General features: G+C 45.5%; 3 protein-coding genes across 4 annotated transcripts in view; 2 read left to right on the top strand and 1 right to left on the bottom strand.

Moving 5' to 3' along the window:
• The window catches only part of LOC119365788 (sugar transport protein MST1-like), a 3333-nt gene extending 2194 nt beyond the window's left edge, over window positions 1-1139 (bottom strand). The window contains exons 1-2 of one of the 2 annotated variants that reach the window (XM_037631431.1): window positions 901-1139; window positions 576-768 (exon numbers count right to left, since the gene is read on the bottom strand). The gene's annotated coding sequence lies outside the window, so the exon portion shown is untranslated. The remainder of the gene's footprint in view (window positions 1-575; window positions 769-900) is intronic. The other variant, XM_037631430.1, reaches the window with a different exon arrangement.
• Window positions 1140-51438: 50299 nt separating this feature from the next.
• LOC119361231 (glutathione S-transferase T3-like) lies at window positions 51439-61673 on the top strand. Its single transcript, XM_037626542.1, has 3 exons — window positions 51439-51550; window positions 60650-60942; window positions 61029-61673. Exons 1-3 carry the CDS (start codon window positions 51439-51441, stop codon window positions 61605-61607), a joined length of 984 nt encoding a protein of 327 aa, XP_037482439.1. The 3' UTR covers window positions 61608-61673.
• Window positions 61674-65129: 3456 nt separating this feature from the next.
• Window positions 65130-70959, top strand: LOC119368443 (beta-glucosidase BoGH3B-like). The gene is made up of 8 exons (XM_037633705.1): window positions 65130-65498; window positions 67388-67994; window positions 68079-68227; window positions 68995-69238; window positions 69336-69440; window positions 69518-69694; window positions 69857-70058; window positions 70397-70959. Exons 1-8 carry the CDS (start codon window positions 65320-65322, stop codon window positions 70879-70881), a joined length of 2148 nt encoding a protein of 715 aa, XP_037489602.1. The 5' UTR covers window positions 65130-65319; the 3' UTR covers window positions 70882-70959.
• The last annotated feature ends 1130 nt before the right edge of the window (window positions 70960-72089 follow it).

Raw genomic sequence — 72089 nt, 5'->3', positions numbered from 1 at the left:
GCACAGAGCTTCTCTCCTAGACACCGATGCGGAGTGATAAGAACCACAAGCACAAGCACATGGCCCCAGCAGTCCAGACTCCAAACAACTCTTTCTTCTAGTTGTACGACCACCCCAGCGATCTGGAGACGAGCTTGCGTTCGCGAAAGCGATGTAACCATGTCCATGTGCGTATCTCTCCGTTCAACAATTGGCGTGCGAGGCGAAAACGACGTGTGGGAAAAATGTGTATTGACCGTCTATCCTACCCCCACAGCTCGACATGAGTCAGAGACTAGTTTTCAGAAACTGAAAAACGTGTATACGATCACGATATATTATCAAGTACAGTGCGCAGTAATAATATTAAGTATTCCGGCTCATATTTCAGGATTTAATTTTCTCTTAATACTACGAGTTTCTGTGGAGAAGAAATAATTTGTGACACGAACCCCTTCTAGATTGTTATAAAGACCGCCAGGATATGGAACCGCAAAAAGACTAGTACTACGCGCTTGCATTCAAGATCATGACATCACGGACCAAGCCAGGAAAAAGATAAAGGAGAGCAGAGAAAAAATAAATATTCTTCTCACCTGTTGCAGCGGGAGTGTTCCAGAGGCTACCGCCACCTACAAGCAACAGCGGCGAAGCAGCCAGCCCACTTGTGTCACTGTCTCCACCCCAACCAACGGACGGACGCGGAAGACGGCCCCTCACGCCGGCGGCGAGCTTCTCGCCCGATCTGCTCGCAAATGGACGAGCTCCGCAGCAAGAACCTCCCGCGAGCTGAACGCCCGCGACCGGCAAAAGCGAAGCAGAGGATAGCTATCAGCAGGAGCGGAGCAGGCACACATATGTATAGGAGCCGCGGCCGCGTCGCTTTAGGTAGTGCAGAACAAGGAGGAAAGAAATAATCACCTGCGCGGCGCGTCCCTCTCGCCGGACCTCGGGGCCGGAGGCGATCACGAGAACAAGGGGAATGGGCGGAGGAGGGGAGGGGGTCGGAGGTGGACAGCGAGAGAGACCGGGGAGCCGCGCGTAGTTATCTCGCTCGCACCAAATGGCTCTGCTGGTCACTGGAGTTGGAGTGCGTTGTTTTTCCTCCCTAGTGGGGGCATCGGGTACTCTGCTGACTGCTGGCGTGATGTGGGCCGGGGGCGGACGGGCAGATCTCGATGGGGGCGCTTCCCAGAAAGCTAGCGTGCGTGCTGGAAGCCACGGCGCCTGTGAAACGGACTTCTGTTGGCAGCGGGGGTACGTGTGGGTTTGCATGGGTGCGTGTGGCAGCGGTGGGAGGAGGAGTCAGTGAAGGCCTGCGGGTGCGGGAGAGATACGTCCAGGCAATGGCGACCGTCCGTCCGGGCGGGGCTTTGGGACTTGGGCACTTGGCATGCGCGATGGGCGTGAGGCGTGCCAGAGCCGTGGAGGGGTCAATCATGGCTGTGGACTGGATTCTATGGATATTGTATTTCGTGGTCGTTGATTATACTTTTATTGTACAAATGCAAACTATTCCTAGTACAACCAATGATTATTTGCCATTTAAATACGAAAATGCCTTTTGGAGCTCGGCCTTCATGGAGGCCAGTTTTTTTAAAAAACACAAAATTCATGAAAATTCATATTTTTTAAAATTCAAAAAAATCTGAAAATAAATACAGATATACATGGAGGCATAACACACATGTGTGTAAATTTTTAGGACAAAATACGTCGAAATGAAGGCTGTGCAAAAAAGACAAATCTGAGGTTTTTTAACACATGATACTATTCATCCTCAAAGTCCAGAAATTTGTCTTCTTTGTATAGGTCGCATTTCAAAGTATTTCATCTTGAATTTTTACACGCACATACATTTCATCCTTGTATAGTTGCATATTCTTTTTCAGAAATTTTTGAAGTCGAAAAATATGAATTTTGAATTTTTCAAAAATAAAGGGCTCTATGGAGCTCGGTCACCAAAACGCCCGACTCATCTAAATAGGAGTATTAGATATGTGTATCTATATGCAAGCTAAAGCCACCCATTTGGTTACTTTTTTCATGTATACACAAAAAGCGTGTCTTTTCATTACTGATAGAAGAAAAAAGGAGTACGAAGGATACAACGCTTGACACGAACACGAATGCAAAAGGACATGATGCCCGAAGCAAAGAGAAAAGGGATGTTTCGCCCAAACAAATGATACAACAAAGCTAAACCATCTAAGCCCCCAAACAAGAGGGGCAACCTAAACCAACAACACGCTCAACATCACCAGGGTCATCCACGGGAACGACGCGAGCGAGCAAGATGACGCCTCATGTAGGAGAATGATGATGTGACATTGTCGTCATCTGATCCGAAGAACCGGGCCTAGGGTTTCTCCTAAGTTTAAAGAGGGGCCAAAATAAAGACCATGACAGCGCCATCAAAAAGGGAAATGACACCCGCGAGAGTCGCCGCTACAAGCATCGGCAAATCCAAGCAGCGATTTTCCGGTGGCCTAAGTATGAGTAATCCGATAGTCGCCGAAACGCGACCGACGAAGAGGAAGTAATATTGTTGGTCAGAACCGCCACCGCAGGAGAGGGTGGGACTACATCTGCTGCTGGAAGGTGGTACCGGGCGCCGCCATACACACGAGCATTGGATCTGGCGCAAGGCAAGGCATGTAGGAGGACATGTCGGGGAGGAGGCAAGTCATAGAGTTTCTCGCAAAAAAAAGTCATAAAGAGCCGGCGCAGGGGAAGCGTCGGCGACCGGTGATACCGACGACCAAGGATCTAGAGAGGACACAACTCCGAGCCGTCGAGGCTAGAGCGGCCAGGATGCTGGCGAGGCGATGAAGCTAGAAAGGATGTAGCTACGAATCGTTGGGACTGGAGCTGCGCAGGTAGAGACGTCGGCAAACCATGGACGTTGGAGGATGCACCGATGGAGGTCCAAGGTCGCTGGGCTGGACCGGCGCCGACGAAGGGCTCGCCGTGAGGCCACACCCTGTTGGGTTCTACGGTAGGGTGCGTCGACTGCAAATTAAAATGTTCCTATGCGCAGAACAACCAGGAACATGCTACGGGAATGGATCACAAATCGTTACCACTAGACACGCAGTGTCGTGCAGCAGAAGAAGAGTTGGGGCAGCGCGTCCGTGTGGATCGTCTCCTCCTCATTCGATCTCCCTCGAACAAGTTCGCTGAAGCAGCGCAAGTGCACCGCCTCTAACGGTATCCGCGCATGCAGGAGGAACACCGTGCGGCGGACTACTAGGTCCGATCACACAGTCGGCGGCGAGTGGAGGTGTCTATTCGCAACACATGAAAACCCTAGCGACAGCGCCGAAGCGATCAACCAAATGAGTGTGCCGCACCTCCACTTTATATAGGTGTCCGTCACGGGCTCAACACTTGGGCCTCGCACGGACCCTAAAGCCCACAAGTCTACTCGGCCACAATCCGAATACAGCTCAGATCACATCCGACTAGTGTCCTCGGATCCGACCTCGTAGGTTCCTTCCCTTAAGCGCGCGACCCCTTAGGTTCAAGCCAGCTTGGTCGCAATTCGGATCACCTCCGAACTGCACGGTTGGTAGCGGCCTCTAGCAAGGCATGCCGAACACCAAACAAACTATGAAGCTGGTTAGGCAAACCTATACATCATACTTCTGTTTCCTTTGCCACACGATATATGTTGTCGGGCTCAAGGCGAGTCTGTCATCCATGTGGTAGCCCGACCTCTTTCTCGTTCCAGTGATGCCGACCACTATCCGGATTATCTCATAATCCTTGTTACATGGCCATGCTTCTCTTGGTTGGATCACACGAGTGGCCCAGAGTATATCTCTCCTGATCGGAGGGGCAAATCCCATCTTGCTCGACCATGTCTCGCAGCATGGGTCTAGACAATCTTGAAACCTACCTTTGTAACTACCCAATTACGGAGTAGCGTTTGGTCGGCCCAAAGCAGGTCTGTCACTATCCCGAGTACATGAGCCAGCTCAGTTCTTAGGACATAGAACGTATGTTGTATTAGAAACTCACAGATGACATTTCGTTGCGTCTCATAGTTGGGTCTGTCCGACTCGAACCTTTTCTCGACTCGGATCCTACTGCGTCGAATCCGACCAGATCCTTCCGAGCCCATATTATCCGGTTAGCATCCAATGCTTCATGGCTAGTGAGACCAAGCCATCGACCCTGTCATATGCTAGTCTAGTCGGCTGCGTTTCCACACAGCCCTTTCGACTAGGGACCTTTTAGGACAGTCATCATACAATGCATAGTCCCACAAACAAGTCACGTACTTGCTGATACACATCATTGATAATGTCCAAGGACTATCTTTATTCGTAAACACATAGGAAATATCATTATACATGATTGCCTCTAGGGCATATCTCCAACACACACACCCACCACACCACCAGGCCAGCACACACAAATCACCCCAAGAATTTAATCCCCAAAAGATATGCAAAACAGACTTTTTGGAGATTAATTCTTTTAATCAACCCTCACCCCTTAAGTTTTATCCCCCAAATTTTCTATTTGTGATTCATCAAAACATTTACGCACACAACTCACACAAATGTAACATTTTTTAAAACAAACATAAATAATTGAAATGATGTGGCACCCCGGCTCAGAAAGACCAGAACACCCCGTATTCCAGCCTAGAGATCAAGTCTTCTGGAATACGGCATTGCTTGACATAGAGCAAATCAGCTCTTTATTACAAATACTCGGGGATACAAGGGTTCCGATATAACAGTGAATTACATCGGCACGGCAACACTACACATGCTCAGGTAGTACTATGCTAGCAACAGAAGAACTTGTAGCGGCGGATTAACTTCTAGTAGCGGAACAACGACGGTGATGAACTCCACTCCGCAGGGACTCTGGTGTCACGCCCAATATGCGATACTATGCTAAAGAGACTCGAAGGTCCCACCAAGGATTGAACCACATATTGAGATGCTTTTACAAGGTGGATATCATTACATCAACATTACATAATGGATGGGGATACATACAAGGCATACAAATGCCGCAAGAATACATCAATACAACATCCATAAGATCAACATCCGACTACGGATGAAACACAAACAGAAGCTCAAACGACATCCACCCTGCTAGCCCAGGTTGCCGACCCGGAACCTATCCCCTGATCGAAGAAGCCGAAGAAGAACTCCAAAACAAACAAACATCGCTCTCGCGTCATGATCATCGCATAACCTGTACCTGCAACTGTTGTTGTAGTAATCTGTGAGCCACAAGGACTCAGCAATCCCATTACCATGGGTATCAAGACTAGCAAAGCTTAATGGGTATGGAAAGGGTAAGTGGTGAGGTTGCAGCAGCGACTAAGCATATATGGTGGCTAACATACGCAAATAAGAGCGAGAAGAGAAGCAACGGAACGGTCGTGAAGCTAGCAATGATCAAGAAGTGATCCTGAAACTACTTACGTTCATACATAACCCAAAACCGTGTTCACTTCCCGGACTTCGCCGGAAAGAGACCATCACGGCTACACACGCGGTTGATGCATTTTAATTCGAATCTGGTGTCAAGTTCTCTACAACCGGATATTAACAAATTCCCATCTGCCACATAACCGCGGGCATGACTTTCGAAAGATAATACCCTGCAGGGGTGTCCCAACTTAGCCCATCACAAGCTCTCACGGTTAACGAAGGATATTCCTTCTCCCAGGAAGACCCGATCAGTCTCGAAATCCTGGTTTACAAGACATTTCGACAATGGTAAAACAAGACCAGCAAAGCCACCCGATGTGCCGACAATCCCGATAGGAGCTGCACATACCTCGTTCTCAGGGCAACACCGGATGAGACTAGCTACGAGTAAAACCAGCCCTCAAGTTTCCCCGAGGTGGCCCCGCAGGCAGCTCGGTTCGGACCAGCACTTAGAGAAGCACTGGCCCGGGGGGCTAAAATAAAGATGACCTTCGGGCTCCGGAAACCCAAGGGAAAAAGGCTAGGTGAGGCAAATGGTAAAACCAAGGTTGGGCTTTGCTGGAGGAGTTTTATTCAAAGCGAACTGTCAAGGGGGTCCCATAAATCACCCAATCGCATAAGGAACGCAAAATCAAGGAACATAACACCAGTATGACGGAAACTAGGGCGGCAAGAGTGGAACAGAACACCAGGCATAAGGCCGAGCCTTCCACCCTTTACCAAGTATATAGATGCATTAATTAAATAAGAGATATTGTGATATCCCAACATAATCCTGTCCATCATGGAGCAATCTTCAACTTCACCTGCAACTAACAACGCTATAAGAGGGGCTGAGCAAAGCGGTAACATAGACAAGCAACGGTTTTCTAGGAAGGGGGAAAAGGTTAGAGGCTGACATGGCAATTTTGGGAGGCTTGAGGAGCAAATGATAGGTAGCGCAGCATAGCGATAGAGCGAACCAACTAGCATAGCAATGATAGTAATGAGATCCAAGGTGACGGTCATCTTGCAATAAAGGGGGAATTTGAAAGAAGGCAGAAGTGAAATGGTTTGCACTTTGTAAGGGCATATTTATCCCCATGTGGTTTTGGTGATTGATGACAATGCTGTTGCGGACTAATCATGTGCGTTAAGTTCTTTCAGAGATTCATCCATTGGCACGAGACGATTTATTCCCCTCGGTGTTTTATTCAAGATGGTGTAGCTCCTTCATTTCATTGTTGGTGGACTAGTTTCGTAGGAGTCACCGTACTATCAAGAGGGGATCCGCTTTGGTAAGGCTTGGGTGGTATCACACGTACACATCCTTATCTCACCCGTCGTCTTTCCTTCCGCATCTCTGGAGCTGTCGTTTTCCCCTTACTATGCTTTGCTCTGCTCTAGCGGTAGTACCGCGACCACAGCGGTAGTACCGCCGACGCTCTCCAGCGGTAGTACCGCTCTCAGAGCGGTAGTATCGCTCCAAGCGGTAGTACCGCTTGGGAGCTTCGGCCGTAGTACCGCTGTGCGTCTGGGCTACTTCCGCCTCGATTCTCGAACGAAGTTTTTCGTGTCGGGTTTTGAGGCACTAAGAGAGGTAGTAGGAGCGGTAGTACCGCCCATAGCGGTAGTACAGCTCTTCCCTAGCGGTAGTACCGCCCATAGCGGTAGTACCGCTCTTCCCTAGCGGTAGTACCGCCCTAGGGTAAGGGTCCCGGGCAGCGCGACAGTACTGCTGGGTCGAGCGGTAGTACCGCCCGGAGCGGTAGTACCGCCCTTCCCAGCGTACCGCTCTGTGCGGGGCTGGTGAGTGGATAACGGTTGGCTTGCTCCTCCCACTATAAAAGGGGGTCTTCTTCCTCCTAGTTGACCTACCTCTTTCCCCCAAAGCTCCATTGTTGCTCAAAGCTCCATTTTCGCCCGATCTCTCTCCCTAGCCAATCAAACTTGTTGATTTGCTCGGGATTGGTTGAGAAGGCCCAGATCTACACTTCCACCAAGAGAAATTTGATTTCCCCCACTTATCCCTTGCGGATCTTGTTACTCTTGGGTGTTGAGCACCCTAGAAGGTTGAGGTCACCTCGAAGCCATACTCCATTGTGGTGAAGCTTCGTGGTGTTGTTGTTGTTGTTGGGAGCCTCCGATTGTTGTGGAGATTGCCCCAACCTTGCTTGTAAAGGTTCGGTCGCCGCCTTCAAGGGCACCAATAGTGGAATCACGGCATCTCGCATCGTGTGAGGGTGTGAGGAGAATACGGTGGCCCTAGTGGCTTCTTGGGGAGCATTGTGCCTCCACACCGCTCTAACGGAGACGTACTTCCCCTTAAAAGGAAGGAACTCCGGTAACACATCCTCGTCTCCATCGGCTCCACTCTTGGTTATTTCGTGCCTTTACTTTTGCAAGCCTACTTGTTTTACATCATTTGCTTGCTTGTGTGCTAGTTGTCATTGCATCATATAGGTTGCTCACTTAGTTGCACATCTAGACAACCTATTTTGTTGCAAAGTTTAATTTGGCAAAGAAAAGCTTAAAAATTGTTAGTTGCCTATTCACCCCCCCTCTAGTCAACCATATCGATCCTTTCAATTAGTATTAGAGCCTCGTCTCTTTATTAAGGACTTTGCCGTCCGAAGAGTATGGTTGACACCAACGATGGTGCGGAGGAACACTCCAGTGTGAATCCCATCTCGTCTTCGGCCGAAGGGGGAACCTCGGTCTCATGTGAGGAATTCAATGTGGCTTTAGACACATTAAAACCTCCATGACTGCCGAGGTTAAAAACATGTTTACTAAATTTCTAGAGGGACTTAAACTATCTACCTCGCCAATGAAAGTGGGTGATCCCACTAACAAGGTGACGGATGCTAACTCCGATAAGGGGGAAGCTAACAATGAAAAGAGTCCTTCTACTAGTGGTAGAAATGGCACCGGCATCTTTGCCCATGTGGAACCTCCTATCTATAGAGGACCGATTCCCTCCACTCATTTAAATCATGCCGGTCCTCCTCCTAAATATGTGAAAAATGAAGATTTTGATTCTTGGGTTTATCGCTTCAAGCGACATTTAAAACATGTGAACACTAACCTTTGGAGAATCATTGAAGAAGGTTTCTATCCTCATGACCCAAGCAACTTCACCCCTCGAGAAGAAGTGGACAATCAATTCAATGAGAGTGCTCTCTTCATCATCCAAGATGCTATCCTTCCCGAAGATCTTCCTCATCTTCGACCTCATGTCATGGCTAAAGAAGCATGGAAATGTGTCGAGCGTCTCTATCGAGGAAGTGCTAGCATTCAACGCTCCAACTATGAAGTGGTGCAAGATGAGTCTGATGAGTTTGCAATGAAAGAAGATGAAGAACCTCATGAGCTTTTTCGAAGAGTGACCAAACTCACGGTCGCACTCTGAGATCATGTAAGCAAGGACACGGATGACAATTGGATCAAGCGAAAGTTCCTCAAGGCCATGATGCCCTACAACAAGGCCATGTCCTCCGTCATTCGTCAAAGACCGGACTTCCACTCCATGACCTCAAGTGAAGTGTTGGATGAGTTCGTTGCAATGAGCATTTTGGACAAGACCGCTGACATTGCGGTGCTCCGTTCTCATAGGGCAAAGAAGCCCAACCTTGCTTTGAAGGCCAAGGTTATTGTGGAAGAAGAGGAAGAAGTGGAAGATGAGGAAAGCAACCCCGAAGACACCAAATTTGATTATCATGAGCACATGGCCCTTGCTTCAAGACAATTTTGGAACAAGAAGAGTTCAAGACCCAACTTCAACAAGAACAACTCCAGTGGCGTCAAGGGCAAGCAACGAGTTAGAACTTGCTTCAACTGTGGCAATGTGAGCCATTTCGTTGCGGACTGTCCTTACGAGAAGCGAGAAGACAATGGTGGCAAGTTCATCCGAAAAGACAAAGCCAAGTCCTTCCCCAACAAGAACAACTTCGCCAAAAAGACTCCCACTCGTGGGTTGGTGGTTCAAGAAGAATACCAAGAGGATGACGATGATGATGAAAATGAAGAAGCAATGGCCATGGCATCCGCTGCCATTGCCACTACTCCCCGGGTGTCTCTCTTTGATTCACCCAACAAAAACATCACCGCCAAATGCCTCATGGCTAAAGCTTCAAACAAGGTAACCCCCAACATTAAAACCACCATCATTCCTAATCCCTCCGTGGAGGATTGCATTGATGAACATGGTGGGTCTAATGAAGAAGTGAATGAGTTTGAGTCTTTTATGAGTAAGCTCAAGGGCAAGTCCAAGAAGCATTTTGTTGCTCTCTTGGAACAACTTGGTGAGGCCAATGACATGATCGAGGCTCACGAAGAAACCATCTCTAAGATGGAAGGTCATAGTCGTGACTATGCCGATGAGATATCAGATCTCTCTAATGCTCTTGAGGAAGAGCGTGTGCATCGTTTGACTTTTGAGGAGTCACACAACGATGACCATGCTAAGTTAAAGAAAGATCTTGATCATGCTCTTGTCATGTCTCGTGTGCTAACCTCCGAGAAGGCTAAACTTGGGGTTGATCATGCTAGACTCAAAAAGGAGTTTGAGTTACTTGACAAGGCCCACAAGGTCTTGAAGGGTACTCACGCTAATCTCAAAGAGTCTCATGCTCAACTCCAAGTTAAGCTAATCAAGGAAAAGGCCACCTTTCCTCATATGGTATTAATTGATAATGCATGTGCTACTAACCCGTGTTGTGAGCATGTGCATCTTGTGGAGAAGAATGCCAAGTTGAAGGATCAACTTGAGAAAGGCCTTGTGACTTGCATTCAAGGTGAGAAGAACCTCAACGACCTTTTGAGCAATCAAAAGGAAGTTGTAGCCAAGAAAGGAATTGGGTTCGCACCCAAGTCCAAGAGCAAGAAGAAGAAGGACAACAAGACCAAACGTCCTCTTCCTCTCAAACAAACGTTTGTGAAAGAAGGAGAGGGTGCTCCTAAGGAGAAGAAGGAAAAAGTGAAGGGAGTTGATGTCCAAGAGGGCAAACGCATGTCCTCAAACAAAGCCGACGACTTTAACCCGTCATATGTGTTGTGCCGTGCTAGTGATGGACATGTCTTTGCTAAATTTGTTGGTTCTCCTTATGAGTACATTGAATGGTCTATTTGGGTTCCCAAGACCCTTGTTACTAACATCAAAGGACCCATTACTAAATGGGTACCTAAAACCAAGCATTGATCTCCTGTAGGTGTTTGCTTCCGGTGGGGGATCATGGTTGCTCGATAGTGGAGCAACAAATCATATGACCGGGAGCAAGGACTTGGTGGTGGACGTGCAAGAGATTCCATCTATGCCCACCAATGTCGAGTGGGGTGATGCATCACATTCTAAGTATTGGGTCTCGGCAAGGTTGTCATTTCTCATGATCTAACGATCGAGAAAGTCATGCTTGTTGAGTCCCTTGCATACAATTTGCTTTCCGTTCGTCAACTTGCACTCATGGGTTTTGCTACATTCTTTGACATTGATACTGTGGCCCTCTTGTGGAGCAAGACTCTTAAAGTAGCCTTTGTTGGGCATGTCGAGAACGGTCTTTATGTGATTAACTTTTCGGAGCGACCCGCTAAGACCGCGACATGCCTAATGGCTAAAGTTGACATGGGATGGCTTTGGCATCGCCGTTTAGCCCACGTCAATATGAGATCTTTGCAAAGTCTTCTCAAGGGGGACCATGTCCGTGGACTAACAAATGTTAGCTTTGCCAAAGATCGTGCTTGCAGTGCTTGTATCGAAGGAAAGCTTCATGAAAAGGCTCACCCTCCATCAACCATCATCTACTCGAAGAGACCCTTGGAGCTCCTTCACATGGATCTCTTTGGGCCTCCATCTTTTGATAGTCTTGGAGGAAGAAAGTATTGCTTGGTGATTGTAGATGACTATTCAAGATACACTTGGGTATACTTCTTCAAGACGAAGAGTGAGACTCAACAAACCGTCATCAACTTTGCAAATGAAGCTCAACGTCAACATGATGTAAAGATCTTGACAATAAGAAGTGACAACGGCACCGAGTTCAAGAACTACACCTTGGATGAGTTTCTCAGTGATGAGGGGATCAAGCATCAATATGCTGCACCTTATACCCCTCAACAAAATGGTGTAGCGGAGAGGAAGAACCGGACGTTGATGGATGCGGCAAGGACCATGATGGCGGAGTTCAAGTCTCCATACAACTTTTGGGCCGAAGCCATCAACACCACATGTCATGCATCCAATCGGCTCTATCTCTGCAAAGGCTTGAACAAGACTCCTTATGAGATGCTCACCGGCAACAAGCCCAACCTCAAGTACTTCCGGGTGTTCGGTTGTAAGTGTTTCATTCTCAAGAAAGGTGTTCGTTTGTCTAAATTTGAGGCTAGAGCTCATGAGGGCATATTTGTGTTGGGGAACGTTGCAGAAAATTAAAATTTTTCCTACGGTTTCACCAAGATCCATCTATGAGTTCATCTAAGCAACGAGTCCAGGGAGAGAGTTTGCATCTACATACCACTTGTAGATCGTGTGCGGAAGCTTGCAAGGTGATGATGTAGTCGTACTCGACGTGATCCAAATCACCGATGACTAGCGCCAAACGGACGGCACCTCCGCGTTCAACACACGTACGGAACAGCCACGTCTCCTCCTTCTTGATCCAGCAAGGAAGGGAGGAGAGGTTGAGGGAGATGGCACCAGCAGCAGCACGACGGCGTGGTGTTGATGGAGCTGCAGTACTCCGGCAGAGCTTCGCTAAGCACTATGGAGGTGGAGGAGGTGTTGGGGAGGGAGAAGGAGGCAACCAAAGGCCAGGGCGTTCAGGTATGAAGTCCCTCCTCTCCCCCACTATATATAGGGGTGCCAAGGGGGGGTGGCCGGCCCTAGGAGATCCAATCTCCTAGGGGGTGCGGCGGCCAAGGGGGGTTTTCCCTCCCCCCAAGGCACCTAGGAGGTGCCTTGCCCTCCTAGGACTCTTGCCCCCTTGAACCCTAGGCGCATGGGCCTATGTGGGGCTGGTGCCCTTGGCCCATTAGGCCAAGGCGCACCCCCCTACAGCCCATGTGGCCCCCCGGGACAGGTGGACCCACCCGGTGGACCCCCGGGACCCTTCCGGTGGTCCCGGTACAATACCGATAACCCCGAAACTTGTCCCGATGTCCGAAACAGGACTTCCCATATATAAATCTTTACCTCCGGACCATTCCGGAACTCCTCGTGACGTCCGGGATCTCATCCGGGACTCCGAACAACATTTGGGTTACTGCATATACATATCCCTATAACCCTAGCGTAACTGAACCTTAAGTGTGTAGACCCTACGGGTTCGGGAGACATGCAGACATGACCGAGACTCTCTCAGTCAATAACCATCAGCGGGATCTGGATACCCATGATGGCTCCCACATGCTCCTCGATGTTGTCATCGGATGAACCACTATGTCGAGGATTCGATCAAACCCTGTATGCAATCCCCTTTGTCAATCGGTACGTTACTTGCCCGAGACTCGATCGTCGGTATCCCAATACCTTGTTCAGTCTCGTTTCCGGCAAGTCACTTTACTCGTACCGTAATGCATGATCCCGTGTCCAACACCTTGGTCACATTGAGCTCAATATGATGATGCATTACCGAGTGGGCCCAGAGATACCTCTCCGTCATACGGAGTGACAAATCCCAGTCTCGATCCGTGTCAACCCAACAGCTACTTTCGGAGATACCTGTAATGCACCTTTATAGTCACCCAGTTACGTTGTGACGTTTGATACACCCAAGGCACTCTTACGGTATCCGGGAGTTACACGATCTCATGGTCGAAGGAAGAGATACTTGACACTTGCAAAGCTCTAGCAAAACGAACTACACGATCTTTTATGCTATGCTTAGGATTGGGTCTTGTCCATCACATCATTCTCCTAATGATGTGATCCCGTTATCAACGACATCCAATGTCCATAGTCAGGAAACCATGACTATCTGCTGATCACAGCGAGCTGGTCAACTAGAGGCTTACCAGGGACATTGTGTGGTCTAAGTATTCACACGTGTATTACGATTTCCGGATAATACAGTTATAGCATGAATAAAAGACAATTATCATGAACAATGAAATATAATAATACTTTTATTATTGCCTCTAGGGCATATTTCCAACAGTCTCCCACTTGCACTAGAGTCACTAATCTAGTTACATTGTGATGAATCGAACACCCATAGAGTTCTGGTGTTGATCATGTTTTGCACGCGAGAGAGGTTTAGTCAGCGGATCTGCGACATTCAGATCCGTGTGCACTTTGCAAATCTCTATGTCTCCATCTTGAACATTTTCTCGGATGGAGTTGAAACGACGCTTGATGTGCCTGGTCTTCTTGTGAAACCTGGGCTCCTTTGCGAGGGCAATAGCTCCAGTGTTGTCACAGAAGAGTTTGATCGGCCCCGACGCATTGGGTATGACTCCTAGGTCGGTGATGAACTCCTTCACCCAAATCGCTTCATGTGCTGCCTCCGAGGCTGCCATGTACTCCGCTTCACACGTAGATCCCGCCACGACGCTCTGCTTGCAGCTGCACCAGCTTACTGCTCCACCATTCAACATATACACGTATCCGGTTTGTGACTTAGAGTCATCCAGATCTGAGTCGAAGCTAGCGTCGACGTAACCCTTTACGACGAGCTCTTCGTCTCCTCCATAAACGAGAAACATGTCCTTTGTCCTTTTCAGGTACTTCAGGATATTCTTGACCGCTGTCCAGTGTTCCTTGCCGGGATTACTTTGGTATCTTGCTACCAAACTTACGGCAAGGTTTACATCGGGTCTGGTACACAGCATGGCATACATAATAGATCCTATGGCTGAAGCATAGGGGATGACACTCATCTCTTCTTTATCTTTTGTCGTGGTCGGTGACTGAGCTGAGCTCAGTCTCATACCTTGTAACATAGGCAAGAACCCCTTCTTGGACTGATCCATTCTGAATCTCTTCAAAATCTTATCAAGGTATGTGCTTTGTGAAAGACCTATGAGGCGTTTCGATCTATCTCTATAGATCTTGATGCCTAATATATAAGCAGCTTCTCCAAGGTCCTTCATTGAAAAATACTTATTCAAGTAGGCCTTAATGCTGTCCAGAAATTCTATATTATTTCCCATCAGGAGTATGTCATCTACATATAATATGAGAAATGCTACAGAGCTCCCACTCACTTTCTTGTAAACGCAGGCTTCTCCATAAGTCTGCATAAACCCAAACGCTTTGATCATCTCATCAAAGCGAATGTTCCAACTCCGAGATGCTTGCACCAGTCCATAAATGGATCGCTGGAGCTTGCATACTTTGTTAGCGTTCCGAGGATCGACAAAACCTTCCGGCTGCATCATATACAGTTCTTCCTTAAGATGCCCGTTAAGGAATGCTGTTTTGACGTCCATCTGCCATATCTCATAATCATAGTATGCGGCAATTGCTAACATGATTCGGACGGACTTTAGCTTCGCTACGGGAGAGAATGTCTCGTCGTAGTCAATCCCTTGAACCTGTCGATAACCCTTAGCGTCAAGTCGAGCTTTATAGATGGTAACATTACCATCCGCGTCCGTCTTCTTCTTAAAGATCCATTTGTTTTCTATCGCTCGCCGATCATCGGGCAAGTCTGTCAAAGTCCATACTTTGTTTTCATACATGGATTCTATCTCGGATTTCATGGCTTCAAGCCATTTGTTGGAATCCGGGCCCGCCATTGCTTCTTCATAGTTCGAAGGTTCATTGTTGTCTAACAACATGATTTCCAGGACAGGGTTGCCGTACCACTCTGGTGCGGAACGTGTCCTTGTGGACCTACGAAGTTCAGCAGTAACTTGATCCGAAGTACTTTGATCATTATCATGGTTTTCCTCTTCAGTTGGTGTGGGCATCACAGGAACGGTTTCCTGTGCTGCGTCACTATCCCGCTCAAGAGGTAGTACTTCATCGAGTTCTACTTTCCTCCCACTTACTTCTTTCGAGAGAAACTCTTTTTCCAGAAAGCATCCGTTCTTGGCAACAAAGATCTTGCCTCCGGATCTTAAGTAGAAGGTATACCCTATAGTTTCCTTAGGGTATCCTATGAATACGCATTTTTCCGACTTGGGTTCGAGCTTTTCAGGTTGAAGTTTCTTGACATAAGCTTCGCATCCCCAAACTTTTAGAAACGACAGCTTAGGTTTCTTTCCAAACCATAATTCATACGGTGTCATCTCAACGGATTTAGACGGTGCCCTATTTAAAGTGAATGTAGTTGTCTCTAGAGCGTATCCCCAAAATGATAGCGGTAAATCGGTAAGAGACATCATAGACCGCACCATATCCAATAGAGTGCGATTATGACGTTCGGACACACCGTTTCGCTGAGGTGTTCCAGGCGGCGTGAGCTGTGAAACGATTCCACATTTCTTTAAGTGTGTACCAAATTCGTGACTTAAGTATTCTCCTCCACGATCTGATCGTAAGAATTTTATCTTTCGGTCACGTTGATTCTCCACCTCATTCTGAAATTCCTTGAACTTTTCAAAGGTCTCAGACTTGTGTTTCATTAAGTAGACATACCCATATCTAATCAAGTCATCTGTGAGAGTGAGAACATAACGATATCCTCCGTGAGCCTCAACGCTCATTGGACCGCACACATCGGTATGTATGACTTCCTGAAGGAAATATGCCCTAGAGGCAATAATAAAGTTATTATTTATTTCCTTATTTTATGATAAATGTTTATTATTCATGCTAGAATTGTATTGACCGGAAACATAATACATGTGTGAATACATAGACAAACAAAGTGTCACTAGTATGCCTCTACTTGACTAGCTCGTTAATCAAAGATGGTTACGTTTCCTAACCATGAACAATGAGTTGTTATTTGATTAACGAGGTCACATCATTAGTAGAATGATCTGATTGACATGACCCATTCCATTAGCTTAGCACCTGATCGTTTAGTATGTTGCTATTGCTTTCTTCATGACTTATACATGTTCCTATGACTATGAGATTATGCAACTCCCGTTTACCGGAGGAACACTTTGGGTACTACCAAACGTCACAACATAACTGGGTGATTATAAAGGAGTACTACAGGTGTCTCCAATGGTCGATGTTGGGTTGGCGTATTTCGAGATTAGGATTTGTCACTCCGATTGTCGGAGAGGTATCTCTGGGCCCTCTCGGTAATACACATCACATAAGCCTTGCAAGCATTACAACTAATATGTTAGTTGTGAGATGATGTATTATGCAACGAGTAAAGAGACTTGCCGGTAACGAGATTGAACTAGGTATTGGATACCGACGATCGAATCTCGGGCAAGTAACATACCGATGACAAAGGGAACATCGTATGTTGTTATGCGGTCTGACCGATAAAGATCTTCGTAGAATATGTAGGAGCCAATATGGGCATCCAGGTCCCTCTATTGGTTATTGACCGGAGACGTGTCTCGGTCATGTCTACATTGTTCTCGAACCCGTAGGGTCCGCACGCTTAAGGTTACGATGACAGTTATATTATGAGTTTATGCATTTTGATGTACCGAAGGTTGTTCGGAGTCCCGGATGTGATCACGGACATGACGAGGAGTCTCGAAATGGTCGAGACATAAAGATTGATATATTGGAAGCCTATGTTTGGACATCGGAAGTGTTCCGGGTGAAATCGGGATTTTACCGGGTTACCGGGAGGTTACCGGAACCCCCCGGGAGCCATATGTGCCTTCATGGGCCTTAGTGGAAAGGAGAAAGGGGCAGCCCAAGGGGGCTGCGCGCCTCCCCCCTTCCCCTAGTCCTATTAGGACTAGGAGAGGTGGCCGGCCACCCCTCTCCCTCTTTCCCCCTTGGGAATCCTAGTTGGAATAGGATTGGGGGGGGGGAGTCCTACTCCCGGTAGGAGTAGGACTCCTCCTGCGCCTCTCTCTCTTGGCCGGCGCACCCTCCCCCCTTGGCTCCTTTATATACTGAGGTAGAGGCACCCCAAAGACACAAGTTGACACAAGTTGATCCACGTGATCGATTCCTTAGCCGTGTGCGGTGCCCCCTGCCACCATATTCCTCGATAATACTGTAGCGGAGTTTAGGCGAAGCCCTGCTGCTGTAGTTCATCAAGATCGTCACCACGCCGTCGTGCTGACGAAACTCTTCCCCGACACTTTGCTGAATCGGAGTCCGGGGATCGTCATCGAGCTGAACGTGTGCTCGAACTCGGAGGTGCCGTAGTTTCGGTGCTTGATCGGTTGGATCGTGAAGACGTACGACTACTTCCTCTACGTCGTGTCAACGCTTCCGCAGTCGGTCTGCGTTGGGTACGTAGACAACACTCTCCTCTCGTTGCTATGCATCACATGATCCTGTGTGCGCGTAGGAAAATTTTTGAAATTACTACGAAACCCAACAGTGGCATCCGAGCCTGGTTATTAATGTTGATGTTATATGCACGAGTAGAACACAAGTGAGTTGTGGACGATACAAGTCATACTGCCTACCAGCATGTCATATTTTGGTTCGGCGGTATTGTTGGACGAGACGACCCAGACCAACCTTACGCGTACGCTTACGCGAGACCGGTTCCCTCGACGTGCTTTGCACAGAGATGGCTTGCGGGCGACTGTCTCTCCAACTTTAGTTGAACCAAGTATGGCTACGCCCGGTCCTTGCGAAGGTTAAAACGGAGTCTATTTGACAAACTATCGTTGTGGTTTTGATGCGTAGGTGAGATTGGTTCTTACTTAAGCCCGTAGCAGCCACGTAAAACATGCAACAACAAAGTAGAGGACGTCTAACTTGTTTTTGCAGGGCATGTTGTGATGTGATATGGTCAAGGCATGATGCTGAATTTTATTGTATGATATGATCATGTTTTGCAACCAAGTTATCGGCAACTGGCAGGAGCCATATGGTTGTCGCTTTATTGTATGCAATGCAATCGCGATGTAATGCTTAACTTTATTACTGAACGGTAGTGATAGTCGTGAAAGCATAAGATTGGCGAGACGACAACGATGCTACGATGGAGATCAAGGTGTCGCGCCGGTGACGATGGTGATCATGACGGTGCTTCGGAGATGGAGATCACAAGCACGAGATGATGATGGCCATATCATATCACTTATATTGATTGCATGTGATGTTTATCTTTTTATGCATCTTATCTTGCTTTGATTGACGGTAGCATTATAAGATGATCTCTCATTAAATTATCAAGAAGTGTTCTCCCTGAGTATGCACCGTTGCCAAAGTTCGTCGTGCCCAGACACCACGTGATGATCGGGTGTGATAAGCTCTACGTCCATCTACAACGGGTGCAAGCCAGTTTTTGCACACGCAGAATACTCAGGTTAAACTTGACGAGCCTAGCATATGCAGATATGGCCTCGGAACACGGAGACTGAAAGGTCGAGCGTGAATCATATAGTAGATATGATCAACATAACGATGTTCACCATTGAAAACTACTCCATCTCACGTGATGATCGGTTATGGTTTAGTTGATTTGGATCACGTGATCACTTAGAGGATTAGAGGGATGTCTATCTAAGTGGGAGTTCTTAAGTAATATGATTAAATTGAACTTAAATTTATCATGAACTTAGTCCTGGTAGTATTTTGCAAATCATGTTGTAGATCAATAGCTCGCGTTGTTGCTTCCCTGTGTTTATTTTGATATGTTCCTAGAGAAAATTATGTTGAAAAATGTTAGTAGCAATGTTGCGGATTTGATCCATGATCTGAGGTTAAATCCTCATTGCTGCACAGAAGAATTATGTCCTTGATGCACCGCTAGGTGACAGACCTATTGCAGGAGCAGATGCAAACGTTATGAACGTTTAGCTAGCTCAATATGATGACTACTTGATAGTTTAAGTGCACCATGCTTAACGGCTTAGAATCGGGACTTCAAAGACGTTTTGAACGTCATGAGATGTTCCAGGAGTTGAAGTTAATATTTCAAGCAAATACCCGAGTTGTGAGATATGAAGTCTACAACAAGTTCTAAAAGATGGAGGAGAATCGCTCAACTAGTGAGCATGTGCTCAGATTGTCTGGGTACTACAATCGCTTGAATCAAGTGGGAGTTAATCTTCCAGATAAGATAGTGATTGACAGAATTCTCTAGTCACCATCACCAAGTTAGTAGAACTTCGTGATGAACTATGACATGCAAGGGATAACGGAAACGATTCCCAAGCTCTTCGTAATGCGGAAATTGACGAAGATAGAAATCGAGAAAAACATCAAGTGTTGATGGTAGACAAGACCACTAGTTTCAAGAAAAGGGGCAGAAGGAAGAAGGGGAACTTCAAGAAGAACAGCAAGCAAGTTGCTGCTCAAGTGAAGAAGCCCAAGTCTGATCCTAAGCCTGAGACTAAGTGTTTCTACTGCAAAGGGACTGGTCACTGGAAGCGGATCTACCCCAAGTGATTGGCGGATAAGAAGGATGGCAAAGTGAACATAAGTATATTTGATATACATGTTATTGATGTGTACTTTACTAGTGTTTATCGCAAACCCTCAGTATTTGATACTAGTTCAGTTGCTAAGATTAGTAACTCGAAACGGGAGTTGCAGAATAAACAAAGACTAGTTAAGGGTGAAGTGACGATGTGTGTTGGAAGTGGTTCCAAGATTGATATGATCATCGTCACACACTCCCTATACTTTCGGGATTAGTGTTGAACCTAAATAAGTGTTATTTGGTGTTTGCGTTGAGCATGAATATGATTTGATCATGTTTATTGTAATATGATTATTCATTTAAGTAAGAGAATAAATTGTTGTTCTGTTTACATGAATAGAACCTTATATGGTTACACACCCAATGAAAATAGTTTGTTGGATCTCGATCGTAGTGATACACATAATCATAATATTGAAACCAAAAAGATGCAAAGTTAATAATGATAAGTGCAACTTGTTTGTAGCACTGCCGTTTAGGTCATATTGGTGTAAAGCGCATGAAGAAACTCCATACTGATGGAATTTTGGAATCACTTGATTATGAATCACTTGATGCTTGCGAACTGTGCCTTTTGGGAAAGATGACTAAAACTCCGTTCTCCGGAACAATGGAACGAGCTACTGACTTATTGGAAATAATACATACCGATGTATGCGATCCAATGAGTGCTGATGCTCGTGGCAAGCATCGTTGTTTTCTGACCTTCACAAGATGATTTGAGCAGATATGGGTATATCTACTTGATGAAACATAAGTCTGAAATAGTTGAAAGGTTCAAAGAATTTCAGAGTGAAGTGGAAAAATCATCGTAACAAGAAAATAAAGTTTCTGCGATCTGATCGCGGAGACAAATATTTGAGTTACGAGTTTGGTCTTCAATTAAAACAATGTGGAATAGTTTCACAGCTCACGCCACCTGGAACACCACATCATTATGGTGTGTCCGAACGTCGTAACCGCACTTTATTTGATATGATGCAATCTATGATATCTCTTTACCACTATCGTTTTGGGGTTATGCATTAGAGACAGCTGCATTCACGTTTTAAAATAGGGCACCATCTAAATCCGTTGAGACGACACTATATGAACTATGGTTTAGCAGTAAACCTAAGCTGTCGTTTCTTAAAGTTTGAGGTTGCAAATGCTTATGTGAAAAAGTTTCAACCTGATAAGCTCAAACTCAAATCGGAGAAGTGCGTCTTCATAGGATACCCAAAGGAAACTGTTGGGTGCACCTTCTATCACAGATCCGAAGGCAAATTCGTCGCCAAGAATGGATCCTTTCCAGAGAAGGAGTTTCTCTCGAAAGAAGTGAGTGGGAGGAAAGTAGCAAACTTGATAAGGTAATTGTACCTTCTCCCTTATTGGAAAGTAGTTCATCACAAAAATTTTGTTCTTGTGACTACTACACCAATTAGTGAGGAAGCTAATGATGATGATCATGTAACTTCAGATCAAGTTACTACCGAATCTCGTAGGTAAACCAGAGTGAGATCCGCACCAGAGTGGTACGGTAATCCTGTTCTGGAGGTCATGTTACTTGACTATGACGAACCTATGAACTATGAAGAAGCGATGGTGAGCCCAGATTCCGCAAAGTGGCTTGAAGCCATGAAATCTGAGATGGGATCCATGTATGAGAACAAAGTATGGACTTTGGTTGACTTGCCCGATAATCGGCAAGCAACTGAGAATAAATGGATCTTTAAGAAGAAGACTGACGCTGATGGTAATGTTACTGTCTACAAAGCTCGACTTGTCGCAAAAAGGTTTTCGGCAAGTTCAAGGGATTGACTACGATGAGACCTTCTCACCCGTAGCGATGCTTAAGTCCGTCCGAATCATGTTAGCAATTGCCGCATTTTATGATTATGAAATTTGGCAGATGGATGTCAAAACTGCATTCCTGAATGGATTTCTGGAAGAAGAGTTGTATATGATGCAACCAGAAGGTTTTGTCGATCCAAAGGGAGCTAACAAAATGTGCAAACTCCAGCGATCCATCTGTGGACTGGTGCAAGCATCTCAGAGTTGGAATATACACTTTGATGAGTTGATCAAAGCATATAGTTTTATACAGACTTGCGGTGAAGCCTGTATTTACGAGAAAGTGAGTGGGAGCACTACAACATTTCTGACAAGTATATGTGAATGACATATTGTTGATCGGAAATAATGTAGAATTATTCTGTAAAGCATAAAGGAGTGTTTGAAAGGAGTTTTTCAAAGAAAGGCTTCAGTGAAGCTGCTTACATATTGAGCTTCAAGATCTATAGAGATAGATCAAGATGCTTGATAAGTTTTTTCAATGAGTACATACCTTGACAAGATTTTGAAGTAGTTCAAAATGGAGCATTCAAAGAAAGAGTTCTTGCCTGTATTACAAGGTGTGAAGTTGAGTAAGACTCAAAGCCCGACCACGGCAGAAGATAGAAAGAGAATGAAAGTCATTCCCTATGCCTTGGCCATAGGTTCTATAAAGTATGTCATGCTGTGTACCAGATCTATTGTACACCCTGCACTGATTTGGCAAGGGAGTACAATAGTGATCTAGGAGTAGATCACTGGACAGCGGTCAGAATTATCCTTGGTGAAATAAGGATATGTTTCTCGATTATGGACGTGACAAAAGGTTCGTCGTAAATGGATTACGTCGATGCAAGTTTTTGACACTGATCCAGATGATTCTAAGTCTCAATCTGGATACATATTGGAAGTGGGAGCAATTAGCTAGAGTAGCTCCGTACAGAGCATTGCAGACATAGAATTTTGCAAAATACATACGGATCTGAATTTGGCAGGCCCGTTGACTAAATTTTTCTCACAAGCAAAACATGATCACTCTTTGGGTGTCAATCACATAGTGATGTGAACTAGATTACTGAATCTAGTAAACCCTTTTGGGTGTTGGTCACATGATGATGTGAACTATCGATGTTAATCACATGGTGATGTGATCTAGATTATTGACTCTAGTGCAAGTGGGAGACTGAAGGAAATATGCCCTAGAGGCAATAATAAAGTTATTATTTATTTCCTTATTTTATGATAAATGTTTATTATTCATGCTAGAATTGTATTAACCGGAAACATAATACATGTGTGAATACATAGACAAACAAAGTGTCACTAGTATGCCTCTACCTGACTAGCTCGTTAATCAAAGATGGTTACGTTTCCTAACCATGAACAATGAGTTGTTATTTGATTAACGAGGTCACATCATTAGTAGAATGATCTGATTGACATGACCCATTCCATTAGCTTAGCACCTGATCGTTTAGTATGTTGCTATTGCTTTCTTCATGACTTATACATGTTCCTATGACTATGAGATTATGCAACTCCCGTTTACCGGAGGAACACTTTGGGTACTACCAAACGTCACAACGTAACTGGGTGATTATAAAGGAGTACTACAGGTGTCTCCAATGGTCGATGTTGGGTTGGCGTATTTCGAGATTAGGATTTGTCACTCCGATTGTCGGAGAGGTATCTCTGGGCCCTCTCGGTAATACACATCACATAAGCCTTGCAAGCATTACAACTAATATGTTAGTTGTGAGATGATGTATTACGGAACGAGTAAAGAGACTTGCCGGCAACGAGATTGAACTAGGTATTGGATACCGACGATCGAATCTCGGGCAAGTAACATACCGATGACAAAGGGAACAACGTATGTTGTTATGCGGTCTGACCGATAAAGATCTTCGTAGAATATGTAGGAGCCAATATGGGCATCCAGGTCCCGCTATTGGTTATTGACCGGAGACGTGTCTCGGTCATGTCTACATTGTTCTCGAACCCGTAGGGTCCGCACGCTTAAGGTTACGATGACAGTTATATTATGAGTTTATGCATTTTGATGTACCGAAGGTTGTTCGGAGTCCTGGATGTGATCACGGACATGACGAGGAGTCTCGAAATGGTCGAGACATAAAGATTGATATATTGGAAGCCTATGTTTGGACATCGGAAGTGTTCCGGGTGAAATCGGGATTTTACCGGGTTACCGGGAGGTTACCGGAACCCCCCGGGAGCCATATGGGCCTTCATGGGCCTTAGTGGAAAGGAGAAAGGGGCAGCCCAAGGGGGCTGCGCGCCTCCCCCCTTCCCCTAGTCCTATTAGGACTAGGAGAGGTGGCCGGCCACCCCTCTCCCTCTTTCCCCCTTGGGAATCCTAGTTGGAATAGGATTGGGGGGGGAGTCCTACTCCCGGTAGGAGTAGGACTCCTCCTGCGCCTCTCTCTCTTGGCCGGCGCACCCTCCCCCCTTGGCTCCTTTATATACTGAGGTAGAGGCACCCCAAAGACACAAGTTGACACAAGTTGATCCACGTGATCGATTCCTTAGCCGTGTGCGGTGCCCCCTGCCACCATATTCCTCGATAATACTGTAGCGGAGTTTAGGCGAAGCCCTGCTGCTGTAGTTCATCAAGATCGTCACCACGCCGTCGTGCTGACGAAACTCTTCCCCGACACTTTGCTGAATCGGAGTCCGGGGATCGTCATCGAGCTGAACGTGTGCTCGAACTCGGAGGTGCCGTAGTTTCGGTGCTTGATCGGTTGGATCGGGAAGACGTACGACTACTTCCTCTACGTCGTGTCATCGCTTCCGCAGTCGGTCTGCGTTGGGTACGTAGACAACACTCTCCTCTTGTTGCTATGCATCACATGATCCTGTGTGCGCGTAGGAAATTTTTTGAAATTACTACGAAACCCAACATTTCCAACAAGTTGGTTGCTCGCTCCATTGTTCCGGAGAACGGAGTCTTGGTCATTTTACCTAAGAGGCATGGTTCGCACGTGTCAAACGATTCATAATCAAGAGACTCTAAAAGTCCATCGGCATGGAGCTTCTTCATGCGCTTGACACCAATGTGACCAAGGCGGCAGTGCCACAAGTATGTGGGACTATCGTTATCAACTTTAAATCTTTTGGCATCTACACTATGAACATGTGTAATGTTACGCTCGAGATTCATTAAGAATAAACCATTGACCATCGGAGCATGACCATAAAACATATCTCTCATATAAATCGAACAACCATTATTCTCAGACTTAAATGAGTAGCCATCTCGTATTAAACGAGATCCAGATACAATGTTCATGCTCAAACTTGGCACTAAATAACAATTATTAAGGTTCAAAACTAATCCCGTAGGTAAATGTAGAGGCAGCGTGCCGACGGCGATCACATCGACTCTGGAACCATTCCCGACGCGCATCGTCACCTCGTCCTTCGCCAGTCTCCGTTTATTCCGCAGCTCCTGCTGTGAGTTACAAATATGAGCAACGGCACCGGTATCAAATACCCAGGAGTTACTACGAGTACTGGTAAGGTACACATCAATCACATGTATATCAAATATACCTTTGGTGTTGCCGGCCTTCTTATCCGCTAAGTATTTGGGGCAGTTCCGCTTCCAGTGACCCTTCCCCTTGCAATAAAAGCACTCAGTCTCAGGCTTGGGTCCATTCTTTGATTTCTTCCCGGTAACTGGCTTACCAGGCGCGGCAACATCTTTGCCGTCCTTCTTGAAGTTCTTCTTACCCTTGCCCTTCTTGAACTTAGTGGTCTTATTGACCATCAACACTTGATGTTCTTTCTTGATTTCAGCCTCTGCTGACTTCAGCATCGAGAACACTTCAGGAATGGTCTTTTCCATTCCCTGCATGTTGTAGTTCATCACAAAGCTCTTGTAGCTTGGTGGGAGCGACTGGAGGATTCTGTCAATGACCGCCTCATCTGGGAGGTTAATGTTCAGCTGGGTCATACGGTTGTGCAACCCAGACATCTTCAGGATGTGCTCACTGACAGAACTGTTTTCCTCCATCTTACAACTGTAGAACTTGTCGGAGACATCATATCTCTCGACCCGGGCATGAGCTTGAAAAACTAGTTTCAGCTCTTCGAACATCTCATATGCTCCGTGATGCTCAAAACGCTTTTGGAGCCCTGGTTCTAAGCTGTAAAGCATGCCGCACTGAACGAGGGAGTAATCATCAGCGCGAGACTGCCAAGCATTCATAATGTCTTGGTTCTCTGGGACGGGAGCGTCACCTAGCGGTCCTTCTAGGACATATTGTTTCCTGGCAGCTATGAGGATGATCCTCAGGTTCCGGACCCAGTCAGTATAGTTGCTGCCATCATCTTTCAGCTTGGTTTTCTCTAGGAACGCGTTGAAGTTCATGTTGACATTAGCGTTGGCCATTGATCTACAAGACACATTTGCAAAGGTTTTAGACTAAGTTCATGATAATAAAGTTCTAATCAAATTATGAACTCCCACTTAGATTAGACATCCCTTTAGTCATCTAAGTGTTACACGATCCGAGTCGACTAGTCCGTGTCCGATCATCACGTGAGACGGACTAGTCATCGTCGGTGAACATTTTCATGTTGATCGTATCTTCCATACGACTCGTGTTCGACCTTTCGGTCTCCGTGTTCCGAGGCCATGTCTGCACATGCTAGGCTCGTCAAGTTAACCCTAAGTGTTTTCACTGTGTAAAACTGTCTTACACCCGTTGTATGTGAACGTAAGAATCCATCACACCCGATCATCACGTGGTGCTTAGAAACGACGAACTGTAGCAACGGTGCACAGTTAGGGGAGAACACTTCTTGAAATTTTATAAGGGATCATCTTATTTACTACCGTCGTCCTAAGTAAACAAGATGCATAATACATAATAAACATCACATGCAATTATATAGTTGTGACATGATATGGCCAATATCATATAGCTCCATTGATCTTCATCTTCGGGGCTCCATGATCATCTTGTCACCGGCTTGACACCATGATCTCCATCATCGTGTCTTCATGAAGTTGTCACGCCAACGACTACTTCTACTTCTATGACTAACGTTTAGCAATAAAGTAAAGTAGTTTACATGGCGTTTATTCAATGACACGCAGGTCATACAAAAAATAATGACAACTCCTATGGCTCCTGCCGGTTGTCATACTCATCGACATGCAAGTCGTGAATCCTATTACAAAGAACATGATCTCATACATCACAATTCATCATTCATCACAACTTCTGGCCATATCACATCACATGATCAATCGCTGCAAAAACAAGTTAGACGTCCTCTAATTGTTGTTGCATCTTTTACGTGGCTGCAATTGGGTTCTAGCAAGAACGTTTTCTTACCTACGAATCACCACAACGTGATTTTGTCAACTTCTATTTACCCTTCATAAGGGCCCTGTTCATCGATTCCGCTCCAACTAAGGTGGGAGAGACAGACACCCGCCAGCCACCTTATGCAACTTGTGCATGTCAGTCGGTGGAACCGGTCTCACGTAAGTGTACGTGTAAGGTTGGTCCGGGCCGCTTCATCCCACAATACCGTTGAGCAAGAAATGACTAGTAGAGGCAAGTAAGATGACAAAATCCACGCCCACAACAAAGTTGTGTTCTACTCGTGCAAAGAGAACTACGCATAGACCTAGCTCATGATGCCACTGTTGGGGAACGTTGCAGAAAATTAAAATTTTTCCTACGGTTTCACCAAGATCCATCTATGAGTTCATCTAAGCAACGAGTCCAGGGAGAGAGTTTGCATCTACATACCACTTGTAGATCGCGTGCGGAAGCTTGCAAGGTGATGATGTAGTCGTACTCGACGTGATCCAAATCACCGATGACCAGCGCCAAACGGACGGCACCTCCGCGTTCAACACACGTACGGAACAGCCACGTCTCCTCCTTCTTGATCTAGCAAGGAAGGGAGGAGAGGTTGAGGGAGATGGCACCAGCAGCAGCACGACGGTGTGGTGTTGATGGAGCTGCAGTACTCCGACAGAGCTTCGCTAAGCACTATGGAGGTGGAGGAGGTGTTGGGGAGGGAGAAGGAGGCAATCAAAGGCCAGGGCGTTCAGGTATGAAGTCCCTCCTCTCCCCCACTATATATAGGGGTGCCAAGGGGGGGTGGCCGGCCCTAGGAGATCCAATCTCCTAGGGGGTGCGGCGGCCAAGGGGGGTTTTCCCTCCCCCCAAGGCACCTAGGAGGTGCCTTGCCCTCCTAGGACTCTTGCCCCCTTGAACCCTAGGCGCATGGGCCTATGTGGGGCTGGTGCCCTTGGCCCATTAGGCCAAGGCGCACCCCCCTACAGCCCATGTGGCCCCCCGGGACAGGTGGACCCACCCGGTGGACCCCCGGGACCCTTCCGGTGGTCCCGGTACAATACCGATAACCCCGAAACTTGTCCCGATGCCCGAAACAGGACTTCCCATATATAAATCTTTACCTCCGGACCATTCCGGAACTCCTTGTGACGTCCCGGATCTCATCCGGGACTCCGAACAACATTCGGGTTACTGCATATACATATCCCTATAACCCTAGCGTAACTGAACCTTAAGTGTGTAGACCCTACGGGTTCGGGAGACATGCAGACATGACCGAGACTCTCTCAGTCAATAACCATCAGCGGGATCTGGATACCCATGATGGCTCCCACATGCTCCTCGATGTTGTCATTGGATGAACCACTATGTCGAGGATTCGATCAAACCCTGTATGCAATCCCCTTTGTCAATCGGTACGTTACTTGCCCGAGACTCGATCGTCGGTATCCCAATACCTTGTTCAGTCTCGTTTCCGGCAAGTCACTTTACTCGTACCATAATGCATGATCCCGTGTCCAACACCTTGGTCACATTGAGCTCAATATGATGATGCATTACCGAGTGGGCCCAGAGATACCTCTCCGTCATACGGAGTGACAAATCCCAGTCTCGATCCGTGTCAACCCAACAGCTACTTTCGGAGATACATGTAATGCACCTTTATAGTCACCCAGTTACGGTGTGACGTTTGATACACCCAAGGCACTCTTACGGTATCCGGGAGTTACACGATCTCATGGTCGAAGGAAGAGATACTTGACACTTGCAAAGCTCTAGCAAAACGAACTACACGATCTTTTATGCTATGCTTAGGATTGGGTCTTGTCCATCACATCATTCTCCTAATGATGTGATCCCGTTATCAACGACATCCAATGTCCATAGTCAGGAAACCATGACTATCTGCTGATCACAACGAGCTGGTCAACTAGAGGCTTACCAGGGACATTGTGTGGTCTAAGCATTCACACGTGTATTACGATTTCCGGATAATACAGTTATAGCATGAATAAAAGACAATTATCATGAACAATGAAATATAATAATACTTTTATTATTGCCTCTAGGGCATATTTCCAACAATTTGTTGGTTATGCTACAAACTCTCATGCTTACCGTGTCCTCAACAAGTCCACCGGACTCATTGAGGAGACGTGTAACGTGGAGTTTGACGAAAATAACGGCTCCCAAGTGGAGCAAAGTGGTACTTGTGATGTAGGTGATGAAATTCCTCCCCAAGCCATAAGAAGAATGGGTATTGGTCAAATTCTACCCATTGAGGAACCCCTTGTGGCCGAAGGAGAAGGACAATGCTCTACTCAAGTAGAGCCATCACCTCATCAAGACCCACACACTTCCGAAGAACAAAGTGAAGGCCCTCAACCTCGTGAACAAGACCAAGGGCAAGATCAACCTCAAGATGGTGGTGAACCTCTGAATGATGCCCAAGGTCAAGTTCTCTCCCTCGAGCAAGTTCAAGATCAAGAACAAGCTCAAGATCAAGAACAAGCTCAAGATGGCGCTCAAAATGATCAAGTCAACCCTCCTCCTTCCACATCCAAGGAGTAATTAGAGCGTCGTGCCGCGAAGATAGCTTCCAAGCTCACCACTCAAGGCCATCTCATGGAAAACGTGGTTGGAAGTCTAAGAAAGGGGTAAGCACTCGTAGAAAAATAGCAAACTATTGTGAACATCGCGCGTTTGTCTCTTGTGTTGAACCCCAAAAGGTCTATGAGGCGCTCGAAGACTCGGATTGGCTCAATGCCATGCATGAAGAACTCAACAACTTCGAGTACAACAAAGTATGGAGATTGGTGCCAAGGCCATCGGGGAACCACAATGTCATTGGAACCAAGTGGATCTTCAAGAACAAGCAAGATGCTCATGGGAACATCATTCGCAACAAGGCAAGATTGGTAGCACAAGGCTACTCCCAAGTCGAGGGTATCGACTACGGTGAAACCTTTGCTCCCGTTGCTCGTCTTGAATCCATTCGTTTGTTGATTGCATATGCTTCCCATCACAACTTTAAGTTGCAACAAATGGATGTGAAAAGTGCTTTTCTTAATGGTCCCATTAATGAGTTGGTCTTTGTCAAGCAACCCCCCGGGTTCGAGGACCCCTACTTCCCGGATCATGTGTATCAACTCGATAAGGCACTCTATGGCCTTAAACAAGCCCCACGTGCGTGGTATGATCACCTTACCGAGTTGCTACAAGATCGTGGTTTTGAAGTAGGACAAATCGACCCCACTCTTTTTACTAAGAAGGTCAACGGGGAGTTGTTCGTATGCCAACTATATGTTGATGATATTATCTTTGGTTCTCCTAACAAAGCTTTCAATGAGGAATTTGCCGCTCTCATGACCTCCAAGTTCAAGATGTCTTCAATGGGAGAGTTGAAGTTCTTCCTTGGTTTTGACATCAAACAAAGAAGAGAAGGAACCTTCATCAACCAAGCCAAATACACTCAAGACATGCTTAAAAGATTCAAGCTAAGTGATGTCAAGCCGGCCACTACACCAATGCCTACCAAGTGCCAACTTGACATCGATCCCAATGGTAAAGCGGTGGATCAAAAGGTATATCACTCCATGATTGGCTCCTTGCTTTACCATTGTGCATCTAGACCGGATATCATGTTGAGTGTGGGGATGTGTGCACGTTTTCAAGCCGCACCAAAGGAGAGTCACTTTGTGGCGGTCAAGCGAATCTTTCGATATTTGGCTCATACCCCAAACCTTGGCTTGTGGTACCCAAGAGGAGCAAACTTCAAGCTTGAAGGTTTCACGGATTTCGATTGGGCGGGAGACAAAGTGGATAGGAAGTCCACTTCCGGAGGGTGCCAATTTCTTGGGTGCTCTTTGGTAAGTTGGTCTTCCAAGAAGCAAAGTTGTGTGTCTCTCTCGTCCACCGAAGCGGAGTATGTGGCGGTCGGCAGTTGTTGTGCACAACTCTTATGGATGAGGCAAACTTTAAAGGAATATGGTGTCATTTGTGACAAAGTGCCTCTTTGGTGTGACAACGAAAGTGCCATCAAGATTTCTCTCAACCCGGTGCAACACTTCAAGACGAAGCATATTGAGATTCGGTATCATTTCATCTGGGATCACATTAGGCGAGGGGAGATCGAGCTCAAGTATGTCAACACTCATGATAACCTTGTAGATATTTTCACGAAGCCCTTGGATGAAGCCAGATTTCGCGAGTTAAGGCATGAGCTAAATATCATTGATTCAAGCAATGTGACTTGAACCCTTGCACCCCCCACCACACTCATCTTGTTGTCTAGTTTGGATGTACGCATGGACATAGGGGGAGTGTTGTTCTCTCAATGAACTCTTCCTCCCCCCATTATGCATAAAACGATCAACTCTTTCACATTAGCCATTTTTGATGGTACTTGTGCTTCGAAGACGAGTTTTGGTCATGGGCCCAAGGATAATTCTTCGCGGTGCCATACCAATTGCCTCAAACATAGGTGGATCCGGCCACCGCCCTCTTTTGAGAGAGGCCAGAGCTTGCTCTGTTTCATGTGGTTGTTTGTGTTTGAGTTGTCTTTATTCGACTGTGTGTGTGTGTGTTGCCTCGTCGGTCCTCTCGTTCTCTTGGCCTTGCTTTCCGTTTTTCTTTTTGAGCATTAGCCGTTGGTCTAGAAGCCGTTTGGCTGCTGAAGCGGTACTACCGCTGGTGGCGAGCGGTACTACCGCCCTTGGCGGTACTACCTCCCTCGAGCGCGGTACTACCGCTCCAGCGGTACTACCGCCCTCCGGAGCGGTACTACCATTGTGAGGCGCGGGCTGGGGGTTATATCGGGGGCAGGGGGAGTTTCTTCTCCCCCATACCCATTCTCTACCCCCACGCCATGTTCGTCTCTCTCTCTCTCTTCAGCAACCGGCGCCGCGGGAGGGCTCCGGCGGATCTCCCTCTTCGGGGCACTCCTCTCCGTTTCCTTTGGTGGAATCGATCCGCACCTTGTCCTCTTGCCATGGATGCCGGTATTGCCCCCGTTCCCTGTTTCCTTTTGTCTAGATTTCCAATCTAGCTTCCTAGGGGTAATAGCAGTTGCATCTCTAGATTTTTGTCCAGATCTAGGCTTGAGTAGGATGGAGAATGCTTCTAGACTGTTTGGATTAGTGTTTGGTTGGAGTATTTTTGAATTTGATAGGACGGAAGTACCAGATCTGACCACGGTAGTAGGAAACTGCTGTTTCCCCGCCTCTAGCAGTACTACCGCTCTCCCTGAGCGGTACTACCGCTGTGAGCGGTACTACCGCTCTCTCCAGAGCGGTACTACCGCTTGGAGCGGTACTACCGCCCAAGGGGCACGGTACTACCGCTTTCTACCAGGATCCATCATACTCCTACCTCTCAGTGATCCTCTTTGTTCGTTTTTGTGGCTTATGCTCATTCTTTCTGGTTGTTTGCGTGTTTGTGTGTGTGGTTCCAGGTGATGAGGTTCCTGAGCATCAGGCTCGTCGTGTCAACCCCGGTCGTGCCACGTCCAAGCGCTATCGCACCACCGAGCCTGCCGGAGGCTCTTCAAGTGCTCCACCTCCACCTCAACTCCAGAAGAAGCCTGGGGTCAAGCCAAAGCCAGGCAAAACCATACCAGAGATGCAGCCAAAGGAGTTCTGGGCAAGGCGCCGCTGCAACCCGTATGAGGCTGACCAAGATCCCACTTTGGTCAACCGTCCGTTCTGGAACAGGTTCCAGTTTTCCATCTTTTTCGATGTTCTCAAAGCCAAGAAGAATCTCTATGTCAACATGCACTCCATCGACACCGACCATATGGAGCAAGACCCTGAATACTTTGGTGAAGCTCTTCAGATGTGCACTCGACTGAACATTCTTGGGATCATGCAATTCAACAAGGACTATGATGCTGACATTGTGGCCCAATTCTATGCCACGGTTCACCTTGGGACTGATGAGGACAGGACTCTAACTTGGATGACCAATGGCAAGTTGCTTTATGTCAAGTGGAAGGCGTTCATGGAGTTGATTGGGGTGCAGGATCTAGGTCTTGAGTCCTCTGTCGGGTTCCGCCCCCACGGTCGCCCCAATGCCACTCACAAGCAAGCTCTCTGGCCCCACTGCATTTTGAGGATCAACCCTGAGACACAGAAGAAAACCTATGAGCTTCCTGCCTATCTGGATATCCTTCACCGCATCTTCAGAGAGACTCTTTTCCCTCGTATCGGGAATCTGGACCAGGTTCACTCCTATCTGGTGGACATGCTTCTTTTCTGCCAGCGTGAGAAGGGACAGCCCACCGGAGAGTCATTGGATATCTCTCATGTCATGTGGTCTGAGCTGCTTTCTGCTATCTCCGAGCGCAAGTGCCCGATCTATGGTCCATTCATCATGCTGCTCATTGAGAAGGCCTGGGATCGTGTCTATCCCCAGGTGTTACTGGAGACTGGAGACTTGATCTCTCACGATGTCAAGCGTCTGAGGAAGAAGGATAACTGGGGCACTCAGGCCCCGAGGACTGGAGTTCCTTCATCTGCTGCTGCTATGGAGACTGAGGAGGAGTTTGGGGCTGAGGCTGAAGATGAAGATGATGACTACGTGCCTTCTGAGGCAGAGCCCTCTTGGGCCAAGAAGCTCAAGATCAAGGTGAAGAAACTTTTCTGCATGGAGTCTCACGGTCAGTACATGGCTCACGTGGCTGAGAAGAAGGCCCGCGGTCGCCACAAGGAGCTCATGCGTCAGATGGGCGCTATTGTGATCAGTGGTTCTGAGGATCAGCTTACTGAGGAGGAGGAGTGGATTCAGCAGCATTGCCCTTGGACTGATTCTGATGCTGAGCACTTCCCGGCTGACGATGGTGACGCAGATGACCCCTCTGAGATCCGATGTGTGTCCCTTGCTTGCCATCACCTGGAGCCGTAGCAGCACTCCCTCTCCTTTTTGGTGTCTCGATGCCAAAGGGGGAGAGAGGTTAGGGATTTGCGTTTTGTGTCTCTTGTGTTCGTGTTTTCCTCGCATTTGCTTTGGTTGGTTTGTCTGTGAGACCTAAGTTCAAGTCATATGGTGTGAGACATATGCTACCTTATCTTTCCAGTACCTTTATATATGTCACTGTTTAGCTTATGAGTGCTTGCTTCTCTTGCTATATCATCTATGCTACTCTCATATTCCTTGCTTAGTTTGTTGGTCTCTAAAATGTAGGGGGAGCGTGGATCCTAGTATGTGTGTCGTGCAGTCCAAAGCACTTATCTAGATAGCACACGTCTAGGGGGAGCCCATCTACATTTTAGGACGATGGGGTTGTACGCTTACTCTATATCATGCCTGTGCAAATCCCGTATTGTCATCAGTCCACCAAAAAGGGGGAGATTGTAAGGGCATATTTATCCCCATGTGGTTTTGGTGATTGATGACAATGTTGTTGCGGACTAATCATGTGCGTTAAGTTCTTTCAGAGATTCATCCATTGGCACGAGACGATTTATTCCCCTCGGTGTTTTATTCAAGACGGTGTAGCTCCTTCGTTTCGTTGTTGGTGGACTAGTTTCGTAGGAGTCACCATACTATCAAGAGGGGATCCGCTTTGGTAAGACTTGGGTGGTATCACACGTACACATCCTTATCTCACCCGTCGTCTTTCCTTCCGCATCTCTGGAGCTGCCGTTTTCCCCTTACTATGCTTTGCTCTGCTCTAGCGGTAGTACCGCGACCACAGCGGTAGTACCGCCGACGCTCTCCAGCGGTAGTACCGCTCTCAGAGCTGTAGTACCGCTCCAAGCGGTAGTACCGCTTGGGAGCTTCATCCGTAGTACCGATGTGCGTCTGGGCTACTTCCGCCTCGATTCTCGAATGAAGTTTTTGGTGTCGGGTTTTGTGGCACTAAGGGAGGTAGTAGGAGCGGTAGTACCGCCCATAGCGGTAGTACCGCTCTTCCCTAGCGGTAGTACCGCCCTGGGGTAAGGGTCCCGGGCAGCGCGGCAGTACCGCTGGGTCGAGCAGTAGTACCGCCCGGAGCGGTAGTACCACCCTTCCCAGCGGTAGTACCGCTCTGTGCGGGGCTGGTGAGTGGATAACGGTTGGCTTGCTCCTCCCACTATAAAAGGGGGTCTTCTTCCTCCTAGTTGACCTACCTCTTTCCCCCGAAGCTCCATTGTTGCTCAAAGCTCCATTTTCGCCCGATCTCTCTCCCTAGCCAATCAAACTTGTTGATTTGCTCGGGATTGGTTGAGAAGGCCCAGAGCTACACTTCCACCAAGAGAAATTTGATTCCCCCCACTTATCCCTTACGGATCTTGTTACTCTTGGGTGTTGAGCACCCTAGAAGGTTGAGGTCACCTTGAAGCCATACTCCATTGTGGTGAAGTTTCGTGGTGTTGTTGTTGTTGAGAGCCTCCGATTGTTGTGGAGATTGCCCCAACCTTGCTTGTAAAGGTTCGGTCGCCGCCTTCAAGGGCACCAATAGTGGAATCACGGCATCTCGCATCGTGTGAGGGCGTGAGGAGAATACGGTGGCCCTAGTGGCTTCTTGGGGAGCATTGTGCCTCCACACCGCTCTAACGGAGACGTACTTCCCCTTAAAAGGAAGGAACTCCGGTAACACATCCTCGTCTCCACCGGCTCCACTCTTGGTTATTTCGTGCCTTTACTTTTGCAAGCCTACTTGTTTTACATCCTTTGCTTGCTTGTGTGCTAGTTGTCATTGCATCATATAGGTTGCTCACTTAGTTGCACATCTAGACAACCTATTTTGTTGCAAAGTTTAATTTGGCAAAGAAAAGCTTAAAAATTGTTAGTTGCCTATTCACCCCCCCTCTAGTCAACCATATCGATCCTTTCACACTTGGAGAAGGGCCTTGGAGAAAAGATGAAGAGACAAACAACCATAGGAGGAAGAGGGGAAGATGGAGAGCACATAACCAACACATCAACATAAAGAATGCAACACACATGATGATCATGATATAATGCAATAAAAAAATGACAAGAGGCACATCCATATCATGTAGCATATAACAAGGCGAGATGAACATGGAAAACAAACAAAGATGGCACAATACAATATAATGACAAGAGGCACAATGCAAAATAACTAGTGAAATGAGCATGGTGCAAGAAGCAAACACATGACAAGGCACTCAACATGATCATGGGATAAACATGTAGCAATAAAATATGCAAAACAATTATGATAATGCAACAAAGAAAAAATAAACACACGGCAACAACTAAGATAAATGGAAGGAAACTAGAGCATCGGTCTCGGGGCGTCACATCTGGCTAGAACGCATATCCTAGCTCACACAGTCGGGATCCTCGACAAGCAAGCAATCACGGAATAACCTGCAAACTGGCATGACACGCCAGGTGAGTACTTTGAATATACTCGCAAGCTCACAACAAATAAAGCAATCAATACAAACAACAGCATGGCATTTACAGGTTAGTTAAAGATGATCATGATATACTAGAGCAATATCAGATGAGCGTGGCATGAACATGTTACATGATATGAACATGATGATACTAGCACTAGCATGTAGGGGGTCAATGTTTAAGGTCTCGTGGACTAACTTACTCTGCTCGGATGTTATCTCATAACCACCATAGATATCCATATTACTTACCCTCGCGATCATCACAAGATCACCTCATCATCTTCAAGAATACCATCATGATCATCAGAAGATCACATTATCAAGAATACCATTGTGATCCCCTCGCGACCACATAAAGATCAACCAGCTTTTGTCCTCCTTGAACCGGGGTTGTTTATTAGTTAGTTTATTATTACTATTGACCCATTGTGTGACCTACTACGAACGGGACCCATATCCCTGGGCGCGGCTATTGATAGATTATACACTTTGCAGAGGTTAGTATACTGTACCCACATTACGGAACCCAAGGCCTCGTGCTCCCATTCGGGTGGACCAACAGCGTTCCGATAAAACCGATCTACTGCACGACACTCTCCCGGCCACTCCGACCAACTCCCCTTTTGGGCTAAGTCATGGGTGGCCCCAGATGCCACTCTAGACATCAAACGGCCACTGTCGTGGCAAAACAAAACAAATGGTCCCAAATGGGGACAAAAGCACGCAAACAACTCGGGCACACAAGGTTATCACCGCCTACCGGGCCAGGGAAGCACGCATACATAACCTTCTCTAGTTGGAGGCATCGACGAGAGGCATGACAATAGACTGAATTAGGGTCTTCCCATATAGGCAAGTGTGGCTGCACTGATCAGCTCGACTCGATGGCACTATGCCTCAACCAACATGTGTTCAAGTTCGATTAAAGTCCGGTTTAACTTGAATGTAATGAGTTGAGTCACAATAACATGATGAAATAACAATGCACATGAACATGATATCAACATGAGCATGGATAATAGGCATAGCCATATGAATCATAACATCAACAATATTTATTCTACTGATGCAAACGAGTATGGCCATAGTGATGATCATGAATAGCACAAGCATAACACTCATATGAACATAGCATGACTACTAGTATCGGGAAATAATAACAGGATAAAACATGATAATATTAGTAAGTACTCCCTCCGTCCGAAAATACTTTTCATCAAAAGAGAATGTATCTAGACGTATTTTAGTTCGAGATACATCTCTTTTTATCAATTTTGATGACAAGTATTTTCGGACGGAGGGAGTAGTCATTTAAACAACTAGATGCAACCGATCATGGCATATATATAAAGCATTCACGAAATATTAACATGCACAAAACATTTAAATATTCAAGTGGAAAACCATGGCTACTGCAAGTCCATCATGCAAGTGGTTGTCGTGGCTTGCATGGGAATGAAGGGATCACCGGGAGGAAGTGCGATGAACTCGCGGAACGAATCACCAAAAAAGTTTCTCACTCGGAGGGGGCTGAATAAGGGCAAGGAAAAAATGGTCATTTTCAGAATGTTATAACATGGTGAAAATGGTACCAACACAACGGGCTCAACGAGACGAGAAAGGCTCTTGAATCACCTAATTCGGAGTCACAGTCGCAGAGATATGACCGTTCGTTTGTTAGGCAGAAAAATAAATAAAAAGTATTCTTTTCTGCGGCTAACGGGCGAACATTCACAACTTAGAGGTTTAGGCCAGCGGCTGAAGCAAAAGGCGTCATTCCTCGAATATGTTTTCAAATCAGTGAAAAAGTTTTCCAGACGAAGCAGCAGAAGAATACGCTTTCAAAGAATCAAAGACGTAAACTACTGAAGTGCGCCTCCACTTATCCTAGTCAGTGGGCCGGCTGGGGGGATGACAGATGGGGTCTGCGGGGAGTTGGGCCCCGCCTTGCCCATCCTTCGTCTTCAACCTCTCCCTCGCCTGATCACCATAGGAGGTCGCGTGCTCCGGCGACGAGCCCCGGTGACACGGGCCACCTCCGGCCACCGGAGTGCTCACCACGGAGCGGCACTCCGGGTAGGCTCACTAGAAGCAGCCGGGGAGGGCAGAGGGGCGCCTGGCACCGGTCAGGGCGGACGGCGGCGTTGGCGAGGATGGAGTCGGGGCTACGATATGCCGGCGGTCGAGGGAACAAGGTGGGGGGCTCTGTCGGAGTTCGAGGATTCGTCTGGTGATGGAAGAATGGAGGAGGGGGCTCGCCTTACTTGGAATTGAGCAGAGGCCGGCGGTGAGGCTTCGGCCATGGGAGGGGCCGGAGAGCTCCATCGGATAAAATTGGGGTGGCAGAGGGGTTCCTAGGGAGGTCAGGAGGCCAAGATTGAGGAGAGGCGTGGCTGGGGCAGGCTTAAATAGCCACGACAAAGTGCTCGTGGACAAACACCGCCGCCCGGGTCCGACTGAAGATTTGGTGAGGAACAGAACGCTCGTGAGCCATGGAGGCGATGTGAGAGAGCAGAAGAGTCCACTGGAGCAGTGTATGGTGCCAAGGGAGAGGAAGAAGCGGCCGAGGCACAGACAGAACCGGTCGGCGCACAGTGTGTCCATGGGCACGCGGCGTCGAGCGCCGATGAGCAAGCTACAGGAGGTGGAAAGGGACCAGAGAGCGAATGGAGAGCAGGAGGAGTCAGGTCAAAACTCGGGGATGCGCGAACGCCGCCGGGAAGATGGAGGCCGACGCGTCCGAATGCGCAAAGCGCGTCCAACGCTGCCAGAGCGCGTGCACAGGCATGCAGACACGCGGTCACCGCGTCCATTGGCAAGGATAGGACAAGAGGGTCTAGAAAATGTTGTCTAGTGCATTGTCCTTACTCCGAGAGACACACTTGAGGTGATGGATCATTAGAAGAAGCCATGGTGAGAAGGGAAAGATCAGGAGAAGTTTGTTCTAGCAAACTTGTACAGACTACTGTGGTGACATGAGAAGAGTAAAGAGACAAGCTTGATGTCTAGGAGGTTTATGATAGGAAGGACTACAATCATGTGAAGTTTGAGGGGATTTAGACCAATATTTAACTAGGTTGCTTTGCAACTGCAAAATTAACTCCAGAAACTTGATCATGAAGTGGCACTCACATAGAGTGTTGAATTAATCTGAAACTTGGCATAGCTTTATGATATGGACATAAGAAGATGTTGTAAAAGTTTCATACCAATTGGACATGCTAAAATGGTACTTGCTTCACAGTGATCATCTTTGTCCAGAAACTAGTGAAAATAATGGAGGAATATTGGCTTGATGAAATGATCCCAAATTTTGTGGAGATAAGTTATATGGGTAGTATCATGCTTTGGTAATTTTTCAGCATTAATAAAGCAATATAAATATAGTTGCTTCACAAACTGAAAATCTGACCAGAAGCTAAGATTGGATGTTGAGCTCACATGCATAAGTGAAATGAGCTCAAATCTTGTTGAGATCTATGATATGAGAAAATTGAGGTCATGCCAAAATTTCAACTCATTAGGATAAGCCTAACTAGTACATCCTTCACAAAGTTTCTTTCCAGTCATAAACTTTGGAAATGAGTTGAGGCAAATGAAGTTGATTTTTGGCATGTGGCAATGATATGGTTAGGAAAGAGTGTCCAAAAAGTCGGGGGTCAATCAAAAAGCTAGAAATGACACTTCCTTCACAAAGTGCCATTCAGGGCAGAACAGAGAAATATTTGTGAATTATTTTTGAGCATGGCAAGGAAGGGTTTTGACATATCTGTGGAAGATATGTTCCAAAGTATTTATGAGAATTTTGTGGGAATTTGTGGAGGACAGAAATATAGGTGTTTCACAACCTAGGGCAAAAAGGATTATTCCTTTAATACAAAGGGAATATTCCTGAAAGTGCGTTATATCGATTAGAGGGGGGTGAATAGGCGATTTTTACAAATTCGACACTGAGGAATTTCTAGATGAAGAAATTCCTAAGTAACGACACACTAGCAGCAGAATAAGTACTCGGGTATAAGAATAACAAAGCAGTAGCATAGTCATATGATGAAATGAAAACAAACACAGAGTACAGAAAGCGTGATAACAGGATAAGGAGGCTAAAGACTATGTGACTGAAGAAATAGGATTGAGGAAATAGAGAAAGTCTTCAGTCAAAGTCTTCAAACAGTAATGATCAGGTTCATCAACACATGAATGAGGAAATGGAAGGGTTGAGGAAATAGAACCAGTTGGTTTGGTGAAGACAATGATTTGGTAGACCAGTTTCAACTGCTGTGACAGTTGTACTTCTGGTTGGAGCGGCTGAGTATTTAAACTTGAGGAGACATAGTCCCGTACACGCAATCCTCACCGTATTATCCTTGAGCTAAAGTCACACAGACCTCGCCCAACACTCGTGGTAAGTCTTCACAGGTGACTTCCAAACCTTCACAGACTTGATCACTCGGTGATGCACAATTCCTCTTGGATGCTCAGACCATGATGCCTAACCGTTTGGAGGATACACAGTCCTCAAAGGTAACAAGCATTAGTTCCACACAGGAACAATCTCTTCAGTGATGCTCAATCACTTTGGGTTTGTAGGTGTTTGGTTTTGGGTTTTGGGTTTTCCTCACTTGATGATTTTCGCTCAAAGTCCTCGGAGGATGGGATGCTCTCAATGACAAGTGTCAGTTCCTCGCGGAGCAGTCAACCAGCTAGTGGTTATAGAGGGCGGCTATTTATAGCCTAGGGAGCATCCTGACATGATAAGACATAAATGCCCTTCAATGATATGACCGTTAGGTGGTAGGATATTTTTGACAGTTAGCGCGTAGCACAACAACGGTCAGATTTGAGGTATCAAATTCCTCATGGCTATCATGTTCCTCACTATATAGGCAATCCGCACTGGCGAATTCCTAACTCCTCATTCAGAACAAACTCCTGAGAGACCAGAAGATCTTCGTCTCTATCACTGAAGAAATTGACTGAGCTGATATGAGATTTCCAATGGCTTCACTCGAAAGGATTGGGTAGGTGTAGGATTTTGAGATGAGCATCACTTGGAAATCAGTTTCCTTAGTATTACCTCGACCCCCTTTAACAGTATGATGTTTCCTATGACTCAAGAAAGAGAAACTGAAACTACGAAAACAAAAGTCTTCACGCTTCATAATCCTCGCATGAATATCCAAGTCTTCAAGGTCCCACCAATTTCTAGGTGTCGACTTTCACAGTAAATATCTCATGATCTTGGGATGGTTTTGAGGATGACAAGCCACTTTGGAAAGGAAGAAGAGATCATCTTCTCCTATTTCCAGACCACAGAGCCACAAAAAAAGAAGTCCAAAGCAAAAAATCAAACAAATTAAAAAGAAAAAGAAAGGGCCAAAATCCAGGGTGTTATAAATGCACCATATCATAATTCAATTGTAAAGAATTAAAATACACCACATCATAATTCAGTTAAGAGCATAAGTTAACTTCATCAAATCCAACGAACGACTAATAAATAACCATAATTCTTACCCAAAGGCATTGAATGAACAAGTTCATTCAAAAAATCACCAAAACTTGGTGGTCCAAAAGCCACCATAGTTCAGAAGGGGCTCACATAATTGTGTCATCACCGCAAGAACCACCATTGTCGCTGTCACCACCAAACTTACCCAAGATGTCCACACGAGTTAACTCTCAATATTGCCTTGCCTTTTCATGCATGTTGCTATAATTCATGAACATGATAGCACGTTCTTCGCCCTCCGATGCAAGAGTTTGCTCCTCAATCTCCATCTTCTTCTTTTTTCCTCAACCTCCAATGCAAGCCTATGCACATCAAATTCAAGTATTGTTTATTGCGCTCGCACCTTTTTCTCCTTGGCCACCGCCTTTGCCTTCCACTTATACTCCTCCATCATATTCATCTTGTAGAAATGAATCATCTTTCCTCCTTTCGGTCGGTCAACAATGCACTCTTTACCTCCACCATCACAATAAGATCTTCCTTGTATGCTCCGACACCGCCATTCTTATTGCCCAGCTTTGCCTTTTTTGTCCATCATGACGGACTTGATGAGTGGTTGGGTTCTCTACCAAGTCATCATCAACAACAATGATGTTAAGTCTTCTCCTCTCATGTGTTGTTCCATAGTTCCTTCTTGTCCACTTCCCACTTCCAACAAGAACCTTGTAGCAATGATGAAGGTGGAACATTCAGAGCCGTTTCTCGTGTTCCTTTCCTTATAAAGAGCTTGAATGGCGAGCTCATACTCGTTCTTGGGCGCTCCACTTGGAGATGCTAGGTTGACTTGATTAACACATCCAGACCATCGATGAATTGGTCTTGGATCACACTCCAACGATGAGTGAAAGAATAGATTATATAGTTTGAGCATACCTCCACATGGCTAGCATAGTACTCATCTATCCTTCTCAAAATTGTGTCCTTAGTTTGATCGACCCCACTCATGGCATTGATGAGTGTTATTCTTATGCTCATCAAACCTGAGTTTAAACCGAGATATTTCATAAACTGAGATATTCGCTCCGGTATTGCTACTAATGACTAATGAATGCAAATGATTGCAAATATCCTATATTTATTTTAATTCCACCAGAAATGGGCTATTTATAGATGAAATCAAGAGAATACATGAAAATGGGTAAAGAGCAGATAAAGTAGATCCAGTGGGAGGCGCACAGGAAGAGACAGAGCAAACGACGACATTCCATATGACCGCACATGCTCATATGTGCGATTGTATGGCCTGGCAGGGGCGCCCTCTGGTCCACCACTACAAATACCATGAAGGGGCCAACACTATAGATAACACATAACATCGTCGTAACCTCTATCTTCATCATCCACAGCAACCCTAGTCGTCGCCATTTCCCATGTACATATCCAATGCTGCCACAATCTCCACCACTATAGCATTCATCCAATTAGCCATACTTTGTAATCATGTATCACATTCAACATCTATTGTAAGACATATTATCAATCAATTAATCTTCATGATATGTTCTTCAATGATTGCTCCATGTGATCTGATCTTCATGTGCGAGTAGTTTGGTAAGGTCATGGTTTTGAGGCATATCCCTACAACCCGATCTATTTGTTGGAGGGCTCGATGGGAGTATTTTTAATTAGCATCCCGTATGTGTAATATAAAATTTCTTCATAGTTGTCGCTTGTTTCGTCCGCATTCTTCGTCCCTGTAGATAACCATAATCATGGAGAGCGAGCCATCGAGAGGCTAAGGGTTGGGAGGCCGTGATGTGTTATTCTAAACACCAGTGACAGAAATGTTTAGTATGGTAACACGGATCCTATCCTCGGGGATACAAGAGGTGTAGTCATTAAAAAACCAGTGCTTTTGTCTAATTTCTATCTTAATTACTGGGGAATCCGTGCGACGGATAGGGCCTTTCGGTTGGACAACTGACTCTTGATGTAGGATGCGCTTCGGTCAAGACATAATTTGGACACCCCCCCACTTTGATATGTTGCAAGCACATATCGATGGATGACTTCCAAGGCACAAATTAATATCATAGTGATCTTGTTCACAAATATATAGTTGTATTAAAAGTCCTCATACCCATGCCTATTTTTATTACAAGTGTTCTCAATTTCAACTTGATTTTGATCTGGTCGAAAGCTGAAATTAATACTCTTGGAAAAGCTTGGTAGAAACCTCTGACTTCAAGGGTGCCTTCCTCTCGTGGATTCGATAACTCAGGATCGCCTTTGCGGAAAAAGGCGAGAATCCTTTATGCTCCTTTACCGGATCACTAAAGGACTAATAAGGCATCAAGAGAGGTGTTCATCGTAAAGTCACACCAAACTACACCTTTGTCGGTCTTGTAGTTGCACGACCGACTAGACTTCTTTATCAATGTTTGGGTGGCCGACTCTTCCATCTCCTTAGCCTCCTCATCCACCTCACCCTCAGCATTTCTCGTCATTTCTTGGATATAAGGTATGTACACGGCAACATCATCGAGGTCAAGTGAGTGGCTTGTGTTCAGTTGTTCCACCAAATCGTGAGAATCCGGGGGGTAATTGGTCAAGGAAACACCGTCAATCTTTGGGATGACAACTGGGGTGTGGGGATACTCAAATATAAATTCCCAAAGTTGTTTTCCTTTTCCAACAAGAATAACTTGACAATCCAAGACTACCTCCAAGCTGATAATGCACTTGACAACTTTCACATCCCACTCTCAACAGAGGCACATCAGCAATTTTTGCAACTACAAGATATGCTTCAGTCACCTCAGTCTGGAAATCATCGTGACAAATGGAGCTACCCATGGGGAGCTGACTACTCTTCCATTAAAATGTATAAGTTGGTTGCAATTGGAGAACATGCCCCACCTATCTTTGCAAAGATTTGGAAGAACGCTGCCATGCTGAGGTATAAGATATTCTTCTGGCTACTCTTACATGACAGAGTTAATACAAGAAATCCCCTGCACAGAAAATCTTTCCATCTACCATCATATAAATGTGAGCTCTACCACTCCAACGCTAAAGAGACCTCCCTGCACTTATTTTGGGATTGCGACTTTGCCTCAAGTTGTTGGGAAGCTCTACTTGGCCACAGAAACAAAGGAATATCACCTTATGAAGAGATTACACTTTTGGCGCAAACCCTCCCCGCATCCATTGCCATGGAGGTCCTCATCATGGGATGTTGGAATATTTGGATTTAGAGGAACGGGAAAATCTTCAGAGCACGACAGTAGTTTATTCAAGCATGGAAAGGTCTGCTGAAACATGATCTCCTACTTCTCAGGCATAGAATCAAATTCAAGTTTCAAGCTCAATTCTCCAGCTGGATTGATCAGTACTTAAGTTAATCATACAACATGTTGGGTTTTGATAGAGCAGGAATTGGTTTACTTTGTCCTCCGTGTCTTGTAAACTTCTATAAATACTTTATTTTTAATCTATTCATACCGTAGAATGATTGTTCTACGGGTTTCGGTTCAAAAAATCGTGTGAATCATCACTCAATTACTCACTACAATAGCAAAGAAAAACTAGCAATTGGGATTACATCATGCATCACTTAATTGAGCAATTGCAAAATTATAAAAAGATTCACATATCTAGAGAGTTATAGAATATCTAATCTTGAGATATTATAATCTAGCACTAGTTAGTTTATAGAAATGTTACCAATTACTGTAGTCAACACATAGAACATGGATGCGATGACATATCATCAAGCCATAGGTTCTTAGGACCCCCGATGAAACATCAAGTAACCTAATGTATAGTTGTGGTAGAAGGGCAGTAGGAGGGGGCAATGTGGGGCCACACATTATGTTGTGTAGTTATGGGGATGGTCACACTTGGTGGCTATGTGAGGTCCTCATAAGAAAGGGTGGGCATTGGCGAGGCTTTGTGATTTTGTCTAAAAGTTGCTCATGAATGTTTAGTATTCTTTAAAAAAGTTCTTGAAATCACAAGTTCACAGATAGCACGCTTTCTCAAAAAATCATTTGTAGGTTAGTCCTCTAAATCATAAATAATCATTAAATGATAGCAAAATTATGCAATTAAAATTAAATAGAAATCAATATGTTTGTAACCTATCGACATCCTACATAAAAACTTGATAAAACATTAACATTTGTAATAGGTATGCATGGAAATTCGTACGTCGTGTTTTTTCTTGATTTAACTGTTGTCTGTATAAGAACGTGCAATCTGGCTGTAAAAGCAGTGACTTGCACCCCTCACCTCAACTCACTCAAATCAACCTAACTAGAAGGGTTGGACGTGCTTTGCTGCGCCGTTGGTGTTGTTGGGTTTCTTCAAAAAATAATCACTTTGTTTCAAAATATAAAATATATTACTTTTTGTAGAGAAATATATCAAAATTCATAATATCAAATCAATATTTTTAAATTCATCATGAAATGAATTTCCATACTTTTTGTGTTTAATATTGTGGATGTCGATATTTTTGCTCTAAACTTGGTCAAAGTTAAAGAAATTTGACTTTCTACAAAAATAATACCCCTTATATTTTGACCCACGAAATATTTAATTTGGCGGGTGGGGAGATGATAGATTGTGTTTTATTTTTATTTATAATGTGGTTATTTGGCGAGCCTTTCGTTGTGCGATTCTGTGTTATCACCAACCAATATATACGTGGGGAATTTTTTGTGTCGGTGATCGCATGTAATACTATATTAGTGCTACAATATCACATGATGGTGCTTCTTTTTTCAGGTGGTAGGAGGGTGCGTGGGGTTGATATGTTTTATAGGCCGGTTGATGTAGATTGATTTGAAAAATCGTTGACCGGTCAAAACTGTAAACCAAATCTAAAATCGAATACCTCAATTGAATGAAAGAGATTCAAATTTAAAGAACATAATGAATTAAAAGAATTGAACGGAAGAGCTTGAGGAAGTGTTGACCCGGTCAAAATAGGTTGATCCAATTCTAAATTAAATATTTAAAAAATTAAATGAGAAAGCTTTGAGAAATTGTTGACCGGCTCAAAATCGGGTGATCAAGTTCTAATTAAAGACCTCAATTGAATACGGGCTCTTTAAAATTAGGGAACTTAGTGTTATAGAGAATATGTAGATACATAATTTTTCTGTATTGTGGGCCCTACTACGCTAGATTTGACCGCTAAATCAACAATGTTACGGACCTAAAAGGCATGTCGACATGGACACGAGGCCCATGCACCCACACGCGCCATGCACGGCCGACATGCATGCAGCATGTGACGCTATATCTTGCTTATAGCGAGTATAGCATTTGTCTCGCCGTAAAGGCTCCCGCATATAGGGCCGACCCATTAACTTAGGTGCACGTTCATTAGCTCTGTTGTTGGATCGCTCACGACCATGTACTGGTTTTGTTTGGGTTTCTTTTTTTTCTTTTTCATTTTTTTCTTTGGGTTTCCTTTTGTTTCTTCCTCGGTTTTCTGTTTTCTATGTTTTTTCTTATCTTCTTCGTTTCTTTAATGATTTTTCTGTTTTTTATTTTCTTCCATTGTTTTTGTTTCTTTCACAAATTTCAAATTATTTGCTTTTCATTCTGCATCGGTTTCCGTTTTGTTCAACACATGTTAACTGTGTTTTCAGTACAAATTCAACATTTTTCATATACATCAGAAACATTATACGCATTAACATTTTATAAAATACATGATTAACATTTTATGAAAACATGTATTTTTTATGTCTACTTTTTTTCATACACACTGTATAATTTTTATATATTTCTATAAAATTTTCTAATATACGTTTAATAGTGTTCAAATACAAGATTCACATTTTTCTAGTACATAGTCAATATTTTTATATACACATATAGAACTCTTTTCAAATGCTTGTTTATTTTTTTAAATACAAGATTAACATTTTTTTAATACTCCCTCCGTTCGAAAATACTTTTCTAAGAATGGATAAAATGGATGTATCTATAACTAAGTAAGTCTAGATACAACCATTTTTAGGACAAGTATTTCCGGACGGAGGGAGTACATGGCTAACATTTTTTCTATATACATTTAGTTTTTAAATACATGATTGATATTTTTTAAATAAGAAATTAATATTTTTAAAATACATGGTCACATTTTTTCAATACACATTTCCCATTTTTGAAATGCTTGATTAACATTTTTTAAATATTTGCTTAACAATTTTTAAATGCATGATCAACTTTTTTCACACTCATTGTATATTTTATGTATACATTTCTCATATACACGAGAAATATTTTCTTCATACACATATTACATTTTTCAAACGCTTGGTTAATTTTTTTTCAAATATTTCGTGTAATGTATTTTTATAATACATTTATTTAGCATAGTTGAAAGTACTAAAAAATTTAAATTAAAGAAGTAAGTAAATAAAGTAAAAATATGAATAAAAGGGAAACAAGGCTGTGGCCTCCCAGGCCGGCCCATATTGCGCTGCGCTCACGCGAGGCACAGGGGCAGTATGGGGCCCAGGGGCGCAATTTGCATGTGCATTCAGATTTTCTATAGTTGCTCAATTTGTTTCTTCATATTTTCTGTTTTTTATTTTCTTTCAATGTTCAACTTGTACTCTTTTATAACCGCAAATGCTTAGAAAATGTTCGTCAATTTTTAAAACTATTCAGGAGATTAAAAAATTGGGGATGTTTTTTTAAAAAATTGTGAATTTAAAATGTTCACAAGTTTGAGAAATATGTTTCATTAACTTGGGAATTGTCGTTAATTCAAAAATAATAATCACGATCGGCTAAAAAATACCTTATAGTTGAAACCCCTTGAAAATATGTGGTTGCGACCCCATTTGAAGTTAGTTGCGATCTCCATCTGAAATCTTGTAGTTGTGACTCCTCGTAAAAACAATGCAATTGTACCCCCTTTTGAAAACTTGTGGTTGTGATCCCATTTGAAAATTGCGGTTGCGGCCTCCCTTGGAAACATGTAGTTGTGACTCCATTTGAAAACTTGTAGTCATGTCCCATTTTGTAAACTTGCAGTCGCCTTTGTGTTCGTGTAGTTGCAGCCAGGTTACAACAGTGACGGGAACTGACACCCCCACTCAGTTCGAAGCCTAGTTGTAGTCTCTTTGCACCCTTGTAGTTGCAGTCAATTTAGAACGCTTGCAGTTGCATATCTAGTGGTCAACATGCAACTTAACCTGACAATCCCCTCCACATACTGGTTGTAGTCATTTTGTGCCCGTGCAGTGGCAGTTGGATTACAACGCTTGCATGTCTAGTGATGGACATCCAACTGATCGACAACCCCCTTCCTATCCTAGTTGCAATCACTTTGTGTCCATGTAGTTGATATCGGGTTAGAACGCTTGGAGTTGCATGTCTAGTGGCAGATATGCCATTACCACCTTAATTGTAGTCGCATTGTGACCCGTATAGTTGCAATCAGGTTACAACGTCTTCAGTTGCATGTCTAGTGGTGGGCATGCAACTGGCCCAACAACCCTTCCAGTCCCTAGTTGCAGTCACATTATAGCTATACAAGTTGCGGCTGCGTACAACACTTAGAGTTGCCTGTCTAGTGGTGGACATGCAATTGGCCTGACAATCCCCTCCCGTCCCTAGTCGCAGTAACATTGTAGTCAATGCAATTCCAGTTGGGTTACAACATCTTCAGTTGCATGTATAGTGTTGGACATGCAACTGGCCCAACAATCCCCTCTAGTCCCCAGTTGGAGCCGTAGTTGCCATACAAGTTGCGGATGGGTTACAACACTTACATTTGCCTGTCTAGTGGTAAACATGCAACTGATCCGACAATCTCCTTCGCCCCAGTTGCAGTCCCATTGTGGCACATACATTTGCAGTTTACAACGCTTTCAGTTACGTGTCTAATGGTAGACATACAACTCCCTGACAACCCGTCTTGAAAACTTGCAGTTGCCCAGTTAAGAACTTGGAGTTCCAAACTCCCTTTGTAAACATGCTGTTATGACCCAAATTTGAAACTAGCTCGGTATGTAACAAAATCTAAATCTCATCTAACTAAGAATTATATATTCTTGTCATCCCAAAAAACAGAAATGGAAGCCGGCAATAAAAAACAAAAAACCTAGAAAGAAAGGGAGAACAAATATCAAATAAAATGAAAAGGAAACAAAAATAAAATAAACCGCCGCTGTCAAGAAGGAAATGAGAGAGGATGGGAGGAAGCAACAACTAACACAACTCGTCCTGCAGACAAAAAAAAGGCATACTAAACGTCGTAGCTCATAACCCAACATCCGAGCGACAAACAAATTGTAGATAAACAGGCAGCCTGAGTCGCTGGACAAGCCTATGACAACAAACAAATAGATTCTTAAGAAAACACGAAGGCATTCTAATCAGATGGTCACATGTAAATGAGACATAACTAAAACTTAGCTAACGGAGTAGCAAAACTCTTTTTCTACTGTCAAGCTCGATGAAGCTCAAAAAATATGTTGCGTGTAACCAACGTTTACGCTGTTCTTTTCAAAGGACAACATCCTGCCTGCGTCGGCACTGACGCACGCACGCACACATCACAGCACACCACGCCACTGACCGGGGTGTGTGTGCTGGCTGGCTGGCTTCTGTTTGAAGAATGATTATTGTATTCACCCGAAAAAAATGATTATTGTATCCTTGAGATCACGTAATGACAACCGATTACGATTTGTTTGTAACCTTGATGTACAAGTGATATCTTCGTCTCCATAGTTAGGGAGTTTTACCTCAAGAGGTTGTCTACCGTACTTATCTAGTTGGCATATTATATTCGCTGTGCCTATTGTTTGCCGTTACCCAGCTCAAGTGAATGATGTACTAGTAGTGACCTGCAAGTGTTTTTCTTTATCCTTTTCTGTATAAGAACATCCGACTGGTATATATGTCTTCTAAATATTTTCAAGATCATTAACACCAATAGTCAGTCAGGCAATGTGGTCGCACATGAAATTGCGAAGTTTAGTTTTGGTAATAGGCATGATGGTGCCCTTTTTAATAGTGCCCCGCCCAGTGTGGCGTATGTTGTAAGAAATAATTGTATGCAAATTTCAAATTGATTAATATCTGCATAGCGTTTTTCCGTATCATTAGCATCGCTTCTCTTTTTTTTTTGCGTAGTAAGAGCATCTCTAGTGGATCATCTATATGGACGTGTATAGCAAATATACACGATGCGAGCTGAAAAACTGCTCCCAGCGACTCGTGTAAAAGGGCGTGTAAACATCCACGCCCAGGCCACGGAGGTACGAGGCGTGGAAATAAACACGAGCAAGCCACGCTCGCGAGCTCGCGAAAAGCAGACCGCTGCTTCGTCCCGCGCCCGCCCGGAGGAAGGATCGGAGGAGCTCGCCCCCAGGTCGCCGCCGCGTTTCTTCTCCGGCCACCGCCCAAGGTAACAACTTCTTCCTCTCCGGCCAAGCTCACGAGCGGGAGGGCGGGGACGGGAGGCCGCACGCCCTGTAGCTAGATCTGTCGGTGGCGGGAGGTCGGCCGCGTGGGGAGGCCGTCCGGGCGGCGGAGTGCGGGATGCGGGCGGCGGAGTGGGGGATGCGGGCGATGCTAGCTGCGGGCGGCGGGGTGCGGGATGCGGGCGGCGGAGTGCGGGGTGCGGGCGGCGCTAGCTGCGGCCTGGGGAGAGGTAGGAGGTTGACGGGCTGGGGAGGCCGGCGGCCTGCGGCCTGGGAAGAGGAGTGAGGTCGACGGGCTGGGGAGAGGCAGCAGATCCTTCCTCCATGAAGCTGGTTTCTGAACGACGGGCAGGGGAGAGGAAGCACGGGAGAGACATGCAAATGTGTTGGGGAACGTTGCAGAAAATTAAATTTTTTTCCTACGATTTCACCAAGATCCATCTATGAGTTCATCTAAGCAACGAGTCATGGGAGAGAGATTGCATCTACATACCACTTGTAGATCGCGAGCGAAAGCGTTCACTAGAACGTGGATGATGGAGTCGTACTCGCCGTGATCCAAATCACCGATGACCAAGTGCTGAACGGACAGCACCTCCGTGTTCAACACACGTACGGAGCGGATGACGTCTCCTCCTTCTTGATCCAGCAAGGGGGAAGGAGAGGTTGAGGAAGATGGCTCCAGCAGCAGCACGACGGCGTGATGTTGGAGGAGAAGCAGCACTCCGGCAGGGCTTCGCCAAGCTCGTGACGGAGGAGGAGAGGTGTTGGGGAGGGGAGGAGCTGCGCCTTGGTTGTCTGTTGCAGCCCTCCCGTCACCCCTCTATTTATAGGGGAAGGGGCAAGGGGGGCCGGCCCCTCTAGATGGGATCTAGAGGCGGGGCGGCGGCCAGGGAGGGGGGACTTGCCCCCCAAGCAAAGGGGGCGCCCCCCTCTAGGGTTCCCCCCATACCCTAGGCGCATGGGCCCAAGGTGGGGGGCGCGCCCAGCCCTCCAGGGGCTGGTTCCCTGCCCCTTGCGGCCCATGTGGCCCTCCGAGAGGGGTGGCCCCTCCCGGTGGACCCCCGGAACCTCTCCGGTGGCCCCGGTATAATACCGATATGCCCCCGAAACTTTCCGGTGTCCGCATGACAACTTCCCATATATAAATCTTCACCTCCGGACCATTCCGGAACTCCTCGTGACGTCCGGGATCTTATCCGGGACTCCGAACAACATTCGGTAATCACATACAAGTCTTCCTTATAACCCTAGCGTCACCGAACCTTAAGTGTGTAGCCTTAAGTGTGTAGACCCTACGGGTTCGGGAGACATGCAGACATGACCGAGACGACTCTCCGGTCAATAACCAACAACGGGATCTGGATACCCATGTTGGCTCCCACATGTTCCACGATGATTTCATCGGATGAACCACAATGTCGAGGATTCGATCAACCCCGTATACAATTCCCTTTGTCAATCGGTACATTACTTGCCCGAGACTCGATCGTCGGTATCCCAATACCTTGTTCAGTCTCGTTACCGGCAAGTCACTTTACTTGTACCGTAATGCATGATCCCGTGACCAACCACTTGGTCACTTTGAGCTCATTATGATGATGCATTACCGATTGGGCCCAGAGATACCTCTCCGTCATACGGAGTGACAAATCCCAGTCTCGATCCGTGTCAACCCAACAGATACTTCCGGAGATACCTGTAGTGCACCTTTATAGTCACCCAGTTACGTTGTGACGTTTGGTACACCCAAAGCACTCTTACGGTATCCGGGAGTTACACGATCTCATGGTCTAAGGAAGGGATACTTGACATTGAAAAAGCTCTAGCAAAACGAACTACACGATCTTGTGCTATGCTTAGGATTGGGTCCTGTCCATCACATCATTCTCCTAATGATGTGATCCCGTTGTCAATGACATCTGATGTCCATAGTCAGGAAACCATGACTATCTGTTGACCAACGAGCTAGTCAACTAGAGGCTCACTAGGGACATGTTATGGTCTATGTATTCACACGTGTATTACGATTTCCGGATAATACAATTATAGCATGAATAAAAGACAATTATCATGAACAAGGAAATATAATAATAACCCTTTTATTATTGCCTCTAGGGCATATTTCCAACAGTCTCCCACTTGCACTAGAGTCAATAATCTAGTTACATTGTGATGAATCGAACACCCATAGAGTTCTGGTGTTGATCATGTTTTGCTCGCGAGAGAGGTTTAGTCAACGGATCTGCGACATTCAGATCCGCATGTACTTTGCAAATATCTATGTCTCCATCTTGAACATTTTCACGGATGGAGTTGAAACGACGCTTGATGTGCCTGGTCTTCTTGTGAAACCTGGGCTCCTTGGCAAGGGAAATAGCTCCAGTGTTGTCACAGAAGAGTTTGATCGGCCCCGACGCATTGGGTATGACTCCTAGGTCGGTGATGAACTCCTTCACCCAAATAGCTCCATGCGCTGCCTCCGAGGTTGCCACGTACTCCGCTTCACATGTAGATCCCGCCACGACACTCTGCTTGCAGCTGCACCAGCTTACTGCTCCACCATTCAACATATACACGTATCCGGTTTGTGACTTAGAGTCATCCAGATCTGGGTCGAAGCTAGCGTCGACGTAACCCTTTACGACGAGCTCTTCGTCACCTCCATAAACGAGAAACATGTCCTTTGTCCTTTTCAGGTACTTTAGGATATTCTTGACCGCTGTCCAGTGTTCCTTGCCGGGATGACATCAGGTCTACATCAGGTCTGGTACACAGCATGGCATACATAATAGATCCTATGGCTGAAGCATAGGGGATGACACTCATCTCTTCTTTATCTTTTGCCGTGGTCGGGCATTGAGCCGAGCTCAATCTCACACCTTGTAATACAGGCAAGAACCCCTTCTTGGACTGATCCATTTTGAACTTCTTCAAAATCTTATCAAGGTATGTGCTTTGTGAAAGACCTATGAGGCGTCTCGATCTATCTCTATAGATCTTGATGCCTAATATATAAGCAGCTTCTCCAAGGTCCTTCATTGAAAAACACTTATTCAAGTAGGCCTTAATGCTGTCCAAAAGTTCTATATCATTTCCCATCAAAAGTATGTCATGTACATATAATATGAGAAATACTACAGAGCTCCCACTCACTTTCTTGTAAACGCAGGCTTCTCCATAAGTCTGCATAAACCCAAACGCTTTGATCATCTCATCAAAGCGAATGTTCCAACTCCAAGATGCTTGCACCAGCCCATAAATGGATCGCTGGAGCTTGCATACTTTGTTAGCATTCTTAGGGTCGACAAAACCTTCCGGCTGCATCATATACAGCTCTTCCTTAAGATGTCCATTAAGGAATGCCGTTTTGACGTCCATCTGCCATATCTCATAATCATAGTATGCGGCAATTGCTAACATGATTCGGACGGACTTTAGCTTCGCTACGGGTGAGAATGTCTCATCGTAGTCGACCCCTTAAACTTGTCGATAACCCTTAGCGACAAGTCGAGCTTAATAGACGGTAATATTACCATCCGCGTCCGTCTTCTTCTTAAAGATCCATTTGTTTTCTATCGCTCGCCGATCATCGGGCAAGTCTGTAAAAGTCCATACTTTTATTTTCATACATGGATTCTATCTCGGATTTCATGGCTTCAAGCCATTTGTTGGAATCTGGGCCCGCCATCGCTTCTTCATAGTTCGAAGGTTCACCGTTGTCTAACAACATGATTTCCAGGACAGGGTTGCCGTACCACTCTGGTGCGGAACGTGTCCTTGTGGACCTACGAAGTTCAGTAGCAACTTGATCCGAAGTACCTTGATCATCATCATTATTTTCCTCTTCAGTTGGTGTAGGCATCACAGGAACATTTTCCTGAGCTGCACTACTATCCCGTTCAAGAGGTAGTACTTCATCGAGTTCTACTTTCCTCCCACTTACTTATTTCGAGAGAAACTCTTTTTCCAGAAAGGATCCGTTCTTGGCAACAAAGATCTTGCCCTCAAATCTTAAGTAGAAGGTATACCCAATGGTTTCCTTAGGGTATCCTATGAAGACGCATTTTTCCGACTTGGGTTCGAGCTTTTTAGGTTGAAGTTTCTTGACATAAGCATCGCATCCCCAAACTTTTAGAAACGACAGCTTAGGTTTCTTCCCAAACCATAATTCATACGGTGTCGTCTTAATGGATTTAGACGGTGCCCTATTTAAAGTGAATGTAGCTGTCTCTAGAGCGTATCCCCAAAATGATAGCGGTAAATCGGTAAGAGACATCATTGACCGCACCATATCCAATAGAGTGCGATTACGACGTTCGGACACACCGTTGCGCTGAGGTGTTCCAGGCGGCGTGAGTTGTGAAATGATTCCATATTTCCTTAAGTGTGTACCAAATTCGTGACTTAAGTATTCTCCTCCACGATCCGATCGTAGGAATTTTATCTTTCGGTCACGTTGATTCTCTACCTCATTCTGAAATTCTTTGAACTTTTCAAAGGTCTCAGATTTGTGTTTCATTAAGTAGACATACCCATATCTACTCAAGTCATCAGTGAGAGTGAGAACATAACGATATCCTCCGCGAGCCTCAATGCTCATTGGACCGCACACATCGGTATGTATGATTTCCAATAAGTTGGTTGCTCGCTCCATCGTTCCGGAGAACGGAGTCTTGGTCATCTTACCCATGAGGCATGGTTCGCATGTGTCAAATGATTCATAATCGAGAGACTCCAAAAGTCCATCAGCATGGAGCTTCTTCATGCGCTTGACACCAATGTGACCAAGGCGGCAGTGCCACAAGTATGTGGGACTATCGTTATCAACTTTACATCTTTTGGTATTCACGCTATGAATATGTGTAACATTACGCTCGAGATTCATTAAGAATAAACCATTGACCATCGGGGCATGACCATAAGACATATCTCTCATATAAATAGAACAACCATTATTCTCGGATTTAAATGAGTAGCCATCTCGCATTAAACGAGATCCAGATACAATGTTCATGCTCAAACTTGGCACCAAATAACAATTATTGAGGTTCATAACTAATCCCGTAGGTAAATGTAGAGGTAGCGTGCCGATGACGATCACATCGACCTTGGAACCATTCCCGACGCACATCATCACCTCGTCCTTCGCCAGTCTCCGCTTATTCCGCAGCTCCTGCTGTGAGTTACAAATGTGAGCAACGGCACCGGTATCAAATACCCAGGAGTTACTACGAGTACTGGTAAGGTACACATCAATTACATGTATATCAAATATACCTTTAGTGTTGACGGCCTTCTTATCCGCTAAGTATTTGGGGCAGTTCTGCTTCCAGTGACCCTTCCCCTTGCAATAAAAGCACTCAGTCTCAGGCTTGGGTCCATTTCTTGACTTCTTCCCGGTAACTGGCTTACCGGGCGCGGCAACCTCCTTGCCGTCCTTCTTGAAGTTCTTTTTGCCCTTGCCCTTCTTGAACTTAGTGGTCTTATTGACCATCAACACTTGATGTTCTTTCTTGATCTCAACCTCTGCTGACTTCAGCATTGAAAATACTTCAGGAATGGTCTTCACCATCCCCTGCATATTGTAGTTCATCACAAAGCTCTTGTAGCTTGGTGGGAGCGACTGAAGGATTCTGTCAATGACCGCCTCGTCCGGGAGGTTAATGTCCAGCTGGGACAGGCGGTTGTGCAACCCAGACATTTTGAGTATGTGCTCACTGACAGAACTATTTTCCTCCATCTTACAACTATAGAACTTGTCGGAGACGTCATATCTCTCGACCCGGGCATGAGCTTGGAAAACTAGTTTCAGCTCCTCGAACATCTCATATGCTCCGTGTTGCTCAAAACGCTTTTGGAGCCCCGGTTCTAAGCTGTAAAGCATGCCGCACTAAACGAGGGAGTAATCATCAGCACGAGACTGCCAAGCATTCATAATGTCTTGGTTCTCTGGGATGGGTGCATCACCTAGCGGTCCTTCTAGGACATATTGTTTCCTGGCAGCTATGAGGATGATCCTCAGGTTCCGGACCCAGTCCGTATAGTTGCTGCCATCATCTTTCAGCTTGGTTTTCTCTAGGAACGCGTTGAAGTTCATGTTGACATGACCGTTGGCCATTTGATCTACAAGACATTTGCAAAGGTTTTTAGACTAAGTTCATGATAATTAAGTTCATCTAATCAAATTATTTTAATGAACTCCCACTCAGATTAGACATCCCTCTAGTCATCTAAGTGTTACACGATCCGAGTCGACTAGGCCGTGTCCGATCATCACGTGAGACGGACTAGTCATCGTCGGTGAACATCTTCATGTTGATCGTATCTTCCATACGACTCGTGTTCGACCTTTCGGTCTCCGTGTTCCAAGGCCATGTCTGTACATGCTAGGCTCGTCAAGTTAACCCTAAGTGTTTTGCATGTGTAAAACTGTCTTACACCCGTTGTATGTGAACGTAAGGATCTATCACACCCGATCATCACGTGGTGCTTCGAAACGACGAACTTTAGCAACGGTGCACAGTTAGGGGAGAACACTTCTTGAAATTGTTGTAAGGGGTCATCTTATTTACTATCATCGTTCTAAGTAAACAAGATGCATAAACATAATAAACATCACATGCAATTATATAGTAGTGACATGATATGTCCAATATCATATAGCTCCATTGATCTCCATCTTCGGGGCTCCATGATCATCTTGTCACCGGCATGACACCATGATCTCCATCATCATGATCTCCATCATCGTGTCTTCATGAAGTTGTCACGCCAACGACTACTTCTACTTCTATGGCTAACGCGTTTAGCAATAAAGTAAAGTAATTTACATGGCGTTCTTCAATGACACGCAGGTCATACAAAAATAAAGACAACTCCTATGGCTCCTGCCGGTTGTCATACTCATCGACATGCAAGTCGTGATTCCTATTACAAGAACATGATCTCATACATCACAATATGTCATTCATCATTCATCACAACTTCTGGCCATATCACATCACATGACAATTGCTGCAAAAACAAGTTAGACGTCCTCTAATTGTTGTTGCATCTTTTACGTGGCTGCAATTGGGTTCTAGTAAGAATGTTTTCTTACCTACGAATAACCACCACGTGATTTTGTCAACTTCTATTTACCCTTCATAAGGACCCTTTTCATCGAATCCGCTCCAACTAAAGTGGGAGAGACAGACACCCGCCAGCCACCTTATGCAACTAGTGCATATTAGTCGGTGGAACCGGTCTCACGTAAGCGTATGTGTAAGGTTGGTCTGGGCCGCTTCATCGCACAATACCGCTGAAGCAAGATAAGACTAGTAGCGGCAAGCAAGTTGACAAGATCTACGCCCATAACAAAATTGTGTTCTACTCGTGCAATAGAGAACTACGCATAGACCTAGCTCATGATGCCACTGTTGGGGAACGTTGCAGAAAATTAAATTTTTTTTCTACGGTTTCACCAAGATCCATCTATGAGTTCATCTAAGCAACGAGTCATGGGAGAGAGATTGCATCTACATACCACTTGTAGATCGCGAGCGGAAGCGTTCACTAGAACGTGGATGATGGAGTCGTACTCGCCGTGATCCAAATCACCGATGACCAAGTGCTGAACGGACAACACCTCCGCGTTCAACACACGTACGGAGCGGATGACGTCTCCTCCTTCTTGATCCAGCAAGGGGGAAGGAGAGGTTGAGGAAGATGGCTCCAGCAGCAGCACGACGGCATGATGTAGGTGGAGAAGCAGCACTCCGGCAGGGCTTCGCCAAGCTCGTGACGGAGGAGGAGAGGTGTTGGGGAGGGGAGGGGCTGCACCTTGGTTGTCTGTTGCAGCCCTCCCCTCACCCCTATATTTATAGGGGAAGGGGCCAGGGGAGCCGGCCCCTCTAGATGGGATCTAGAGGGGGGGGCGGCGGCCAGGGAGGGGGGACTTGCCCCCCAAGCAAAGGGGGCGCCCCCCTCTAGGGTTCCCCCCATACCCTAGGCGCATGGGCCCAAGGTGGGAGGCGCCCCAGCCCTCCAGGGGCTGGTTCCCTGCCCCTTGCGGCCCATGTGGCCCTCCGAGAGGGGTGGCCCCTCCCGGTGGACCCCCGGAACCTCTCCGGTGGCCCCGGTACAATACCGATATGCCCCCGAAACTTTCCGGTGTCCGCATGACAACTTCCCATATATAAATCTTCACCTCGGGACCATTCCGAAAATCCTCGTGACGTTCGGGATCTCATTCGGGACTCCGAAAAACATTCGGTAATCACATACAAGTCTTCCTTATAACCCTAGCGTCACCGAACCTTAAGTGTGTAGACCCTATGGGTTCGGGAGACATGTAGACATGACCGAGATGACTCTCCGGTCAATAACCAACAGCGGGATATGGATACCCATGTTGGCTCCCACATGTTCCACGATGATTTCATCGGATGAACCACGATGTCGAGGATTCGATCAACCCCGTATACAATTCCCTTTGTCAATCGGTACGTTACTTGCCCGAGACTCGATCGTCGGTATCCCAATACCTTGTTTAGTCTCATTACCGGCAAGTCACTTTACTCGTACCGTAATGCATGATCCCGTGACCAACCACTTGGTCACTTTGAGCTCATTATGATGATGCATTACCGAGTGGGCCCAGAGATACCTCTCCGTCATACGGAGTGACAAATCCCACTCTCGATCCGTGTCAACCCAACAGATACTCTCGGAGATACCTGTAGTGCACCTTTATAGTCACCCAGTTACGTTGTGACGTTTGGTACACCCAAAGCACTCTTACGGTATCCGGGAGTTACACGATCTCATGGTCTAAGGAAGGGATACTTGACATTGAAAAAGCTCTAGCAAAACGAACTACACGATCTTGTGCTATGCTTAGGATTGGGTCTTGTCCATCACATCATTCTCCTAATGATGTGATCCCATTGTCAATGACATCTGATGTCCATAGTCAAGAAACCATGACTATCTGTTGACCAACGAGCTAGTCAACTGGAGGCTCACTAGGGACATGTTATGGTCTATGTATTCACACGTGTATTATGATTTCCGGATAATACAGTTATAGCATGAATAAAAGACAATTATCATGAACAAGGAAATATAATAATAACCCTTTTATTATTGCATCTAGGGCATATTTCCAATAAAATGAACCACTGAATCTTTTCTCTAAATCCCTGAAGCTGTGCATTGGTTGCTTGCGGATGGCTGGTGACCAAAGCTTCTTGGACACCATTGGTTTGGTTACACACAAGCACAACCAGATAGTCCAATTGGAGAGCAGGCAACTCCATCAACTCAGCATCGTTCTGCAATAACAGAGAAAGGAAAATCCAACAAAGGCAAAAATTGGTCTAGTGATGAGGACAAGGTTCTCATAGCAGCATGGGCAAATACAAGTTTGGATATTGTTGGGATATGTCAAAACCGAGATGCTTATTGGGATAGAATTTCAGAGTACTACAACAAACACAAGGAATCATCATGGCCGGAGCGTAATGCTAATGCAATCAATTGCCGTTACACAACGATTAACAGAGAGACCTCTAAATTTTGTGGTTGCCTTCAGCAGATTTTAAATAGGCAAGAAAGTGGAAGGACTATAGAAGAAAAGGTATGCGCCTTTCTTGTAATTCTATATGTGATGTGCAATATTCTATATGTGTTGTGCTTATTTTAACAACATATTTATATGTGCAGACAAACGATGCACACATTTTGTTCAAGGAAATGGATCTTAAAAAAAGGAAGCCTTTCACACTGATGCATTGCTATGTAGAGTTTTCAAAGTATCCAAAGTGGCAGACAAGAGAAGTTGAAACTTCTCTTAGGAAACAAAAGAAGACCATTGATGCAAGTCTGGGCACATCCACCAATTATCCGGCTGATGCATCCTCGGTACGTACTGATGCTACCTCGATACGCACTGATGCTCTTGAACATGAGAAAAGACCTGATGGTGTGAAGAGGGACAAGAGAGGTAAAGCTGATGACAGTGCTTGCAAGCTGTCATTAGAAACTGTGTGGGCAGCAAAGCTAGAGAAGGATGAGATCAAAGAGGCGGCAAGAAATGATCGCTACACACAACAATTGGAATTGCGAAAAGAGGAGATTGCACTCAAAAAGAATGAGGATGCACGAAACGAGAGGGAGGATGCACGGAGACAATTTGAATTAGATGAGAGGGTCATGCTCATCGACACAAGTGGTATGACTGATATTCAAAAGCAGTTCTACCAAGCTAAGCAGAAGGAGATCCTTGCTCGCGGCCTAGGGTAATGTGAGCTATATGTTGTAGTTGTAAGAACTATTTACTGCTTTCTGCTAGTTGAGGACATGGATTACATCACTCATTGCATAAATATTTTTATTGATAGCTGCATTACAAAGACATGGATTACTCGTTTCCAAACTTTTGCCACACATGGTCAACTAGATCAAGTTTAAGCTGATCATGTTCATCGAAATTTCTAATCCAGCGAGTCATCTGAATAAAAGAGCTCAGTTCTTCCGCATGAGTACGAGAGACTGTGACTCTTTCTCCCATTGCCTCAAAAGTGCAGCTTTGCCGACCAGTTTGTCGCTCCTCTTCAACTATCATATTGTGCATTATGACACAAGCTTTCATGACATCAGTGATTTCTTTACGTTTCCATCCTTTAGCAGGTCCATGAACAATGGCAAAACGGGATTGCAGGACTCCAAAGGCTCGTTCCACATCTTTCCTAGCCCCCTCTTGCTTCTTGGCAAAAGTTTTATGCTTTCTGCTAGTTGGAGCTGGTATGCTCTTCACAAATGTTGCCCACCGTGGATAGATACCATCTGCAAGGTAATACCCCATTGTGTACTGATGGCCATTGATGCTATAATTCATTGGAGGAGTTTGGCCTTCGGCTAGCTTTGTAAAAATAGGAGAACGTTGAAGAACATTTATATCATTCAGAGACCCTGGTAAACCAAAATAAGCATGCCAAATCCAAAGATCTTGTGAAGCAACTGCTTCCAAGATCATAGTGGGCTCGCTCACATGGCCTTTAAACATGCCATGCCATTTTTTGGGGCAATTTTTCCACCCCCAGTGCATGCAATCTATGCTCCCTAACATACCGGGAAATCCTCTTTCCTCCCCTATTGCAAGTAACCTAGCAATGTCTTCTTCATTTGGAGATCTCAGGTACTTTTCCCCAAAAACTTCACAAACTTTGATCACAAATTTCTTGCAAGACTCTAAATTAGTAGACTCAGTGGACCGGATGTACTCATCAACACCATCAGCTGCTATTCCATATGTTAGCATCCGCATCGCCGCGGTCATCTTTTGCAGAGGATGTAACCCAAGAGCTCCAGAAGCACTTTTTTTTGCGTAAAATAATCATCATAGTCATGCTCAAGTATACCATCAGCTATGCGGTTGAACAAAGTACGCGACATCCTAAATCTGTGCATAAAAATTAAATGAGACAGGGAAACGAAAAAAGGACCAAAGCAGAGAAGTGTACTAATTACGAACCTTCGTCGAAACAAATGTTCGGGAAAGCAAGGAACTTCTTTGAAGTAGTCGTCCCACAAAAGAAGAAATCCGGCATCTCTTCCTCGATCAATTGACTGACGTCCATGCTTGGAACCGCCATGGCGTCGAGCGTTCTTCCTCTCTTCCTCCTCGCGCTTGGCGAATGCTGCAAGTATGAGTTCATCGTCGCCAGATGAAGATGACGAAGAACTCATGTCCCAAGTGGATGTGTTCATTGTGTTGCGTGAGAAACGATAGAAAAATCTAGGTGAGAAGAGAAGTCACAGGTAGAAGTGTGCTGGAAGAGGTGGTAGGGGTGGTTTATATAGATTGGAAATATGGCCGTTGGAAATATAGCCGTTTGAAAATATAGCCGCTGGAATATACACGTCCTAAGTTACACGTTCCACTGAAAAACTGGGAGGTGTATAATTTAGCAAGGTGTATATGGACGTGTATATGGAGATATACACGTCCAAATTTACACCATCCACTAGAGATGCTCTAAAGGGAGTTTTATTGCAAAGTTGTAGTATTACAATCAAGAGGCCATAAATCCTCGATACAATCACAAGTTTTTTCTTGGGCCGTGTTTCCAGGACTTGTGGCCATCATTTTCCAACCATGTTTTTAGTTTATTGTTGCATATGACCATTGGTAATCGATGATTGGAAATTATAAACGGATTTCTATATTGGGAACTTATTGATTTGTGAGATATGACATGATAACTAGTAAGCTTATCTTGATTTGATCTACTACCTTTGCGGCTTTGCAACATTTAGTTGGTATATTACATATACATATATTGGTTATTGTTATGTACTATATATTCATGTTCAAGATATCTTCCGATATTTCGGTAAATTGACCGATTTATCGCTTATCGATGTTTGAGTGATAAGATAAATTGGCCGATAAATCAGCCAGTATGACGATAAATCGGCCGATATGCCGATAAACTGACCGATTTACCCCTTATCATGGGTTGACCGATAAGTTTCCGATAAGAGATATTCCCAACATTGCTATATATTAAGGGGCACTAGGTTCTAATACTTCCCTGGACCCCCGAAATCTCGGGACCGACCCTGACCACAACAACGTCATCGCACCACCGTCTACCCCCACAACGTCATAGCCTCGGGGAACATACCGCCGATATGTTGACCACTTATCTTTTGATAAGTTGGCGATGACCATACCATACGTACATACTCTGTTGACTAATTGACTTGCTGCGGGATGCAGAGCTCGACGGAAAGATCGCGAGGTGACACAGGGTTATCAACATATCAGTTACCTATATCCTTGTATTTTATACTTCCATTGCAGTGGATGAGTATTGTGCTAGTATTTATTATAAAAATGATTATCATGTACATAAAACAATGTTCATCGAGTATTTAGAAAATATTCGTTGTGTATTTATAGTGTTGATTGTATACTAAAAAATGGTAATCCTGTATTAATAAATGTTAGTTTTGTATTTAAACAATGTTCATTTTGTATTAAAAATATATTTTCAAGTTTCAGAAAATGTTAATAGTGTATTTTAGAAATGTTTACCGTGTACTAAAAAAGTTCACATCATACTTAAACTTTTTTACCGTGTATTTCACAAAAATGTTTCGTCTAGTATTTTAGAATTTTCATCGTGTAGTAAAAAAATGCTCATCATGTATATAAAACCATGTATTAAAAATAGTTCAACATATATTTAAACTATGTTCCTTGTGTAACATGAAAACATTTGTCATGCATTAAAAAATGTTCACTGCATATTAACAAACTATTCGTCATGCAATAAGGTTTGTCATATATTGAAATTATATTTACCCAATATTAAAAAAAATCATCTTATACTTAAATAATGTCCATAGTGTAATTATTTTTTTTCATCATGTATTAAAAAACTATTCATCATATTTATCAAAAAGTTTCATTGTGTACTAAAAAATATTGTTCTTCATCACACATTTAAAAAAATTCATAAATTATGTATAGTTTTGTTCTTATCGTGTATTAAAAAAAATGGTTAGTTCGTATTTGAAAAGGTTCATTTAATTAAAAAGGGTTTCCGTATTTATAAAATTGTTCATGAATTTTTTTTCACATGTGCGCCACGGGTACCCGTGGGTAGTAGTGCCCTGATATGCCGGCCCTGCCGTTTCCACGAGACGATTCAACTTGACGCACGGCCCAAGTTCCACGGTTCGAACACTGACCTTATCCATCCTGTCCCTCGGTCCCTCCCAGAGCCAGCCGCCAACCTCTATCGCTCTCTGTTCTCCTCTTGAACTCCCTATCTTCTCCACGAGACAAGCACCCACAGCACAGCACGCAGCACGCAACCGCTTGCTAGCCCACCACGGGTAGCTCACCGCCTGCCGCTGTAGACGACGGTGCTCCAGCCTCCAGCATCCCCTTCCCAACCGCTGATAATCCATTTTCCCTATCCACATTGAGGCGTCGACCACCATGCCCGGCGTGGCGCCGCCTCAAACACCTCGCCGGCTGCTCGCCGTTCGCGCCTGGCCCGCCTTACGCATCAGGGTGGTAGCGCTGTCCCGAGCTCCCCGTCGACTACCACATCGCACGCACCTCACCAGCCCGGCGCGATGCAGCGCGCTGAGCTCCCCGTCGTCGACATCCTCTGTGTTAGTATAATCTTAATTAGTAGCTAGTGTGTACTTAGTGACTTAATTATGGTTGCATGCGTGGATGCATCCTGCCGATGAGTTTTATTTGCCGGCGCGCCGGCCGAACTGTTCGGCTGGTCCAGCCCAGCCACCCGATAGCACGATTAAGGGCTGTTAGATCTGATTTCCTGCTTCGTCTTCCTCCCAGTTACTCCCCTGAAGAAAAAAAATGTATAACGCCCACAGCGATGTTTGACACCCCGCCATCCCCCAGCAACCAAGCTTGAAGAACCACCGCGGCGTCTCGGTCGCCGGTTGGCGCTCTCGCCGGCCATCCTCATCGCCGGGGCCGCTCGCCGGTGCAGCTCGTCGGGCCGCCGCAGCTCGCCAGGGGCGCTCGCCAGATGCAGCTCAATGTGTCTCGCACCCCCTCGATGCAGCTCCGCCGCCCACGCTTGCCATGGATGCAACTTCGCCGTCCCCCGCGCTCGCCATGGATGGATCCCGCCCTCGCCGCCCGCACGCCATGGATGCAGCTCCGGCGATTGGCTGGTTCCAGCAAATAGAATTGCCCGTTGTAGCATTTTTCGTTGTCGGTCATTGCAAAATGGAGACACGGTTGTAGCATCTTGCCGGACGCCTGACGGTCGTAGCCGACAGTTAACTGGTTCCAGCAAACAATGATGCCTACTGTAGCAAAAAATGATGCCGGATGTAGCAAAAAACCAGGGTGCATTTGAGGCGCTGGCTCCAGCAAAAATGCCTCGGCGCCGTCTCCAGCAAAAATCATTGATGAATGTAGCAAAAATCGTTGGTGCTTGTAGCAAAAAGAAAAAGACCTCACCATTTTCTCATGAACGATGAAAAGAAAAGGCAGTGGTAGCAAAAAAAACTCGCCGGTCGTAGCAAAATTTGATGACGATTGCAGCTAAAAAAGACCAGCCAATTCTCATGAACGATGAAGAGAAAGATGACGGTAGCAAGAAAACTCATCGATTGTAGCAAAAATTGATGCCGGTTCCAACAACCACGGTGGCTGGTTCCAGCATGGGTGGGCGTTGGTTCAAGCATGCGGCGACAACGGCCATGGCGGAGCTCGCCAGAGCTGCGGTCGCAACCAGATGCGTGGTGGCTCCCCCATCGCAAACCGCCTCGCCTGCGTCACACATCACCGAGGTCGTTGCGGCTCGCCGTCGTCATGAAGCAAAAAGAAGAGATGGGATCGAGAGACGGAGATAGCAGAGGCACCCGTGTGAGAGGATAAGGCTAGCGGGACATAGGCGTGGGCCGTGGTCGTGGCACCGCCTGCGTGAAAGGACCCAGCGCGATCTGAATGCACGCGACCGGCCGAAACGCTCGGCCGGCGCACCGTAGGGAAACGTTTCCTTTTTTTTTTCGAGTTTCCTAGCTAGCTAGTCTGCGTGGTAGTATCCGTGTTGTGTCAGTATACACCGTGGTCTGAGTGTTCACTTCGAGTCGGCTTGCTAGCCCGAGGTCTGAGTATACACCGTGGTGTTTGATGTACCACAAAATTGAGAAACAAAGAAAAGAAAGGGAAGGCACGATACAAAGCCTTGACCAAAAAAAAAAATCATCGCGTGTGTTCATGATATCTTGGCGTGCAGGGATCCTTGGGTTAAACTCAACACTCTGCAGGTAATGGGGTACGGGTAGCGGGCCGGGATTGTGTCACGGTGACGGGTATGAAAGAGCAATACCGCCGGCCAGGTTTCTCCCCGTTGCCACGTTGCATCAGCTCATATTATCCTCACATTATCTGATAAGTGATAACTCATGGAGTAGTTCTTTAATCGGGTATTGTGAGCGTTCTTGATGATTAGTTGAGTATATATACTGGTAAACAAACCGAGATTGGCACGACAAAATAAGTTGGCTGTCATTCCCAGGTGGCGGGAACAAAATCAATACTCTGACTTGTGCTCACCGGCCGGCATGGCGGCAGCGCAAGAACAAGGCGAGGAGCGGCCGCTGTACAAGGACCCGTCGGCGCCGGTGGAGGCGCGCGTGCGCGACCTGCTGGGCCGCATGACGCTGCGGGAGAAGGCGGGGCAGATGGCCCAGATCGAGCTCTCCGTGGCGTCGCCCCGCGCCCTCGCGGAGCTCGGCGTCGGCAGCCTCCTCAACGGCGGCGGCAGGCCGCCCTTCGACGGCGCCTCCGCGTCCGACTGGGCCGGCGTGGTCGACGGCATGCAGCGCCTCGCCCTCTCGTCCCGCCTCGCCGTCCCCATCATCTACGGCATCGACGCCGTCCACGGCAACAACAACGTCATCGGCGCCACCATCTTCCCCCACAACGTCGGCCTCGGAGCCTCCAGGCACGTTACGTACCGGTCGACCACGTTGACCAATATAGTAACCTTTTTGTACGTTTATTACATACATGCTCCCTTCATTTCGTGCAGGGATCCCGAGCTTGTGCGGAAGATCGGCGAGGCGACGGCGCTCGAGGTTCGCGCCACCGGCATGCACTGGACCTTCGCCCCCTGCGTCGCTGTGAGTCAAGCTCACAAACCTCCCGGCCGTCCCTTGAGATGCAAGAAGAAGGACTGATGTGCGGTGGTGGTGATGTATGTATAGGTTTGTAGGGATTCGAGGTGGGGGAGATGCTACGAGAGCTACAGCGAGGACTCAGACATCGTGCGCTCCTTCACCACCATCGTCACCGGTCTGCAGGGCCAGCCACCGGCAGACCACCCTCATGGCTACCCGTTTCTTCATTCGGTTAGGTACTTCATCCAGTTTCCGGTGCTCTGGGATCAGGACCCCACAGTTTGAATCAGATTTTTTTTTTGAGTAAGCCTAGAGAGGATTGAAAGTTTGAGCTGAAGCACGTTGAAATTTCAAACCCGAGAGAGGATTGAGTAAGCCTAGGCATGGGCAGCCCAACCCGACGGCCCAAACCCAAAGCCCAAAGCTTAAGCCTGTCTTGGGCTCCAGCTTTGTGCGTGAAGCCAAGTACCAAAATACAAAAAAGCCTTACCTTGTCTAAAAAAAACAAAGAAGCCTTACCTAAAATCTACTGTAATAGTTTAACAACAACAACTAAGTCTTTAGCCTCAAACAAGTTGGGGTAGGTTAGAGCTAAAATCCATAAGATCTCGCAATTAACTCATGTTTCTGGTCCAATAAAAACAGGTGTAATAATTTTTTATTCCAAAGATAATTAAGTAAAAAAGTTTATCATTTACTCCCTCCGTTCCTAAATATTTGTCTTTCTAGATATTTTAACAAGTGACTACATACAAAGTAAAATGAGTGAATCGACACTCTAAAATATGTCTACATATATTCGTATGTTGTAGTCCATTTGAAATGTATAGAAAGACAAATATTTGGAAACAGAGGGAGTATATTTTTGGACTGGGCTAGTCCAGACTCTAGCTTGGCATTTTTGGATCAAGCTTTTATAAAGATTGGCGCAAGATATGCATTTATCTTTGCATATGCCCACAAATCTATTACTAGAAATGGGTCCCTCCCTTGTGATACGAAGGGAGAATGTGCTTGCGTGTGCCAAGCATTACGTAGGGGGTGGTGGCACTCACAAGGGGGTCAATGAAGGGAACACCATTTGCTCTCAAGACGATTTGGAAAGGATCCACATGAAACCTTACCCTGATTGTATAAGTCAAGGGGTGGCAACGATCATGGCATCCTTCTCTCAATGGAATGGGGAGCCATTACATGCCAGCCACCATTTGCTCACGGAAGTTTTAAAGGACAAGTTAAGCTTCCAGGTGATTGAGACTTTGGTGTTTTATTAGTTGGTAGATTGATGCTAGATTTGGTTGTGAACAGCGAACATGACAACATGTGCAAGCGCTTATTTCACAGGGTTTTGTGGTGTCGGACTGGGAAGGTATTGACCATCTTTGCGAGCCTCGAGGGTCTGATTATCGACATTGCATTGCACAAGCAGTTAATGCTGGAATGGATATGGTATTATTCAATAAATGGCTATTACAGCATATATTATGCAAAAACCTCTTGTTTTGCATTTGTTGAGCAATCTACAGGTTATGATACCTTTCAGATTTGAGAAATTCTTGGAAGATCTTGTGTTCTTGGCGGGGGAGATACCTTTGTCACGGATCGATGACGCCGTTGAGCGGATTCTAAGAGTTAAGTTCGTATCTGGAGTTTTTGAGCATCCATTTTCAGATCCAGCTCTACTCGATGTAATTGGTTGCAAGGTAAAATGCATTTTCACTCATCTATGATTATGTTGTTGTTGTCAATTCTTCTCACACTAGACATCACTCACCATATACAATATGCGAACGAGGTTGTTGTTCTCTTTGGATTAACTATCTCACACAGTATATCACTCACCATATACGACATGCATGTGTCAGGAGCATCGTCTGCTAGCACGTGAGGCTGTTCGAAAGTCTTTGGTACTTCTGAAAAATGGCAAGAATCGGAAGGAACCATTCCTTCCCTTAGCCAAAAATGCAAAAAGAATACTCATCGCAGGGACACATGCTGACAATATTGGATACCAGTGCGGTGGGTGGACAATATCTTGGCATGGTGATAGTGGAAAGATTACTCCTGGTAAGAAAATAATTTTAACTCCAGGAAAATATATTACACATGACCTTTCATTTTGAGGGGACACTTACAATTATTATTTTCCTACTATAAAAATCATTCACTTTGGAAATTCTAGATTGGATGATTAGTGGTTAAGTATAAAATTTTGACCCATTTTCAAGTGCCATGTTCCATACACAAATGTGAAATTGTTGTTTAGAAATTGAAGTATAAGTTGTTTGCCTTGGACCATATTGTGTAGTGGTTGTTTCTGAATTGTTTTATTTATTTGTTAAATATATGTTCTAGTTTAGTCCGCACTATGATGTAGAAGCTAATCAAGCTGTCAATACCCTCAGGTACAAGCATATTAGAGGCCATACAACAATCTGTGGAAGTGGAAACTGAAGTTGTGTATGATGAATGCCATGCTACCATTGAAGCAGGCAAATTTTCCTATGCAGTTGTTGTAGTTGGTGAGGTACCCTATGCAGAAAGCTTGGGGGATAGAACCGACCTTAGTATTCCATTCAATGGTTCCGATCTTATTACTCGTGTTGCCAGTAAAGTCCCTACCCTAGTGATTGTTATTTCTGGAAGGCCCTTGGTTATTGAGCCGCAAGTACTTGAGAAAGTAGATGCTCTAGTTGCCGCTTGGCTGCCTGGAAGTGAGGGCATGGGAGTTGCTGATTGCCTCTTCGGAGACCATGATTTTGTGGGCACGTTGCCTGTAACTTGGTTTAGATATGATGAGCAGCCGCCTATAAATATTGGAGGTGCTAACTATGATCCATTATTTCCTTTTGGATATGGGCTGAAATGTTCAAAAGCCATTGAGATTTAGCTTGATGTCATGAAATATTTGCTGATCATACATTTGAATTACCAGAATATTGTTACATATGTGTGTTGTACAGTTGAGTATTGGGTTATGTACAAGAGAAATAAAGTTATGTTGCTGAGTACATGGTATAAGGTGTTCAAGACATAATTTGTCTCCTACTTCTTCTACTAAAAGTATATCAATTCGAATACTTGAATTTGATACAACTTTAGTTTTTTTGTTCTATTTACTTGACTTGCTAGTTTTGGTGTGCCCATTCTAGTTTTATGTAGAGAAGCCATGAATGGAATATATAAGCATGTCATCATGTGAAAAATCATATTACTTGGAAAATGGACCACTGATAAGCAGGAAGCTTTTAAAAAAAACTAGCTCTAAGATGAAGCATGTTCGGCAGAGAGATGTTGTGGGTGACACCGCGTAGCTCCAGCACGGCGATGATGTGGGGATTGCCAAGAGGTGCGATGTTGTTTCTACCACGTCGATGACGACAGAGGCAGAGCTAGCCAGTCCATGGAGCCGGGGCAAAATACAAAGGGATGTGGTTCATGGGCATTTGCCCACTAAAACTGATGATTAATTCTCCATCTCCTATAATTCAATGTGAGATCCTGGGCAGAGCCCGGGCAGCTGCCCAGGGTCGCCGGGAGGTGGCTCCGCCACTGGATGACGACAAGTATTGGCGGCATGGTGCATCTAGATATCGACAACAGATGTGGCTGGATGGACGAGCGCAGGGCGGTGGCGCTATTTGGCGCCATGGTGGCATCGACAACTGACCTGGCAAGGTCTTTGCGACGGTACCTGCTCTAAAGATGGTTATGTGGAGGACGGTGGCGGCAGCCTCGGTGAGTGCGCCGGACTGGTGTGCGACCCATTCCCAGTATGTGGCTGCAATGGGGCATCCGACATTAGATGCTAGGTTTTGGTGCAATGTCTGTTTGATATTAAGCTCGGACATTCGGCACCCCTGCATTAAGGGAATAGGAGTAGCGACATGTGTCGTCAAGATGGTGGCTTCAGGCTTACTGATATAATGCTTTGTAAGGTTTCTGAGAATAATTAATAAAAAGACTGCATGCATCGCTCAGATGCAGAGGCCGGGGTAATCCTCCTTTTAAAAAAAAATGATTGAACCTGACAGGTATTTTCACTTGTTGAACCACATTCACAATTGCCCTTGATCTCTAAAAGCACAAATACCATTG

Source organism: Triticum dicoccoides, chromosome 2B (assembly GCF_002162155.2).
Source record: "Triticum dicoccoides isolate Atlit2015 ecotype Zavitan chromosome 2B, WEW_v2.0, whole genome shotgun sequence".
Classification (NCBI taxonomy): Eukaryota; Viridiplantae; Streptophyta; class Magnoliopsida; order Poales; family Poaceae; genus Triticum; species Triticum dicoccoides.
The sequence above is the reverse complement of the archived record's forward strand: the minus strand, read 5'-3'. Positions and strand labels throughout refer to the sequence as shown.

Excerpts from the sequence above, each read along its gene's own strand:
- LOC119361231 (XM_037626542.1), top strand. The coding sequence starts at position 51,439 with ATGCGGGCGGCGGAGTGGGGGATGCGGGCGATGCTAGCTGCGGGCGGC. Across the intron at positions 51,551-60,649 it reads TAGCTGCGGCCTGGGGAGAG|AGAAAGGAAAATCCAACAAA; the intron begins GTAGGAGGTTGA and ends CTGCAATAACAG. Across the intron at positions 60,943-61,028 it reads GAAGGACTATAGAAGAAAAG|ACAAACGATGCACACATTTT; the intron begins GTATGCGCCTTT and ends TTATATGTGCAG.
- LOC119368443 (XM_037633705.1), top strand. The coding sequence starts at position 65,320 with ATGCCCGGCGTGGCGCCGCCTCAAACACCTCGCCGGCTGCTCGCCGTT. Across the intron at positions 68,228-68,994 it reads CCGTTTCTTCATTCGGTTAG|GGAGAATGTGCTTGCGTGTG; the intron begins GTACTTCATCCA and ends TGTGATACGAAG. Across the intron at positions 70,059-70,396 it reads TAGTGGAAAGATTACTCCTG|GTACAAGCATATTAGAGGCC; the intron begins GTAAGAAAATAA and ends CAATACCCTCAG.